This window comes from Hypanus sabinus, chromosome 31, assembly GCF_030144855.1.
Source record: "Hypanus sabinus isolate sHypSab1 chromosome 31, sHypSab1.hap1, whole genome shotgun sequence".
In the NCBI taxonomy this organism is placed as follows: domain Eukaryota; kingdom Metazoa; phylum Chordata; class Chondrichthyes; order Myliobatiformes; family Dasyatidae; genus Hypanus; species Hypanus sabinus.
This window is the reverse complement of record NC_082736.1, coordinates 16,765,433-16,826,380: the sequence shown is the minus strand read 5'-3', so window position 1 is coordinate 16,826,380 and position 60,948 is coordinate 16,765,433. Positions and strand designations below refer to the sequence as shown.

Sequence of the window (60,948 nt, the reverse complement as noted above, 5' to 3'; positions counted from 1 at the left end):
GGGCCATCACCAACATGTCTGTCTGTAGCCTCCTCTCCTGCTACAATGAGGCCAAATACAGGTTAGCCGAACAACACCTCATATTCTGACTTTGTCGCCTCCAATCTCAAAGGCATGAACATTGATTTCTCAAAATTCTGGATATCACTACACTCTGTTTCCCTCACCCCCACTTCTTTCCCCCACCATTCTGATGCCATTTAACCCCTTCACTTCTCCTCACCCACCCTCATGACTTGCCCATCAATTCTCTCTGGTTCTCCACCTCCTTCGTGTTATCCCGTGGTCCAATGTTCTCTCCTATTGGATTCTCCCCTACCATCTTATTCTGGCTTTTGTCCCTTTCTTTCTCATCCTGATGAAGGTCCTCCGCCCGAAATATCGACTGTTTTCAGAGTTCTGTGTATTGATTAAACTAATCAAACTGGTACAGTGGAAGAGGAATTTGTGGAGTGGTCAGAAACAGTTTCTTACACCAGGACCTTACCCAGGAACAGGACATTTCAGTTGTAATCTGTGTAATGAGGTGGGATTACAGAGAGATCTTGTGGTGAAGGATCCCTGAAGAAGTGATCACAATGAGGGAGAACTCCAGACCACAAATTGAGGGTGAACACCAGGGTCCAGGTATGAGGTCAGGGTTTTCCTTCCACTAGATGAGCTGCCAAGCGTGGCTGACGAGCCCATCTGCCCATAGCAGTTGGTTATATGATGCTCGTAAACCGATTTGCACCTTCCCCTGTCACGAGAAACAGTTCCGTCGGGCTTAGTAGCTAAACCGTCTGTAAATGTCAGGAGCTGGATTTGGCTGACGGAGACAATTTGTGGCGCACACCATTGGCAGCATTTAATGGGAAGTGGGAGCTTGTCCCATTACTCCCCATCACCAGTTAAGACAGCTGTCAGGCACCAATATGTTGTTATGTGAATGGGAAACTCAGTTGGAATGGGTTGCCACCAGCAGATCGTGGTTGTTGCAGCTCTCAAAGGTATCTATGCAGCAGTACCCCAATCTGCTTCTGATTAAATCTCTCATGACAATCACAGCTCCATTCTCATCTCTCTTTGATATTTCCCCTTTTGTGCTTTATCCCATCGGGAGAACACCTGAGGATCTTGAGACCACTCCTCCCCGTGTCTTCTTTCCCTCCCCCTTTCACCATCACTGTCCCTACATGTAAAGTGCCTATGAAAAGTATTCATGCCCCTTGGAAGTTTTCACATTTTATTGTTTTACAATATTGAATCACAGTGGTTTAAATTTGGCTTTTTTTTACTGATCAACAGAAGAAGTCTCTCGTGTCAAAAGTGAAAACAGATCTCTACAAAGTGCTCTAAATTAATTACAGATTTAAAACACAAAATAATTATCTGTATATGTATTCACCCCCTTTAATATAACACACCAAATCATCACTGGTGCAGCCAGTTGGTTTTAGGAGTTACATTATCAGTTAAATGGAGATCACCATGTGCAGTCAAGGTATTTCAATTGATTGTAATAAAATTACACTAGTCAGTACCCTGGCAAAAACTACACCATGAAGACAAAACTCTCCAAGCAGCTCTGCAAAAAGCTTATTGAAAAGTACAAGTCAGGAGATTGATACAAGAATATTTCCAAGTCACTGAATACCCTTGGAGTCAAGTTCAGTCATAGATACAAAAAAAACCTACAGCACAATAGAAGCCCATCAGCCCACAATGTTGTGCCGAACATGTCCCTACCTCAGAAATTACCAGGCTTACCTAGAGCCCTCTATTTTACTAAGCTCCATGTACCTATCTAAAAGCATCTTAAAAGACCCTATCATATCTGCCTCCACCACCTTTGCTGGAAGCCCATTCCACGCACTCACCACTCTCTGAGTAAAAAACGTACCCCAGACATTTCTTCTGTACCTACTCCCCAGCACCTTAAACCTGTGTCCTCTTGTGGCAACCATTTCAGCCCTTGTAAAAGTCTCTGACAATCCACACGATCAATGCCTCTCATCATCTTGTACACCTCTATCAGGTCACCTCTCATCCTCCTTCGTTCCAAGGAGAAAAGGCCAAGTTCACTCTACCTATTCTCATAAGGCATGCTCCCCATTCCAGGCAACATCCTTGTAAATCTCCTCTGCAACCTTTCTACGTCTTGCATATACTTCCTGTAGTGAGGCAACTAGAACAGAGCACAGTACTCCAAGTGGGGTCTGACCAGGGTCGGGTGTAGCTGCAACATTACCTCTTGGCTCCTAAATTCATTCCCACGATTGATGAAGGCCAATACACCATATGCTTTCTTAACCGCGGAGCCAACCTGCGCAGCTGCTTTGAGTATCCTATGGACTCGCACCCCAAGATCCCTCTTATCCTTCACACTGCCAAAAGTTGACCTACCCGGACATGGTCCATTCCCTGTATGTTTGTATGCCTGTCTTAATACAGGATGTATTACTCTTATAAGCCCACAATGGTGTGCCGAACATGTCCCTACCTCAGAAATTACCAGTCTTACCTAGAGCCTGGTGTTACTCTTATACTCTTATGTCTTACTCTTATACTCAACACCCTGACCAGTGGGGACCAGCATTCTGTACAACTTATCCCGTTGTGTAGCCATGTTCAGTGAACTATGTGCCTGGATCCCAAGATCCCCAAGATCACTCTTTTCACCAATGCTGTGAAGCGGTCAATCATTAACATTAACCTTTTTTCTTTCATTTGACCTCCCAAAGTACAATACCATATTCCCTCCCAGATTAAGTTCCTTCTGCAACTTCTCTGCATAGATGTTTGTGATCTATATCCCACTGTATGCATTGATCAATATTTATACTGTCCACAATTCCACCAACCTTGCTGTCACATGTAAACTTGTAAACCACCCATCAACATTTTCCTCCAAACATCGATATATATCACAAACAACATAATTCCCAACGCCAATCCTAGTGGATCACCACTGCACATTGACTTACAGCCCTATATAGCCTTCTATGAGGAATCCATTTCTGAATTGAAATTGCAATTTATATTGAATCCCACTAAGGTCAGTAGAGATCATGTCCACCGTCTTGCCCTCATCAAGCACCAGGATGTTGGGACTGATTATTTTTACATTGTATGTCAGTGATTTCTTTGCCCATTCTCTTCATCTGTCCTTCCCTATTTCCTCAAAAATACCTGCGCCTCCACCTGTCTCTTATAACTATATTACAATCACAGCACGGAAACAGGCCATCTGGGCCCTTCTAGTCCGTGCCGAATGCTTACTCTCACTTAGTGTCACCAACCTACACTCAGCCCATAATCCTCCATCCCTTTCCTGACCAAATACCTATCCAAATTGATGATGGAATTAATGGATTTGTTGCAAAATTTGCAGATGATATGAAGAGAGAGGTGGAGCTGCAGATATTTTTGAGGAAATAGGGAAGGACAGACGGATGAAGAGAATGGGCAAAGAAGTGGCAGATGGAATACAGAACTGGGAAGTGTATGGCCATGCATTTCGGTTGAAGAAATATTAAAAGTTGACTATTTTCAAAATGGAGGGTAGATACAAAAAAATACGCCAAATGGCTTAATTCTACTCCTGTATCTTATAACCTGTATCACCACCACCAAAACCTCGATCAATTTTGTCAAGTGTGATCTGCCCACACAAAACCATGCTGATTGTCCCTAAGCAAGCCATGCCTTTTCAAATGTCGATAAATCCTGTACCTCAATTTCAAACTGGGATCTGCTAGTCTTTAAACAACTCCCGCATGTCAGATGTGGACTTGTCTGACAGTGGCTGCTCCCAATCAATGCCCCTTGACTTCTGTCTTACTCCGTCCTAACTTGCCCTCTTGCAATTCAGTACCTTAATACAAGATCTGGTTTTATTCTTCCTCATAACTAAGAAAAAAAAATAAGATCCCGGAATATTCACTGACTCTTCACTGTCAGCTGGCCTGGCTCATTTCCCAAAACTAATTCCTCCTGTCTGTTCTCTCCTCTTGTTGGGCTCTGTACATAATGTTTCAAACACTCTTCAGACTCAATGAAGAAATATTGTGCATCTTAGTATTAAGCAAGTTTCAATCAATTCTAGGGAAGATAAAGTCCCCCCCTCTGGTTATTGGGGTCCAGTATGATAATCCTTTCAGTCTAACTGCATTTTGCATCTGTAAGTGAGCCTTCCAGTTTGTTGTGACATTCCCAGTGGGGTAACCTCTGCTCCTGTTAAACCCACCTGACCAGAACTCAAGTGTAAAACAATGAAACCCAGGAATGTTGAGCTGCCAGCCCTGTCCCTCCAACAACAGAATACTTCTAATGTTGAAATAAACTCATTTCAGCCCATCAGTCCCAGCATGTTTATTAGCTTGACATTGGCTGTCATTCTTTTCAGACTGTCTTGTCATACATACTTTCTCCCACTTGCTACTCCAGTGCAAACTTTGCCAAGTGACACCATCAAACCTCCTGGTGAGGATATTGGTTCCCCTCCTGTTCAGATGCAAATGGTCTTGTTTGTCCCGCTGTCCCACCTGCCTGGATGGGAGCCCATTGATTCATGAATCTGAAGCCCTCACTCCTGCATCAGATCATCATCAACATATTAAAGTGCAGGCATTATCGAATTCTCACCACACCAGCACATGGTTTGGGGCATAATTCCGAGATTGCAATCCTGGAAGTCCCACTTTTTTTTTCGAGTTAGCGAAAATCACTTTGTAGGACCTCATCCCTGCTCGTTTAACCCCTTCCGTGTAGCAGGAAGAAAGCTCCCCTCCTCAAAGTACCCGTTCCACCTTTCCTTCGAAAGGCCTTGCAGCTGAAGCCCCACCCACCTCGCACCAGCTCCTCAGCCACCGCTTTACCTGGGGTTTAGAAGGCGCCAGAGGTGCGGTCTATATATCCTTATATCTGCCTTATCCTGTTCCTTTATGTGACCGGACTTTCATTTCCCTGGCGACCCAGAGGAACAATTGTTCAAATGAATTAACCCTCTCATCACTGGAAGTGACTGCCCACCAACTGCTGTGTGTGAGGGCGCTCGCACTGGTCATAGGGCCGGGGAGGGACAGACCGAGGTTCTCGAGTATTTGCGAAATGGAAAATCACTTCCTATAATTTAAAGCAGGAGAATCAGCAAATTCCCAGAAATCCTCCAGACTGTACGTGTGTGTGAGGGAGTTCATTTTCGGCTTGAGCGTTGTGTTGCGGATAAACCGTTGGAAATTGGCGGGTGTTGTAATGTGAAGGCGGAGCTGGACGATAAGCAAACAGGAGGAAATCTGCAGATGCTGGAAATTCAAACCACACACAAAATGCTGGTGGAACACAGCAGGCCAGGCAGCATCTATAAGGAGAAGCACTGTCGACGTTCCGGGCCGAGACTCTTCGTCAGGACTGACTGAAAGGAAAGATAGTAAGAGATTATATATATCTCCCCTCCCCGCCTCTGTCTCTCTGCGCATTTCTCGGGCAGGTCGGGGTGCTGTGTATAAAAGGAGACAGAAGCAGTCGATTTGTCACTGAGCAGCAACCTGAGTGAAGCAGCATCATGTCTGGCAGAGGGAAAGGAGGCAAAGGACTGGGCAAAGGCGGAGCCAAGCGGTACCGTAAAGTGCTCCGTGATAACATCCAGGGCATCACCAAACCTGCCATCCGCCGTCTGGCTCACCTTGGCGGCGTCAAGCGGATCTCGGGTCTGATCTACGAGGAGACCCGTGGGGTGCTGAAGGTTTTCCTGGAGAATGTGATTTGGGACGCGGTCACGTACACTGAACTCGCCAAGCGCAAGACGGTCACTGCCATGGATGTGGTGTACGCTCTGAAACGCCAGGGCCGCACTCTCTATGGCTTCGGCAGCTGAAAAACTCCCACTTCCTTCTGAGAACAACACAAAGGCTCTTCTAAGAGCCACCCACCACCTCAAACGGAGCCGTGTCCACAACCTTATAATTATTTTTATCGATACAGACAGCTGAGTTACATTTGAAACAGATTAATCGGTTCCGCTTGAAATATTCCTGCGATTCCGCCTTTCTAATCAGTGATTACTGTAAATCCTGAATGTATTAAGATCGATCTTAATCCTTTTATCAGTCTCGGACAGAAATCAGTTCACTCGTTTAGAGAAAGGATTCCGTAATTATGCATTTAAATCTTAACTGAGGGAATTAGACATTAAAAATATTAAATGAAAATGACATTGTATAATTTGTGATATAATTCATGGTAAATAATTTTTTAAAAAGTTATCAAGCACCGTTGCTGGGTGCTCTGAAATTGGCGGGCAATTTGAAATCAATTCTGTGCCAATAACGCTGTATTCCGATTGGATGAAGTCCCACCGCCAGTAAATTCCTAGAATTCCTTCAGTATGTACGTGGTGCGTGAGTGAGTTTTTCCTGTCTCTGGTGCTCTGTGTTTCGGATAAACGGTTGGAAATTGGCGGGTGTGGAAGGTGAGAGGCTAGTCTTGGCTCTGTCCGTCACTCTGACTCTGTCTCCTCCTCTCCTGTCTCTCTGCGCGTTTCTTGGGCAGGAGTAGTGGCAGAGGATTGGAGGATGGGTTATGTTATACAGTAACTTAGGATCGACGGAAAACCGAACACAGGAAACTGCAGATGCTGGTGAAGGGTCCAGGCCTGAAACGTCGGCTGTTTCCTCGCTACCTGGCCTGCTGAGTTCTACCATTGTGTGTATTGCTGCAAGGAAAAGCCTGTGAGCTTCAGACTGGTGAGGCCCGTGTCTGGAAGGAGAGATCACGAGAACCAGGGCACTGGCTACAATATTGGCCTGGTGGTAGGAGACGAGGTCATTGTTTACTTACACAACGCTGGAAGAATTCAGCAGGTCAGGCAGCATCCATGAGAAGAGAGTAGACAACGTTTCGGGCCGAGAACCTTCATAAGGAATGGGGGGGAATAGGGGGCCGAAGCCCAGTAATACAGATAGGGGAGGGGGTAGGGCCTATAGGCACCAGGTGTAGAAACAATCAGAGGAAAGATAAAAGGGGGGAGGGGAGGGGATAAGCATGAAAGAACTATAGAGATAAAGAAGCAGAAAGTTGGATGGGGAGAGAGGCAGAGAAGGACCTGGGATAGGGGGAGGGGGAGGGAATTACCAGAAATTGGAGAATTTAATGTTCATATCACCAGGCTGGAGGCTACCCAGACGGTAGATGAGGTGTTGCTTCTCCAATCTCAGTTTGGCCTCATTATGGCAGTAGAGGAGGCCATGTGTGGACATACCTAGATGGGAATTAGAGGCAGAGTGGGTGGCTACCGGGAGGTCCTGTCTATTGTGACAGACAGCGTAGGTGCTCGACGAAGCGGTCCCCCAATTTGTGTCGGGTCACGCCGGGAGCATCGGATGCAATAGACGACTCCAGCAGACTCGCAGGTATTTTTGTGTTTTAAATCATTGTTTCGACAGAGATCTGTGATCAATAGGGTGGCACGGGGATACGAGTCAAGTCTGCTGCTGCAGTTTATTTATTGAAGATTCGGCTGACAATATCAATGCCCGGCTCAGCAAATTTACCGATGTCTCAAAAGTTGGTGATATTGTGGAAGGTGAAATAAAATGTAACTAGCGATACAACACGACAGTGATCAATGAAGTCAGTGATTTGAGGAATGACAGATAAATGTGAGATGTTCCATTGTCATTGACGAACCAGGGCAGAACTGCCGTGGGGAATGGACTGTCCCTGGGAGTGCTGTAAAACAGAGAGATATCGGGGTGTAGATATCGAATTCCTTCAAAGTGTAAACACAGGTCGGCAGGACGGTGAAGAAGTTGTTTGCCACACATACATTCGTCGGTTAGAGTATTGGGCACTGGACTGTGATGTCACATTACATCTCTACCAGCCTTGGGGCAACTACTCTTGGAGCATGGCGTACAGTTATAGTTGCCCTGTGATCAGAGGGTTATATTAAACTGGAGAGGGTGCAAAAGGGATTTTACAGGAGGCTGGAACTTCCTCACCAGAGTGTATGTGACATTAGAGAGGCTGATAAAATAATGGCAGACATTGATATGGTCAGTAGTGAATCTGATATCTCCAGGGTCATGGCGTTGGAAGTTAGAGATTACAGGTATAAAGTGAGAGAGGGAAGATTTAAATGTGACTATTGAGGAGCAGGTTTTGTACACAGAATGTGCTGTTTACATGGAACAAACTACCTGTGATGGTATAGATGGGCACCACTGCAATATCTGTTGCACTGTGGAGAGGGAAGTTTCACAGGGTCATGGGAAAATGCAGGTAACTGACAGTGATTTTGTTTGGTTACTTGGTTAGCATGGATGTGTTGGGCTGAATGGCTTGATTCTGTGCTGCATAACTGAGTGACTATGTCTGCTACTGTGGCAGAGCGGGAGGGACAGTGTCAATAGTGAGAAGGTTTGGAGGATAGCCAGGAGAGTGAACGGTTGAGGATGGGGCGGATGGAACAGAAAGTGGGGAAATGTGAGATCACCCATTCCCAGGAACAAACTAAGAGGCATTTCCACACGGGGATGTGCAGAGGGACCTGGGCATCGTTGTAAACAAATCACTTGAGTTAACATGCAGATACAACAATTGATGAGAGAGGCAAACAGTATTTTGTCCTGTGATCCAGAAGGAGTGGAGAAGAGGGGTACAGATGTCTCACTGAGATTCTATAGGGCCCTGATGAGAGCACACCTTGAATGTAGTGTCCGGGTTTGGTCACACTTCCTCAGGAAGAATATCCCTGCAATAGAAGGAGTTCAGTGACTGTTCCCCACACTGACTGGGCTGGTTCCAGGGATGGTTACGTGAGAGGAGAGTGAGTGAGAGTGAGAGGAGAGTGAGTGGGCTGGGTCTGTATTCCTGCAGTTAATGAGAAAACGAGGAAATCTGTTAGATGCTTTCAGGATGTGACAGACAGTAGGCAAGGAGGATCTTTCCCCTGAATGAGAGCTGCACAACTGAGGAAAATACCCTCAGAATGAGGTGTAAAAAACACGAGATAATCTGTTGATGCTGGAAATCCAAAGGAACACAAAATGCTGGAGGAACTCGTCAGTAGAGGCAGCCTGTATGAAAAAGAGTAAACAGTTAACACTTCAGGCTGAGACCCTTCCATCAGATCTCAGGGTGAATGTTCTCAGCCTGAAGCATTCAGGAAATGAGATGATATCTCTTTAATCAGAGAACCAAGAACTTCTGTATTCCCAGTATAAGTAATCTGGAGCCTCAGGTGCTGGGTTGTGTCTAAGCTGAGATCACCAGTCTCTGGGAGAGTTTTTGTCACTAAGTCCATAAGACCATAAGATATAGGGGCAGAATTCAGCCATTTGGCCCATCGAGCTTGCTCTGCCATTTCATCATCACTGATCAATTTTTCCTCTTACCTCTTATCTTCCCTTGTATCCCTTCATGCCCTTATCAATAAAGAATCTATGAATATCTGCCTATACCCAGTGAATTGGGTATCCTCAGTGTATACCCAGCGTACACCCAGTGAACCTGCCTGTGGCAAAAAAATTCCACCCATTCACCACTCTCTGGCTAAAGAAATTCCTCCTCATCTCCATTCTAAAAGGATGCCCCTCTATTTTGAAGCTGTGCGGTTTGGTTTTACACACTCCCACCACAGGAAAAATCCTCTCCACATCCACTCAATCAAGCCCTTTCACTATCTGATAGGTTTCAATTCAGTAACCCTTCTTTCTTTGAAGTTCCAGTGAAGAGAGTCCCAGAGCCATGAAACGCTCTTCATATGACAAGCCATTTAACCCTGGTAAAATTCTCCATTTGTGACATCATGTCAGCAGAAAAAGTTCTGGATTTCAGAGATTTTTGTATTTTGGAATTATGGACAAATCTGCACAACCTTAATCACTAGTTTGTACTGCAGTAAACACTGTTAATTTAACCCATGCAATCCCAGGCACACAGATGCAAAATAAAGACAGATGTAAATTTAAAGTAGGGAAGATGAACCTTACTTGGAGGTAAAGCCCGATTACAAGGCCTCAGAACATTCTACTCTCCAAATGGTCAAAATACAACCAAGTAACAAGGTCTAAAATACCCACAACTTGCAGAATTACATGCCTCTCATTATCTTGGCCCATGGGATAAACGCAAGACGGGCCTGATCAACCATGGCTCGGTCACCTGGGCGCGGGATTCTCATGATTAAAGACCCAAATCTCCCAAAGTTGCAGTACTGAAGATGTGTCCCTTTGCACACCCGGTTCTTTAAGCCAAGTGGGGTCAGACCACGTTAATAAAAGGGATCAGCCAGATTAAAGTGGCTCCACTACACTACCCTATCCACCATAGCCCAACATATCTCACCATACTAAACTCCACAGCCTTATCTCTCCCAGTCCCACATATACATCCACCAGCCCTACCCTCAAACCAAATCCTAAGAAGGAGCACCCACCCCTTCTAACCCTGGCCACACAGCCATAAACACAATGACTAGTTTAAGGAGGAGGAAGATCCAATAAAGACAAGGATTGGGCCTGGTGAATGAAGGCATGGGCCAGATCAAAGTGGCAGCGTTGCGTGACTCTGAATCGAGAGTGACCAGCTGAAGAAGCACGAGGGTGGAACACAGCAGGCCAGGCAGCATCTATAAGGGGAAGCACTGTCGATGTTTCGGACTGGGGTCCTGATGAAGGGTCTCGGCCCGAAACGTCGACAGTGCTTCTGTCCGTGCTCTGGACAGCTTCTGCTTATTACTGTTCCACCAGCATTTTGTGTGTGGTGATTGACAAGAAACACTGGAATTAAATATGAATTATATCAAAATATTCAAATAGATCCAGCATCTGCAGATTTCCTCGTGTTTCTTGTCAATGTTGTTTCTGATGGATTGTGTCTGTGATGCTGCTACAAATACGTTGTTCCTTTCACCTGTGCACAAATAAACTCGATTTGTGTCCAAATCTCTCCTTCGTTCTCCTGCTGTCCTGTGTCATGAATTAAACGTCTTAGTGGTTAATTTTACAATATTTCATCTTATTTTATTTTCATTCTGCTTTTGAAATTAGCGTTTCCCTTTTCAATTTCAGTCCGCACCCCCGCCTGACTCTGCCCTTCTGTACTTCCTCCCGCATTAAACGACAGCGGCAACCGCTACACATTGGCGCCGATTCCCATCCCCCAGTGTTCCGATTGGTGATTCGTTTCTCCAGACAGCCAATGGAAATGCTCAGCATTCCCATCCTCATTAACATACCACTTCGGGCGCTCCCTATTTAATCCGCGCTCCGGACAGTTTTTCTTATTATTGTGTTTGAAACCGACGGGGAAATGCCTGATGCACCGAAACCCGCTCCGAAGAAGGGCTCCAAGAAAGCTCTGTCCAAACCGGCGAGCAAGTCTGGCAAGAAGCGCAAGAGGTCGAGGAAGGAGAGTTACGCCATCTACATCTACAAAGTGATGAAGCAGGTTCACCCCGACACCGGCATCTCCTCCAAGGCCATGAGCGTCATGAATTCATTCGTGAACGATATTTTCGAGCGCATCGCGGGTGAGGCTTCCCGCCTGGCCCATTACAACAAGCGGTCCACCATCAGCTCCCGGGAGATCCAGACCGCCGTTCGCCTGCTGCTGCCCGGGGAGCTGGCCAAGCACGCCGTGTCCGAAGGAACAAAGGCGGTGACCAAGTACACCAGCTCCAAGTGAAGAGAAGTTTACTGACAAAACAAACGGGAAAATCAAAGGCTCTTTTAAGAGCCACTCACGGTTTCATTAAAAGAGTTACAGACTATTGAGACAAGGATTTGACGATCTTAAAATTTTTTGATGCGCTCATTCAGAATCTTATCTCCGTTACTCAGAACTTGCTGTCCACTATTCAGTAGAATCCCGATTTCTTTTGCATTCCTGCGTACTGCACAGGTACGGAATCGTTACGTACCCCTTCCCCGTCATTTCCTCTGAAGGTTTCTCTGAAGAAGGCACTAATTGTTGTTTCAATTTTAATTACCGTGGAGAATGCAGTTCATTAAGTTTTGTCCCATTTTGGTTACTCTCTTAACTCCATTCCAACGCGAGAGCTGAACACTCACGGTTCGTACAGAGCATTTGTTAAAGCTCCACTTTCTGAAGAGCTACGCGTTGGTAAACCGACTTGAGTTTACACAATGTCCATCCGCGAACTAAAGCTGAAAATCTGTTTTATTCCAATCATTTATCCATTGAAAGAAATCGGAGAACTAAATCTGCAGACGCCGTCGCAATATTAACTACACTTGGTTCAAATGTGTCGTTCTTCAGTAACGGGGGTAAAGGGTCGAGAAACAAACCTGTTTATAGTTTAATTTCAGCAACAAAGGCATTTTTGGCGGTCTTTTGCAAATTTCAGTTTATTTCGGCGGTTAGGATATTTTCCGCGCTTATACCGTTGCTGTGTCTTGATTGGTGAATAAAGCAGCTCTCTGATTGGAGTATTTTGTTTCACCAATCATAAACGCCCTGCTATATTCCTCCATAAGAGGGGTGATTGCGCGTATTTCCAGAAGCCAAAATTTTTACTGGTTAAGACTTCAAGTTTATTTCTGATTTATCAAATCTATCTGTCGTTGTATGTATTCATGAAACCTGGTTGTTACCACATTTGTTCTTCCTTCCAGGATTATATTGTAATTAGGCGTGATAGATTAGTTGATAGAGGAGGTGCTGTTGTAAATTTTATACAGAAAGGGAGAAGGCATACAGTTGTGGATGTAAATGAAATGTATGAGACACTTGGAGAAGTATTTGATTCAACAGGTAGCGTCATTAAAGAGGTGTAATATAACCATTGTGGAAAGCTTTCGACTGATTTGTTGGAGAGTTTACGTTGCTCTGGCTCACTAAGGGTTGTATGCTGTGGGGATTTTAATGCATAGAGTTCACTGTGGGGTTGTTCTCAGAATGATGGTCCTGGTTTGATTGTAGAAGAGTATGAGATATTTCACATCTTGTGTGTCTTACTGGTGGGAGAGTTATGAGATTTAATATTCATAATAGTTCTGAAATTTCTGTAAATTTAACTTCAGTTTCAAACCTTCAGGCTGCAGTGAGTGAGTGGGATGTCATGGGAGATGAAAATGTATGGTATTAGAGTGGTTGAATTATATTTTGGAAAAGGGAGGTGACGTGCTGTTGTTAATATACTGGATTAATTTGAGGGGGCAAGTGCTGGTTCAATGCCACATGTCCCAAAAGCAGTCAATGTTTTTATGCAGAAAACTCAGCATCTACTTCAACACAGCAAGCTTCCACAAACAATTTTTCTCAATGGAAATGTCAATCCATGGCCTCCTACTCAGGTAAGAGGAACAACGCCTTGTATTCTGTCTGGGCAGCCTCCAATCTGATGGCATGAACATCGATTTCTTGATCTTCCGGTCATGCCTTCTCTCTCTCATCATTGACCATCCCCTTTTCCCTCTCGTTACCTGCCCGTCACCTCCCTAGGGTGTTCCTCCCCACTTTTTCTTTCTTCCCTGGCCTTCTGTTCTCTCCTATCAGACTCCCCCTACTCCAGCCCTGAATCTCTTTCACCAATCAACTTCCCAGCTCTTTACTTCATCTCTTCCCCTCCCAGCTCCATCTATCACTTTGTGTTTCTCTCTTCCCTCCCCCACCTTTAAAATTTACTCCTCATTGTTTTTTGTCCAGTCCTGCAGAAGAATTTTGGCCCAAAATGCCAACTGTACTTTTATCCACAGATGCTGCCTGGCCTGCAGAGTTTCTCCAGCATTTTGTGTGTGTTCCTTGGATTTCAACATCAGCAGATTTTCTCCTATTTATTACTCAATGTCAACAGGCATTTTGTATGACAATTGTCAAAGTCCCACTCACTTAGAAATGCAGATATGAAACTCGAGGTTCAGCAGATGCTGAGAATAAACTGCAAAGTAACACACTGCTGTGAGGGAGGAGGTTGTTCAGCCTCTGGCGATGATCTTTGCATTATCAGTAGGGATGGGAGAGGGTCCAGACGACTGGAGGGTTGCGAATGTTGTTTCCTTATTCAAGAAAGGGAGTAGAGATAGACCCGGAAATTATACATCAGTGAGTCTTAACTCAGTGTTTGTTAAATTGATGGAGAAGATAATAAGAGGCAGGACTTATGAACATTTGGAGAGGTATAATATGATGAGGAGTAGTCAGCATGGCTTTGTCAAGGGCAGGATGTGCCTTACGAGCCTGATTGAATTTCTCGAGGATGTGACTAAACATATCGCTGAAAGAAGAACAGTAGATATAGTGTAAATGGATTTCAGCAAGACATTTGGTAAGGTATCCCATGCAAGGCTTATTGAGAAAGTAAGGAGGCATGGGATCCAAGGGGAAATCGCTTTGTAGATTGAGAACTGGCTTGCCCACAGAAGGCAAAGTGTGGTTGTATATGGGTTGTATTCTGCATGGAAGTTGGTCACCAGTGCATTGCCTCAGGGATCTGTTCTGTGACCCTTACTTTGAGATTTTTATAAATGATATGGATGGGGAAGTGGAGGGATGGGTTAGTAAGTTTGCTGATGACTCTAAGGTTGGAGGTGTTGTGGATAGTATGGAAGGCTATCTGAGGTTACAGCGGGACTTTGATGGGATGCACGACGAGGCTGAGAAGTGGCAGATGGAGCTCAATCCAAATAAGTGTGAAGTGGTTCATTTTGCTTGCTCAAATATAATGGCAGAATATAGTATTAATAGTATGGCTCTTGGCAGTGTGGAGGATTAGAGGGATCTTGAGGTCCAAGTCCATAGGATGCTGAAAGCAGTTGTGCAGGTTGACTCAGTGGTTAATAAGGCTAAAAGGTTAATAAGGTGTATTGGCCTTCATCAAAAGTGGAATTGAATTTAGAAACCGAGAGCTAATATTGCAGATAGAGAGGACCCTGGTCAGACCCCTCTTGGAGTGCAGTGCTGAGCGTTCCTCACGACAGGAAGGATGTGGAACCCATAGAAAGGGTGCAGAGGAGATTGAGAAGGATGATGCCTGGATTGGGGAGCATGTCTTATGAGGACAGGTTGAGTGAACTCAGCCTTTTCTCCTTGGAGCGACGGAGGATGAGAGGTGACATGACAGAGGTGTATAAGATGTTGAGAGTCATTGATCATGTGGATAGTCAGAGTCTTTTTCCCAGGGCTGAAATGGTTGCCACAAGAGGACACAGGTTTAAGGTGCAGGGGAGTAGGTACAGAGGAGATGTCAAGGTTACGTTTTTTACTCAGAGAGTGGTGAGTGTGTGGAATGTGCTGCCGGCAACGGTGGTGAAGGAAGATATGATAGGGTCTTTTAAGAGACTTTTGGATAGGTACAAGGAACTTAGGAAAATAAAGGGACATGGGTAAACCTAGTAATTTCTGGGGTAGGGACATGTTCAGCACAACTTTATTGGCCGAAGTGCCTGTATTGTGCTGTAGGTTTTCTATGTTCTAGAAAGATTTTAATCACACAAGGCTTCATCCTTGGTCCAGAGCTCTGAGGAATAAAGACTATTTGGGACAAAACCCGAGTGATTTCATCTTCTGCAGTTTCCAAACAGTTACGGATTTAACTCAAAGTAAACCTCTTCAGTCACAGACTGAGCAGTTGCAACCTGAATATTATAGGGTGAGTAAGAGGTGAATTGCAGGGATGGAGTTAAAATCTCTGGTGTGGAATAGGAACATGAGCAGGTACCAGATAGACTGAGTGGCCTCTCTGCTGTACATTAGCTGTGTGATAGGCAGGCAGCACCTGGGACACAGGAATTGAAATAGATCTGATTAATTTATCAGAGATCCACAATATTAACACCAGTGTATTTTAAGACTAACATTAGCAGAACAAACCCTCCAATGCTCAGTGACCAGTGATCAGTCACAATATCTGCAGAATCTGACATTAACAGCCTCCCATGAACTTCCAACTAGATTCAGTCACCATGATGGTTAAAATGTTCACCTAGAGCTTATTTCAACTTCCTCCCTGATGTGAAGTTGCCAGTGTAAGAGCTCATGTGACTGAATGAATCCCGTCCCACACATGGAGCAGGTGAATGCCCTCTCCCCGTGTGAACTGGCTGGTGTATCTGCAGGTTCAGTGGCCTGGTGAATCCCTTGCAAAATGAGAGGCAGTGAATGTCAGCTCAGTGGTATCAACTCTCAGGCCATTTATCTGGCCAGATCAAGGACATGTCCACATATTGGGGTTCTCCTTGCTCAGACTGGTGTGCTGTCTTCTCAACCATCTCCTCCTTCACATTCAATGATTAGTAGCATTCGAATGTTGGGGAACTGACAAACACATGAGTACAGACACACTGTTGTATTTGAGATTCTCAGACATAAATTCTTTGCCTTTTCTACCCTGTAAAATGTTTGCAAAGAAGACCAACAGGTGAAAGACAACATTTCAGCTGAGATTATTTAGTTTTTTCGTTGATGTCTGATGTCACACTGTTACAGTGAGGCTGAACACAATTTGGTGGATCAACACTTCTAACTGGGAATAGTTCAGACATAAGGACACAACATCAAATTCTCTGTTTTCCTCTCTGCCCTTCATCAAGCTGTGATTTGGCTCAGTTTGCCTCTCCCCATTAGTACAGCTTCACATCCAGTGTATCTCCCACAGACCTACTAAGAACACACATTTGTTGGCATTTGATGGTGGTAAACTCAGAGTCAGCAATACCATTGAACCTGAAGAGAATGTGATTGGGCTTTCTCATTGCAGACTGACACTGCGGTATTCTTGTGGTGTGAATGCTACTGGTACCCTGTATGTTATTGTGATTTTTTACAAATGAAATGGCATGAGGCATTTTATGTTTGACAACTATAACAACTCGTGTATTGCCCTCCAAACACAGAAACAAAGCACGGTTTAAAAAAAAAATCACGTAATTACATCATAACATCTGTCCAGCCTTTTAAAGAGAAGCACAACTCAATGTTGGTGGTTGTTAATTTGGCATGTTTCCACCCATTACATTAATCTACACAGACACCCCTCCCCCCCAGTCCTCTCATTGCACCCCCTCTGTGATCCTTATAGCAGTTTATTTCCTTTTAATGTCACTTGCAGGATGATAGGGACAAACACATCAAGATACCTCAGTATGTGGAAGCATTGGAAAGGGTACAGAGGAGATTTACCAGGATGCTGCCTGGTTTATAGAGTATGGATTATGATCAGAGATTAACGGAGCTAAGGCTTTACTCTTTGGAGAGAAGGAGGATGAGAGAAGACATGATAGAGGTGTACAAGATATTAAGAGGAATAGACAGAGTGGACACCCAGCGCCTCTTCCCCAAGGTACCACTGCTCGGTACAAGAGGACATGGATTTAAGGTAAGGGGAGGGAAGTTCAAGGGGGATATTAGAAGAAGGTTTTTAACTCAGAGAGTTAGTGGTGGAAGCAGATACACCAATGAAGTTTAAGAGACTACTAGACAGGTATATGGAGGAATTTAAGGTGGGGGGGGTTTATATGGGAGGCAGGGTTTGAAGGTCGGAACAACATTGTGGGCCGAAGGGCCTGTAATGTGCTGTGCTATTCTATATTCTATGTTCTATATATATATCAGTGCCTCTAAGTGTGCTGCCATTTACTTTGGAGTTTCCTCCAACATTGGACCAATAAACCTCCTCACACTTGTCCAGATTAAACTCTGTCCCCATTTCACCATCAAGGTTTCCAACTGGTCTGCATCCAGTTCTGTCCGGTTGACAACCTTCCTCACCATCCACAACTGCACCAACATTCATGTCATCAGTAATCTCATCAGACAGAGGCCTTATCACTGATCACTGTGGACACACTGGTTACACATCCACAGTCAAAATCATTCTCAATTCCATCAGTCCAAATGTTGCTACAACACACACCATTCATCACTCCCACACAGAGACTCGAGGAAAGTTACATATTTATCACAAGACCAGATATGGATTCGATGTTCTGGTCTTGTTGCTCTGGATGCTCTGCTGCAAAGTCCATTCAGAGCAGTTCTATGTAACCAGATGCATCATCCCCGAGATACCAATATACAACATTGTGTCACAAACAAGAGAAAATCTGTAGTTTCTGGAAATCCAAGCAACACACACAAAATGCTGAAGGAACACATCAGGCCAGGCAACAGCTGTAGGACAAAAAAATACAGTCAATGTTTCGGTCCAAAAACATTTGGCAAGACTAGAGACAAACAGACAAGGAGTAGAGTTAAAAGGTGGGGGTAAGGGAGCAAGAAAACAAGGTGATAGGTGAATCCTGAAAGGAAGGAATGAAGTAAAGAGCTGGGAAGTTGATTGGTGAAAGAGATAGAAGGCCATGGAAGAAAGAAAAGGTGGGAGGAGCACACGGGGGAGGTGATGGGTGGTGAAGGTGAGAGAAGAAAAATGGGAGGGGAATTGGTGAGGGGGGCATTACCAGACGTTTAAGAATTTGATGTTCATGCTATCAGTTTGAAGCTACCCAGACAGAAAATGTTGTTCTTCCAAGCTAAGTGTGGCCTCATCAATTTTATTTAAAAAGCAAACTTGATTTAATCAAAGAGTTCAACTGCAACTGTAAGAATGAATCTGGAAGAATTTTATCCATTTACACTGCATGAGAGATTGGAAGATACAGTGCGAGGTCCAACTCCATCACAGTACCGGAGACTGACAGATACAGAATGAACCCCCACTCTCACACTACCAGAGACTGACAGAAACAGAATGAACCCCACACTCTCACACTGTACCAGATTCAGACGGATAGAGACAACCTGTTGTTTAACAAACCTGGACAACCCTCATCACCACATCAGTAGCACCACTTTGACCATTTTACACTGCAATGGGCTCTTGTTGAAATTTTGTTGCCTCTTTGTAATTCTGTAAAATTAGTTTTTATTTTGTGAATGTTGTGTCTCTGATACTGTGTGTTTCTGAATCTGCTGGAAGCCAGTTGCATATGACAATAAACGGCTTTCACACTCACTCCGAAATGGGTCTCTCATGCTGACAATTGGACCTTCGATCTCCTGCTGCTATGTTTCATTACGTAAATGTTTCATATTATCAAGTGTGTGTTTTTCTCATTCCATCTGCTTTTCTAGCAGACACCATAGGTCGAATGGCCAAAAACTGCACCTGTACTTTATGGCCCATTTTGTATTTTAGAATTCCTTCCTGCCAAATTAGCCGGCAGCGGCAACTCACCAGATCACTGCCAGTTCCCAGTCCACGGTGTTACCCAAACGAACAATGGGCAGTGGAGAGTGTTCTGGTTGGTTGTGCTGTTCCTTCAGATAGGCAATCAAATGATTTGACTGCATGAATCGGTTCTTCAAATGCCCATTGGGAATCCAAAACATTCCCATCCCTCATTAGCATACTGTTTTGGGCGCTGCCTTTTAATTCGGGCTCCCGGCCAGTTCTGCTTATTTCCGGGTCTGAAACCGATAGACAAAATGCCTGAGCCAGAATGAACCCCACACTCTCACACTACCAGAGAGTGACAGATACAGAATGAACTCCACATTCTCCGAAGAAGGGCGCCAAGAAAGCTTTGCCCAAACCAACGGGTAAGGCAGAGAAGAAACGCAAGAGGTCGAGGAAGGAGAGTTACTCCATCTACGTCTACAAAGTGATGAAGCAGGTTCACCCCGATACTGGCATCTCCTCCAAGGCCATGAGCATCATGAACTCGTTTGTCAACGATATCTTGGAGCGAATCGGAGGGGTGGGGGGATCACACCAATCACAAACTTTTGAGTTTGTATTCTCAAAGAAGATATAAAAAGGGCGAGTTGGGGGCAGGGTAAACATTCCTTCCTTCTCGTTTGCAGTTAGCAGATGCTGCGACTGTGAAAATGTCTGGACGTGGAAAAATCGGCGTTGGCAAAGCTCAGTCCAAGGCCAAATCTCGCTCGTCTCGGGCTGGACTGCAGTTCCCCGTCGGCCAGGTTCACAGACTCCTAAGAAAGGGCAATTATGCTGAGCGGGTGGGAGCTGGAGCCCCGGTCTATCTGGCTACTGTGCTCGAGTATCTGACAGCCGAAATCCTCGAATTGGCGGGCAACGCGGCCCGGGACAATAAGAAGACCCGCATCATCCCCCGACACCTGCAACGGCCGTCCGTAATGACGAGGAGCTGAACAAGCTGCTGGGAGGGGTGACTATCGCTCAGGGTGGTGTGTTACCCAACATTCAGGCCGTCCTGTTGCCCAAGAAAACCGGCGCTGCTAGTAAGTGAAGAGACGTAAACTGAACCTGTTTACCCAAAGGCTCTTTTCAGAGCCACTCACGGTGCCAGGAAGGGCTGAGCAGCGGGTTATTTCCGTCCGTTTGATATCCTGCATCTGTCACAGCCTCGACATGTTTCTTCCGCGAAGTAATCCGATATAAGTCTGCACAGAAACCGACTCTTTTTCCCCTCTCAGCCGGCTGAATGGAGCTCTATCCCCTCGTAGAGAGTCAGCAGGTTTACTGGGCGCAGGGTCGTGAAATGAATTTAAGGAGTCATCCCAGGGAGGAAGACTTTAATCTCCGATCACTGAACGAGTCCGCTCGTCATCACCTAGAACTGCGTTGTCTGGGTTCCACATTGCAGGTTGACCCCGGACCGTTCCGGTGTGCAGAAGGCGGGAACATCGCCTATTCGTTGCTTCATGAGCGAATCCCATTGCCTCATAGAACAATAATATTTGCGCCTTACATTTGAGAATCAGAATCAGGTTTAGTATCACCCGCATGTGACCTGAAATTTGTTAACTCGACAGCAGCAGTTCAATGCAATACCTAATCTAGCAGAGAGAGAAAAAAAATAATAGTAAATAAAACATATTAAATATACAAGTAAGTCAGTTACGTATACTGAATAGATTATTTAAAAAATATGCAAAAACATAAAAACGTTAAATTAAAAAAGTGAGGTATTGTCCAAAGCTTCAAAGTCCATTTACGAATCAGATGGAAGAGGGGAAGAAGCTGTTCCTGAATCGCTGAGTGTCTGCCTTCAGGCTTCTGTATCTCCTACCTGATGGTAACAGTGAGAAAAGGGCATGCCCTGGGTGCCGGTGGTCTTTAATAATGGACGCTGCCTTTATGAGACACCACTCCTTAAAAATGTCCTGGGCACTATCATCAGCTTCTTTCAGTCCTGTGCAGTAGCCCCTCCATACCAGACAGAGATTCAGCCTGCCAGAATGCTCTCCACAGTACAACTATGGAGGTCTTTGAGTGTCAACCAGGGTACATTTACCCTGTGGAGCCGACCGTATTTACTGAAACAACTGGTCCACACAGGCCTCTGAATATAAATGAACATTTTGCGAAAGAGAGGGTCAGTTTGGTCAGATCTCCCGAGAGGCTCCCTCTGTGGGCAGTGGGTCAGTCCGAGAACAGACTTTGGTTTGTACCAGGGAGAAAAGGGAGGGGTGGGTGAATCGAGTTCTTCAGCCCCGTAGTACCAGTCACTTCTCTACAAATTCCTGTCTGTCTAAGACTTCCGTAAATACCCCTGTGCTCTCTGCCTCTACCACCACCCTTGACAGTGCATTCAAAATCTCCACCACTCTGTTTTCTTCATTTCCTTCCCTGACCTTAAATACATGCTTTCTGTGTGAAAGAGCTTATCCCTGACACCTACTCTGTACCTAATTCCAAGCACCTTAAAACTGTGCTCTCTTGTGATAGCCATTTCAGCCCTGGGAAAAAACTTCTGACAATCCATATGATCAATGCCTCTCATTATCTTATACACCTCTATCAGGTCAGTTCTCATCCTCCGTTGCTCCAAGGAGAAGAGGCCAAGTTCACTCAACCTATCCTCATAAGGCATGCTCCCTAATCCAGCCAACATCCTTGTAAATCTCCTCTGCACCCTTTCTATTGTTTCCACATCCTTCCTGATGCAGCTCTGGTGCTTAAGGAATTGTCTGAGAATAAGTTGAGGAATTGTAGGCGAGTGAGCCTAACATCAGCTGTGGGGAGTTTACTGGAAAGTATTCTAATCAAGTATAGGTATAATTATTTGGATAAACAGGGACTGATTGGGAATAACTAATATAGGTTTGTGCATGGTACGTCATGTCTTACTAGTCTTGTAGATTTTTTTGAGGATGTTACTAGGAACGTTGATGAATGCAAGGCAGTGGATGTAGTCTACATGGACTTTAGCAAGGTCTCATGGGTGGTTGGTCAAGAAGGTACAGGCACTTTGCATTCAAGATGAAGTAGTAAATTGGATTCGGCGTTAGGTTCGAGAGTGGTTGTAGATGATTGCCTCTCTGACTGGAGGGTTGTGACATAGGGAAGATGCTCAAAGCTTGCAACACGATCCAGAGCAGCTGGAATTTAATGCTGACAAGTGTGAAGTGTTGCACTTTGGGAGGACAAACCAAGGTAGGTCTTACATGATGAGCAGTCAGGCACTGAAAAGCGCAGTGGAGCTGAGGGATCTGGGAACACAGATTCATAATTCCCAGTAAGTGACATCACACATAGATAGAATCATCTGAGCTGAGGCACATGGTACAAGTTGGATAAGACATTGCTAAGGCCTAACTTGCAATATTGTGTTTGGAATATTTGGAATATTGTGGGTCAGTAACCCACAAGAAAGATGAAAACAAGCTTGAAAGAGTACAGAGAAAATTTCCAAGGATGTTCCTGGGACTTAATGACCTGACTTCTCCGGAAAGATCAATAGGTTAGGATTTTATTCCTTGGAATGTAGAATGTTGTGGGGAGATTAGATAGAGGTATACAAAATTATGAAGATGGGGAAATGATGTTTACATGTCATAGTTACAGTGAAATGGTGTAGATGGGGAAATGATGTTTGTAGGTCATAGTTACAGTGAAATGGTGTAGATAGAGAAATGATGATTGTAGGTCATAGTTACACTGAAATGGTGTAAATGGGGAAATGATGATTGTAGGTCATATTTACAGTAAAATACCATAGATAGAGGAATGATGATTGTAGGTTATGTTTACAGTGAAATACCATAGATAGAGGAATGATGATTGAAGGTCAGAGTCACAGTGAAATGCTGGATTGTCCAGCTCTGGGTTATCAGTATTGTGTTTTATTAATTCTCCATTAGAGAGCTGGGTGTTGCACTGGTCTGTGTCCTCACTGGCCGGTGCTGTGCACTGGCAGCTCAGTTTGCTTGGAATAGTATCACTGCTTTTACTGAAGAGTGTCTTTATTACACAAACTAACTTTGTTGACCATGGACTTTAAACATTGGTTGGAGGTGAGGGGAGTGTTTGGAACCACAAGAGGTGATCATCTGACCCATTGAGTCTATTCCTGACACTGGAGGATCTGACAAATTCCTCTTTGAATGCCCTGTTTATTTATTCCCACAGCCCCAGCAGGCAGTGAACCTCAGATGAGAACTGCACTTCTGACTGACAACAGTGGGAATTAAACCCAGGTCGCTGGTACTGTAACCACTGCACTAACTACGATGCTACCCCCTCATCTTTAAACCCCTCCATTGATCCAGACTTCATGCCCACCGGAGTAAAGAATTTCCAACATTCTCTACATCAGATGCACGTCAACTCTGGCAGGTTTTCCAGCCATTACGTCCTGCAAAGCAAACCCAACAGCATGAATGGCAGTGATGCTTCACAACCAGACAAGCTTGACCACTTTTATGCTTGCTTTTAAAGGGAGAGTAAAACCACAGCTATGAGGATAGGTGCAGCGTCTGGTGACCCTGTGATCTCTGTCTTGGAGGCCGACATCAGGCTGTCTTTCAAGAGGCTGAACCCTCGCAGGGCAGCAGGGCCTGACGGAATACCTGTTAAGGCTCCGAAAACCTACTGGTGGAAGTGGTCAGAGACATTTTCAATCTCACAGCTACAGTCAGAAGTTCTGACCTGCTTCAAAAGGGCAACAATTGCTCCCGTACCCAAGAAGGTTAGTGTGAGTTGCCTCAACAACTAATGTACAGTAGCTCTCAAATCTACGGTTACAAAATGCTTTGAGAGGTTGGTCATGGATAGAATTAACACCTGTCCCAGGAAGGACCTGGACCCACTGCAATTTGCCTATCGATACAATATGTCTGCAGTCAATGCAATCTCAATGGCTCTCTGGACAGCATTGGATCACCTGGGCAATGCGAATGCCTATGTCAGGATGCTGTTGTTGACGAGAGCTCAGCATTTAACACCGTTATTCCTACAGTCCTGATAAAATAGCTACAGAGCCTGACCCTCTGCACCTCCCTCTGAAACTGGATCCTCGGCTTTCCAGCACCTGGTGGACATCGCTCAGGACTGCAAAGCCAATCTGCACTTCCAGAGCTCGACCGTCAGGGTCCTGCAGGAAGCTAGCGAGGCTTACCTGGTAGGGTTCTTCTAGGACACTAACCTGTGCGCCATCCACGCCGTTACCATCCAGCTGGCTCGATGCTTTTGCGGGGAGCCTGCTTAAACCTGGCCTTTGCACAAAACGCAACAAAAGGCTCTTTTAGGAGACACACTCACGGCAGAGTAAAGGGATATCATCTGCCACACCACTGTTTTGGTTCCCAACCTATTGACAGAATCATTTCAATCCTCCTATGATGCATTAACAAATCTGCCCACAACTGACCCGCTTAGTTCAGGTGCAGCCTGTCTCACTTCGACTGTTCACCTCTGCCCCAGCACAGATCCCAGTGGTCTGAAACCTAAACCCATCCTCCTGTACCAGCTCCTCATCCTCACATCCATCTGCCCTGTCCTCCTGTTCCTGCCCTCACCAGTACATGGCATCAGGAGTAATCCAGTGACTACAGATCTCTTGTCTCCATCATCCCCCGCTGTACATCAGAGACAACAGTCTTGGCTGTCGCTGTTCTCCTCTGAAAGGCTGTGTCTCCTGTTGATCAAATCTGCAAGTCCAACTGCTTCACCAGTACATTAAGTAGATTCAGTTTCCCTTTCCAGTTTCCCATGTCAGGTTCGTGTCCACTGGACCATCCAGGAGGTGCCCCCTTTTTGGGCCAGAGGTACAGGAGCCTGAACCCACACTGAATGTTTTAGGACAGCTTCGTCCTCACCAATGTCAGATGAACACAGCTAAACATCAGAATCACAAAATCGTCTTGGTGGAAGGAGACAGAGGGTGGTCGTGGCAGCTTGTCATTCAGGTTGGAGGCCTCTGACCAGTGACATTGACAGAGATCATTGCTGGAACTGTCATTTCTCATTGATGTGAACAATTTCTCTGACATTGTTGTGAATGTGACTCGTGAGTTTACAGATGAGGTGTGACATGCAGCCATACAATGCATTAGGTGGGGGATAACTACTCAGGACCTGAGCAATTACTTCATGGAGGCTGTGGTGAAAATCCTCAGACCGCTAATGAAAGTCATGAAAAATGGAAAGAGGCTAATGTTGTTCTGTCATTTGCAAGGACAAGCCGGGAACGACAAGCAGGTCTCCTGATATCAGTAGTGGGGAAGCTACTGGAGAGGATTCTGAGTCACGATGTACCAGCATTTGAATAGCCAGAGTCTGGTTAGGTGTCGAAAGGCTTTGTGCATAGGGAGTTGTGGTTTGAAAATCTCTGAGTTTTTGATAAAAATATGTGTTATTATATGGACCTTGGAAAAGTCTCACATGGCAGCCTGGTCTGGAAGGTTAGGCCCCATTGTATACAGGATGAGCTAGTCAGCTGGATTCAAAGTTGTCTGGGAGGTCGGAAGCAGAGAGTTGTGCTTGAAGGTTCTTTCACAGAATGGAGGCTGGTGATTAGTGGTGAGCCGCAGGGGCCGGAGTTGGGAGCCTCGGCATTCATTATTTATATAAATGATTTGTTCATGTTCTTGACAGTGAAGACGGTGGTCGCAGGTTAAAGAGGGATCTTGATCGGTTGGGTAGGAGGGCCGCAGCGTGGCAAATGCATTTCAATATAAATAGTGAGAGGCGGTGCATATTCGAAAATCAAACCAGTGTAGAATTTACACAATGAATGATCGGTCATTACGGAGTGCACTGGACAGGATAGATTTAGGGGTAAAGTGTACAAGCAGTTCATTGAAGTAGTCTCACTGGCAGACAGGCTGGTGCAGAACGGAGTTTAACATGCTGGCACGAACACACAAGGAAATGTGCAGGTGCTGGAAATTCAAGCAACACACACAAAATGCTGCCTGGCCTGCCGCGTTCCACCAGCATTCTGTGTGTCTGACATGCTGGTCTTCACTAGTCACGGAATTGAGTATATCCTTTTGTACATTATGTTACAGTGGTGTAAATGATTGGAGGCCACAGTGAAGGTGCAGATGTGAACATTGTGTAAGCATCAACCCAAGAGATTCTGGGAATCGCGAACAACGCGGAGAAAATGCTGGAGGAACCCAACAAGTCAGGCAGCATCTCCCACCAGAGTCCTGATGAAGGGTCTCAGCCCGAAATGTCGACTGTTTATTCCCACCACAGATGCTGCCTGACTTGCTGATTCAGAGAGTGCTTTAAAGGGGCGGGCGGCTTAGACCAGTGTCACTGTGTTTGTGGGTCCGAACATATCGCCGGATGTCCCAGCGCTCCCTGAAGGAAATGAAAACATTTTTCTGTTACGGACTCTCCTCACTCCCCAGCTCAGTCCTGAAGACGGAATTAACCGTGGAGTTTTAATTAGTTTAAATATTTCAGCCGAAAAGCAGAGAACAAGTCAAAGATCCGGAAAAAGAACATGGGCATTGCAGTAACGAAACTGGTTAAAATAATAAGTGTTGCCTTTAATGCCGATTAAACTTTCCTTCCAGCGAACATTCCGGCCTCAGTGACGGACGGGGACTAGTCCGAGTGTCCGCAGTGTCCGATTTTAATTAGAATCAGCGAGTTTTTGAGGAGGGAGAAACACAGAAAAATGAAGCTGCCTGGAGCTGAAAGCAGGATGTCTCCGCCCAGTCCGCTCGCTGCCTTTAAACTGCTCTGTGCCGCCGCCTTTCGCTTCATTTCTCATTCAGTTCTGATTGTGAGAAGGATTTATCAGAGTCGCCGACATGACCGAGACAGCACTCGCCGAAACGGCTCCTCCAGCCGCATCCGCCGCCGCAAAGAAGACTCCCAAGAAGAAGGCGGCTGCCCGGAGCAAACCAACCGGTCCCACGCTGGGCGAACAGATCGATAAGATCGTGGCGGGTTGTCGCGATAGGAAGGGTATGTCCTACGCGGCCATCATTAAGGCTCTGGCCGTCAGCGGTGTCGATCTGGTGAAACGTCGCCCCCAGATCAAGATGGGCATCAAGAGGAAACTGGAAAGCGGCTCCTTGGTTCAGGTTAAGGGCTCGGGTGTTTCGGGATCCTTTAAATCCGGTAAAGGGAAAACTGCCGTGAAGGTGGTGAAGAAGGCGAACAAGCCATCGGCAAAGAAATCTGACACCAAGAAATCTCCCAACAAGAAGCTTGGCGCCAAGAAACTAGCGGCTAAAAAAGTGGGAGGTAAGAAACCAGCGGCTAAAAAAAACGGGAGGTAAGAAACCCGCGGCTAAGAAACCATCGGCTAAGAAAGCGGCGCCGAAGCCCAAAAGCCCCAAGAAAGCCGCAGCCCCGAAGACAAAGGCGGCCAAGAAGCCGAAATCCGCGAAACCCAAGAAGACAGCAGTCAAAAAGTGAATTGAGAATCCACCACTTGTAAGTATCTGAACCCAACGGCTTTTCTCAGAGCCACCCACATCTCAGAAAAGAGCTGAACCTGGATATTGTGTTTCCCGTGATAGAGATTTCCGCGGGATTTTCTCCGACAATGCCGAGAATTTGGTACCTGGCTAACACTCGGTGCGGCCGTGACGAGTCCGTTTTAGAAGTGAAACCTGGACGTTCAAGCTGAGTTTCACTCGGGGTTTGTGATAGATATGGTCGCAGGCCTAGTTCCTCCCCCATCCCGGGGGAGTGACAGACATCGAATTGAATTGACATATTACTTGTATCGTTCGGAAATATGAGGAGCAAAAATCTTTACCGTATGTATCCGTCTAAATATCTAATTTATACAAATTTTAATAAATATTATACACAACAGGATGGGTAATATAACAGAAATACAGTTGCGTCAGCATGAATTAAGCAGCCTGATGGCCTGCGGAGTTTCCGCGCCTTACAGCCGAAAATTCAATTCAGCTGTGTAGATCGCGAACGGATGACTCCCGGGAGAGGGTTAAGGGAGGGATCCCTTTCTGGGGATGGACTGTACGGGGAGGAAATATGATAAACCACCCGGTAGCTTTGCCGACTGACCTTCATTACGCGTCTAAGAAATCGCGGAAATCGCTGTATTTCGCGAAACCGTTGGAAATTGGCGGTTGTACAAAATGGAGGCGGAGCTGGAAGATGAGAGGTCGCTCTTTTCTGGGGGAGGAGGGGAACATTCGCGGTCCACGCACAGCCAGGCTCGAACGAATGCCCATTGTGCAAAACAAAGAAAACGGTAGCGGCCGCACAAACTGTACCTGGCTGGTGTGTGGGAGAAATGAATGATCAGTAGAGATGCTGATGGGGAGAGATTGCGTTCACCTCCGGTTATTCGCTCCATTAACCTGACGTGAGTGTTGGAATTTGTTTGCAGAACTGAACAGAGCCATTAAACATTGACACCTCAGGAGGATGGCCGAGGGATATTGTACATCGCCACAATAATAAGCAGGAACTGATAGCCCTTTCCTCTGCCGCGATAGTGGCTCTTAAAAGACCCTTTTAAGAACTGCTGAAACCGATGCGAGAGGGGAGGGGGCGTGTTGAGAGAGAGATATCTGCAGCGGGAGGATATATGATAAGCTACGCGGTGGCATTGCCGACTGACCTTCATTCAGGTCCCAGCTACAAAATACTAGTTTATTTATACAAAACACCAACATCAAACATGTACAATATTTGGCAGCCCTTTCCTTTGTCGTGGTAGTGGCTCTTAAAAGAGCCTTTTCTTGTATTTGGTGTGTAGGCTGGGCTTAGGCGCGCTCCCCGCGGATGCGGCGGGCCAACTGGATGTCCTTGGGCATAATGGTGACTCGCTTGGCGTGGATGGCGCACAGGTTAGTGTCCTCAAAGAGCCCGACCAGGTAAGCCTCACTTGCCTCCTGCAGGGCCATGACGGCCGAGCTCTGGAAACGCAGATCGGTTTTGAAGTCCTGAGCGATCTCCCGGACCAGGCGCTGGAAGGGAAGTTTGCGGATGAGCAGCTCGGTGGATTTCTGGTAGCGCCGGATCTCCCTCAGAGCCACGGTGCCGGGCTGGTAGCGATGAGGCTTCTTCACTCCGCCGGTGGCAGGAGCGCTCTTCCGCGCCGCTTTGGTCGCCAACTGTTTGCGAGGAGCTTTTCCGCCAGTCCATTTGTGCGCTGCTTGGTGCGGGCCATTCTGCTTCGGGAGTGAGAACACAGACTGAAATACATGAACAAGATCGACGAAACGGGCTCGAGGACAGCCTTTTATACTCTTAGAGTAGGGCCGCCCCATTGCATCCGATTGGCTAAACATCAGGAGTCTATTAACGGAGTCCAGTTGTTGCTATTGGTTCAGTTCTTCACTCATCACCCGCAGCCTCGCAGCGATTATTAATTTGCGTCTGACTTTGGAACCTGTAAAATACCGTAGTTGTCTGACTATAGCCAATCCGAATACAGTGTGATTGGCGCCGAATTACTTTCAAATTACCAGCAACCGTGTTTGAAAATGTTTTTCCCCAATTAATTAAATCACGGATTATTCGCTTTCAGTTCCATTTAATAAATGCAAAAATTTGAATATATGCATAACTACTGGAATACTTCTCGGAGTGAACTGATTTCTGTTCGTGACGGCAAAGAAGATTAAGATCGATTTTAATTTTAATTCATTCAATGAGTTTTTGCGGGCATCACCGACAGGAAAGGCAGAATCGCATACATTTTAAGCACGTCCAATGAAACTGTATTCAAATGTTTAACACAATTTATTATTTATACACGAAAAATAATATGTAACCGAAGTTTGGACATAGCTCCCTCTGTGAGGCGGTGGGTGGCTCTTAGAAGAGCCTTTGTTTTGTGCTCGGGAGGAAGTGGGAGGTTTTCAGCCGCCGAAGCCATAGAGAGTGCGGCCCTGGCGTTTCAGAGCGTACACCACATCCATGGCAGTGACCGTCTTGCGCTTGGCGTGTTCAGTGTAGGTGACCGCATCCCGGATCACATTCTCCAGGAAAACCTTCAGCACCCCGCGGGTCTCCTCGTAGATCAGACCCGAGATCCGCTTGACGCCGCCACGGCGAGCCAGACGGCGGATGGCCGGTTTGGTGATGCCCTGGATGTTATCACGGAGCACTTTACGGTGCCGCTTGGCTCCGCCTTTGCCCAGTCCTTTGCCTCCTTTCCCTCTGCCAGACATGCTGCTGCTGCTGCTTCACTCAGGTCGCTGCTCAGTGACAAACCGACTGCTGATGTCTCCTTTTATACACAGCGCCCCGACCTGCCCGAGAAACGCGCAGAGAGACAGAGGCGGGGAGGGGAGGAGACAGAGTCAGAGTGACGGACAGAGCCGAGAGCGGCCTCTCATCGTCCAGCTCCACCTTCACTTTACCACACCCGCCAATTTCCAACGGTTTATCCGCAACAGAACAGAAACAAAGCGCTCGGAAAAACCTTCAGATACACAGCTTCAATATCGAAGGCCAGTCTGTAACGTTAACACATAACTCGTTGTAGAACTGGCACATAATCTCTTTAAATTTCTGTTCAATTCTCCGAAAATTAAATGATGAAATTCTGAACCAGGGGACAATTGCGAGGACGGGAACCATAGAACATTACCGCGCAGAAACAGGCCTTCTGGCCCTTCTTGGCTGTGCTGAACCATTCTTCTGCCTAGTCCCACTGACATGCACCTGGCCCATATCCCTCCATACACCTCTCATCCATGTACCTGTCCAAGTTTTTCAGCCGCATTCACTGTTAAAAGTGAGCCCGCATTTTCCACTTCATCTGGCAGCTCATTCCACACTCCCACCACTCTCTGTGTGAAGAAGCCCCCCCCCCATGATCACTTTAAACTTTTGCTCCTTCACCCTTAACCCATGTCCTCTGTATTTTTTCTCCCCTAGCCTCAGTTTAAAAAGTCTGCTTGCATTCACTCTATTTATACCCATCATATACCTCTATCAAGTCTCCCCTCATTCTCCGACGCTCCAGGGAATAAAGTCCGAACTCTGAGTTTCCAGGAAAATAGAGACAGCTGGAAACACGCAGCAGGTCAGGCACTGCCCGTGGTCAGAGAAACAGAGTTAACGTTTCAGGCCAAAACCGTTCTTCAGATACCCCCTGTTCGCATTCCAAATTCCATCTGGAGCACCAGGACCCAAGCTCCCTCTGAACTGCCAGGTCCTGTTCTCTCTGAACATTTAGAAAATGTTCTGTATTATATATTTTTGCTGCCAAAATGTACAAGTTCACAACCTCCCTCCCCCACAATCTCCCAGCTGCCAGACCTGTGTTCGATCACATCACCGGTATCTACCCCTTTGCAGAATCCTCACCGCCTTCACAACTCAGTCGAAACTTTTGGAAGTTTGCAATTACTCCTTGCTTTGTTACAGTTTAAAACGTTTTGCTGGGAAGGTTGATGAACTACCAGATCTGGGGATTTTTGTTTTCTGCTTTTGCTTCAGTGTACAGAATCTGCAGGTTTCTGTATCTGTTATTTCTTCCGTATTTACTTATTTTTCCTCCTATTTGGAGTTACTATTTGAGTAACTCATAGAAACCCTACAGCACAATACAGGCCCTTTGGACCACAAAGCTGTGCTGAACGTGTCCCTACCTTAGAACTACCTAGGCTGTTGTTACGCCTGCGCCCCCTCCTTTTTGAGAATCACAAGATCGCTATTAATTCAGGTCAGGAGACCCAGGAAATGAGAGAGAGACGTTTGGAATGTCTTGGCCCCTCGGTGATACAAAGCTACAGGAAACGGCCATTGTCTCTTGGAGACGGAATTGTGTATTGAGTACACAATATTTATTCAAAACCCTCTGGGAATGACCAAAAGTGGGCTGGTTGAGGGGAGGCATCCCTCCACCCTGATTGACATCTGAGACCCCCGCGAGTGGGGATAAAAGAGGGTCTGTGGGAACAGCCCCTCAGACGCACCAGAAGAAACGCTAGAAATCCTGTAACAGCGTAATAGCGAAAGCCGGTGGAAAGCCACGTGCGTCCTTTTCCATTTGCCTCGGAATTGGTGGGCCTTGCCACAGAGGAACGGCTTTAGCTAACAACAAAGGAGAAATCAGCCCCAACGACTCTCGAAGGATCGACATCATAAAAGGAATGGGCAAGTTTTAATCCGTCTCTCTCTCCAACCAAAAGCTGCAGCTTGAATGAACTTCAGTGACTTTTATATTTCCATCGCACAATACATTATCCCCCAGACAACAATAGAGCTATTTCTTATAGATTATTATTATACCCGCACTTTTAGATTTAGTATTGACAACGTATATTATCTGTATGTTTGCATTGATATTATTTTTGTGTATTTTTATCAATAAATACTGTTAAAAATAGTACCATCAGACTTCAACGGACCTCTCTATCTTTGCTGGTAAGTGACCCAGTTACGGGGTACGTAACAATTGGAGTTCTCGTTTTGAGATTTGACACCAAATTGGGAGGCCAGTTAATCGGTCTTATAAGTCCAAACTTGGATCTGGTTACGCGGGTAGCCAGACGGGAACCCAGCAAAGATGGACGTGGATGAATTTATAGAAAACCCGACTCTGGAGGCGCTAGAGGCGGCCACCAAATCGGACTTGATAAATCTGGTGAAAGGGCTAAACCTCGCAGAGGTGAGGTTGTTCATGAAAAAGCGGGAGGTGCGAAGGGCCATAACTCAGTATTATATTGGGAAGAATGTGTTTGCAGCTGAGGTATTGGAAAATATCCCTGAAAAGGTACCAGCTCGTGGGATGGCTCAGTTAGAGTTGAAGAAATTAAGGTTGGAACATGCAATTAAGTTAAAGCAGCTGGAAGCTGCTGAGAAGGAGAAAGAAAGAGCCGAGAAAGAGAAAGAAAGAGCCGAGAGAGAGAAAGAAAGGGCCGTCAAACAAAGGGAGCATGCGCTCCAGCTAAAGGAGTTAAACGGGAGCAGGATAGGGCCGAGAAACAAAGGGAGCATGAAATTCAGTTAAAACAGCCGGAAGCAGCTGAAAAGGAGAGAGAGAGAGAGAGCTGAGAAAGAAAAGGAAAGAGCCGAGAAGGAGAGGGAGGCAGAGAAACAGAGGAAACATGACTTGGAGATGGAGAAGTTAAGGCAGGAGTGAAGAGATCAAGGGTCATACTGAGATGAGCGGTTTAATGTCATTCGGGAGTTGAGGTTAGTACCTCCGTTCGAGGAGACGGATGTTGATAGCTATTTCTTGCTTTTTGAGAAGGTGGCAGTGAATCAAAAGTGGCCCAGAGATCAGTGGGTGGCGCTGTTACAAAGTGTGTTAAAAGGGAAGGCACAACGAGCATATACGGCGTAGTCCATGGAGGAGGAAGAGACGGAGAATTATGACAAGGTAAAAGCGGCCATTCTCCGGAGTTATGAATTGGTACCTGAAGCGTATAGACAAAAGTTCAGAAATTTAAAGAAAGGGTGGAATCAGACGTATACCGAGTTTGCCTATGAGAAGGGTGTGCTCTTGGATCATTGGTGCACGGCAGAAATAGTGGGAGAGGATTTTTGGCGTCTCAGGGAGTTAATTCTGATTGAGGAATGGAGGATATGTATTTGAATGAGAAGCCAAATAAGTCCATCTCCGAATTTGCTAGGTTCGCAGATGAATATGCCCTAAACCACAAGACAAAGTTTTCCTCGAATAACAATTCCCAGAGATACCGTGGGAATGATAGAGAAAGCCCGCCGGCTGAGGCAGAGGTCCCGCCGGGAGCTAGTGGTAAGATTGAGGGGGAGAGTCAAGACGGCCAGAGATTTCTGGGCTTGGCTTGTTTTAATTGTGGAAAGGGGGGACATATTGCATCTAGGTGATTTGCTCTGAGGAAGGAGACAGGAAAAGAGAAAGCAGCGGTCCCTATCGGATGTGCCGTGGTAATCAGTAAATCGACGAGAGATCCCCGGGTAGACAGAGTACGAGAAGGGTCTGAGACTTGTATGTCAAACGGAACCATGTCTGTGAGAGAGGGAGACCCACTGGTTCCCGTGCGGATCTGGAGAGACACGGACGCTGAACTGTCATTGATTAGCAGTAAGGTACTAGATTTTGGTCACAAGACGGGAATGGTAGCTGTGAAAGGAATAGGAAAAGGGATGGAAATGGTGCCCTTGCATAGGATCATTATGAACTGTGAGCTAGTTGAAATGGGGGTGCGATCAGAATTCCCGAGAACTAACGCGGACGTCCTTCTGTGTAGTGAATTAGCCGGTGGTAAGGTAATGATCACTCACAGCATGTTGAGAAAGGCAGCTGAGAATGAGCGCATTCTAAATCCGGCCAGTATCGATTTGGCTGAGACGTTTTTACCGACCCTGTACCACGAGGGTTTAGAGGGTGGTAAAACTAAGAGTAGTAAAGTGAAAGAGAGTAAGGGAGAGGAGGTAGACCTGCCCTTAGCGAGGAGAAAAGTTCGAGAGGCACAAAGTAAAGATGAGAAACAGATAAAGCTGTTAAAAGGTCCAGGGTTGGTCATGGATGATCTGTCTGGTTTGGCAGAACTGTTTGAAGAAGTGGACAATTCTAAAGGTGTTCCCGATAATGAAATGAGGGCAGTTCTAGATGAAAAAGGTGCTCTTACCTTGAAGAAGTCTGCTGGGTTGGCAGATGAGGTTGTTTCAGCCCGCGGGTTTGAGTTTACTCCGGAAGGGAGTTGCCCAGAGAGAAGCTGGGAGAATCAGGGGAATTTAGAATTTGGACCGGGTACGGGTATTGAAAGCCTGGAAGAGGCGAATGTCCCATTTGAGTGTATCCAAGATGTGGATGCACGTGGTACTGAACCTAGTAATGGAGCTCAGAAGAAGTCTGAGGTATTTGATTCAGTTGAAAAGGAATGCAGTCCTTGTGGGTCAGATAGACTTGGTTCAGTGAAGAAAGGGTTAATAGTGGGAAGTGAGAGTTCCCAGGTGTTTATGTTCGAAGGTGTGTTAAAAGTTAGTGAGGAGATCAAAGGTGGGGAGATGAATATTATTATTGAAGGAAAAGGGAAATATGTAGCTCCCAAATTGAATGAAGAAAATTGATGGCTGGACTGATATCAAAAGCAGTAACCAGGCTACAGAGACAATGGCGTGGTACAACAAGGCCTGTGAATCAATTACAGGTTGAGTTGGAAGGTAACGGGGCCCCACACGCTATTGTTATTAAAGAGTGTGGTGTGAAAAGGCAGAATTTGAAATGCTGTTTGAACAGACTTTAAACTGAATACTAATAGCCTCAAGGGTCCCGAAGAGAAAACTAGCAACTTGCATAAAATGAAAGAATTGGGTGGAAATTCGGGAAATGGTCTAAGTTTGGAACACATTGTTGATAAAATAACTCCTATGGAAGGAGTGGGCGAAAGCCTATTTCGCCAGGGTGCACAAGCTCCCCACATGGGAATTAACCGGAAAAGAGGCGAGGGTTAATGGGGACGCCATTTTTAAATAGCAGAAGCTGGTTTTACGGGATTTCGACAAAGCATGTGAATAATAAAGACAACCCTATGAAAGCCTGCCTGTTAAGTTTGAAAGCTACATAAAGACTAGTATTTGCATGAACTTTTGTAGTATACCCGTAAGCTAAGATCACAACTTTTTGTTTGCTAAGGAAAAATAAGAACTAAAAGAAAAATAGGTGGTTATTAAATTGAAGTCAGATGCTACAAGACTTTAGTAAGGTACAAGATGTTAAGATATTAAAGGAAGTCACAATGTAATCGGTAACTGTTTAGATGCTGAATTGAATGTATAACTGTATTACTCTGTAGAAAAAAAAACTTTAGTATTGTGTCAGATTCTAAAATCCTGTAAGACTGTATTACTTCGTTTTTTTCCGATGGTAAAAAAACTCGTTGAAGAAAGGGGATGTTACGCCTGCACCCCTCCTTTTTGAGAATCGCAAGATCGATATTAATGCAGATCAAGAGACCCAGGAAATGAGAGAGAGACGTTTGGAATGTCTTGGCCCCTTGGCGATACAAAGCTACGGGAAACGGCCATTGTCTCTTGGAGACGGAATTGTGTATTGAGTACGGTGCTATTTATTCGAAGCCCTCAGAGAATGACCAAAAGTGGGCTGGTTCAGGGGAGGCATCCCTCCACCCTGATTGACATCTGAGACCCCGTGAGTGGGGATAAAAGAGGGTCTGAGGGAACAGCCCCTCAGACGTACCAGAAGAAACGCTAGAAATCCTGTAACAGCGTAATAGCGAAAGCCGGTGGAAAGCCACGTGCGTCCTTTTCCATTTGCCTCGGAATTTGTGGGCCTTCCCACAGAAGAACGGCTTTAGCTAACAACAAAGGAGAAATCAGCCCCAACGACTCTCGAAGGATCGACATCATAAAAGGAATGGGCAAGTTTTAATCCGTCTCTCTTTCCAACTAAAAGCTGCAGCTTGAATGAACTTCAGTGACTTTTATATTTCCATCGCACAATACATTATCCCCTAGACAACGATAGAGCTATTTCTTATTATTATTATACCCGCGCTTTTAGATTTAGTATTGACGACGTTTATTATCTGTATGTTTGCATTGATATTATTTTTGTGTATTTTTATCAATAAATACTGTTAAAAATAGTACCATCAGACTTCAACGGACCTCTCTATCTTTGCTGGTAAGTGACCCAGTTACGGGGTACCTAACACTGTATACATAGCCCTCTATTTTTCTAAGCTCAATGTAGCCATCCAGGAGTCTCTTAAAATACCCTATCGTTCCCGCCTCCACCATCACCGCTGGCAGCCCAATCCACACAGTCACCACTCTCTGCGTAAAAAAAAACTTACCCGACATCTCCTCTATACCTACTTCCAAGCAGCTTAAAACTATGCCCTCTCGTGCTAGCCATTTTGGCCCTGGGGAAAAGCCTCTGACTATCCACACGATCAGTGCCTCTCATTATCGTGTATAACTATGTGGTCAAAGTGGTCATCCCTGCAGACACAGACCAGTTCATTGGTCCTAAACACCCTCACCCAGGTCAGCAGACAAGGTTTAGTGATGTGGTTCATATGGGCCTCAGTCAGTCCATTTTGTAAGCTGTATACAGAATTGGCTTTGCACTCAGAGACAGAGTGTTGGCAGAGGGTTGTTTTGCGATCTGATGTTAGTGACCGGTGAGGCGGGGAGGGGAGGAGACAGTGTCAGACTGATGGACAGAGCCAAGAGCGGCCTCTCATCGTTTAGCTCGGCCTTCACGTTACCACACCCGGCAATTTCCAATGGTTTCTCCGCAACACAGCGCTCCGGACAAACTCTCTCTGACATACCACGTGAATGATTCTGGGGATTCTCCTGCTTCTAAATTATAGGAAGTGTTTTTGGAAAGATGGAAACATAGAAAACCTACCTCACAATACAGGCCCTTCCATCCACAAAGTTGTGCCGAACATGTCCCTACCTTAGGAATTACTAGGCTTACCCATAGCCCTCTATATTACTAAGCTCCATATACCTGTCTAAAGGTCTCTTAAAAGAACCCATCCCCCTCCACCATCATTGCCGGCAGCCCATTCCACGCACTCACCACTGAGTAAAAAACTTACCCCTGATGTCTCCTCAGCACCTTAAACCTGTGTCCTCTTGTGGAAACCATTTCAGCCCTGGGAAAAAGCCTCTGAGTATCCACATGATCAATACCTCTCATCATCTTATACACCTCTATCACGTCACCTCTCATCCTCCATCGCTCCAAGGAGAAAAGGCAGAGTTCACTCAACTTATTCTTATAAGGCATGCTCCCCAATCCAGGCAACAGCCTTGTAAATCTCCTCTGCACCCTTTCTATGGCTTCCACATCCTTCCTGTAGTGAGGCGACCGGAACTGAACACAGTACTCCAAGTGGCGTCTTACCAGGGTCCTATTCAGCTGCAACATTATCTCTCGGCCCCTAAATTCAATTCCATGTTTGATGAAGGCCAATACACCGTACGCCTTCTTAACCACAGAGTCAACCTGCGCAGCTGCTTTGTACGTCCTATTTATCCGACACACAACACTCCAGAGAGAGAAAACAAAACTCCCTCACGCACCACTGAAGTATTTCTAGGAATTTGCTGCTTTAAATTATAGGAAGTGCTTTTCCATTCCACAAATCCCCGAGGAGCTCGATGTGTCCCTCCCTGGCCCCATGACTAGTGCGAGCTCCCTCACACACAGCAGCTGGTGGGTGAGTGTCCAGTGATGAGAGGGTTAATTCATTAGAACAATTGTTCTTCTGGGTCGCAGGTAAAATAATAAAAACTGTCACATAAAAGGGTAGCTGAGGAGCTGGTGTGAGGTGGTTGGGGATTCTGGTACAAGGGTCATGGCAAAGTTTGGACGAGAGTCGCAGGGGAATGGGAACCACAGCAGGTGGGAGGGTTGAGAAAGAATATATGACAAGACCGCTTGAGAAGTAACAGACCAAAGGGCAGGCTAATAAACATGGTGGGACTGATACGCTGAAATGAGATTATTTCAACATTATGTTGTTGGACGGACAGGGCTGGCAGCTCAACATACCTGGGTTTCATTGTTTTACACGTGAGTGCGGGTGGGAGGGGGGTTAAAAGATGCAGAGGTTACCCCACTGGGAGTGTCACAGCAAACTGGAGGGTTCATTTAAAGAGGTAATTTGCAGTTACACTGATGGGATTATGATATTGGCCCCCCAATAACCACCAGGGGCAGAGGCATGGATATGTTTGTGCTCATGGAAAGGTGCAGAACAACAGGGTTGTCACAGTGGGGGCCATTTTCTTCCCTAGAATTGTTTGGATCTTACTCAATACTTAAATGCGGAAGATTTGTTCAGTGAATCCGAGGAGTGTTTGAAACATTATGTACAGAGCCAAAACAGAAGTCAGTGAACATTTTGGGAACAGTGATCACATGTTAATTTTTTAGCTAGTTATGAGTGAAAATGAGATCAGATCTTGTATGGAGGTATTATCTTAGAAGAGGGTAAGTTAGATTGCACCAAGACAGAAGCCAAGGGGCATTGATCGGGAGCAGCCATTGTCTGACAAGCCCACGTCTGACATGTGAGAGATGTATGAAGACCAGCAGATCTGAGTTCAGGATCAGCATGTTCCGGTGAGGTTAAGGACAAGGATGGTAAGCTAACTTTTGGATGAGCTGAGAGATCACAAATTTAGTCAGGAAGTTTTACAAAGTTAACATCAGACCAAGCCCTTGTAGAATTTAAAGACAGCAGGGAAATGCTGAAGCAGGTGATAGGAAAGGCCGTAAAGGGGCCACAAAATGCCCTTAGTGAGCAATGCCAAAGATAATTTCAGGAACTTTTTGATTTATATTAAGAAAATGAGAATAACAAGATATTGAAAAGGTCCACTCAAGGTGCAAGGAGGAATGTTGTGGTTGGAGTCAGAGCAAGTGGCTGAGCTACGAAATGAGTTAAAACAGAGTGGGGCATGGGAACGTGAGAAACATGCTGAGGTTAAGGAGGAGGTCTTCTGAAAAGCATTATGGTGGATAACACTCCAGACCTGATGACTTATATCCTACAATAGTGAAAAAAACAAGTGAGGATATTGTTGAGGATTTGACAAGGAACTTTGTGGCATCACTAGTTACATGTGAGGTCCCACAGGACGAGGTGTAGCAAATTCTGTGCCTTCGTCAAGAAGGGAAATAGTGAGAATCCATGAAAGTATAGAAAAGGGAGCCTCACGTCAGTGGTAGGGAAGCTACTGGGGAGGATACTGAGTAACAGGTTTTATGCATATTTCACGACCATGGCCTACAGTTAACCTGGCTCTGTGCAGGCATTTCTGAGGTGGTAATATCACTGCTTGATGAGGGCAAGACTTATGGACCTTGGTAAGGTAATTGAAAAGGACCATCATGCTCAGCAGATTCTGAAGATAAAGATTTATGGGATCCAAGGTGAACTGAAATTTTGATTTAGAAGGCAGAGTAGAGTTCGAAGACTGTTATTCTGGTTGGTGATCCGTGTCTAGTAGTGTTTCACAAGGATTAATGCTGGAAATTATGTTGTTTGTGATGTATATCAATGTCTGGGTGAAAATGCAGATGGGTGCTTTACAAGCTTACAGGTGACTCAAAGACTGGTGAAGCTGCACACAGTTTGAAAATTGATCAAAAAACACAGTGGGATATAGATTATTTACAGAGACCCTCTTGCAGATTCTCTGTCAGAATAAAAGTTAAATTGGACAGGTTCTGCCTCTGCCGCATCTGCTCTCAGGATGAGACTTTTCATTCCAGAACAAACGAGATGTCCTTCTTTTTCAAAGAAAGGGGCTTCCCTTCCTCCTTCATCAACGCTGCCCTCAATAGCATCTCTTCCATTTCTCACATGTTTGCTCTTACCCCATCCTCACGCCACCATACCAGGGATAGGGCTCTTCTTCTCCTCACCTACCTCCCCTCCAGCCTCCGCATCCAGCACATAATTCTCCAGAACTTGGGCTATCTACTACAGGATCCCACCACCAAGCCCATCATTCCTTTCCCCCAACTTTCCTCAGGGATTGCTCAGTCCCCCATGTGACTCCCTTGACCATTTGTCCCTACCCACTGATCTCCCTCTTGGCACTTGTACTTGTAAGAGAAACAAGTGCTACACCTGCGCCTACACCTCCTCCCTCACTGCCATTCAGGGCCCTAAATGGCCTCTTACAGGTGAGGCAGCACTTCACCTGAGTCTGTCTGGTGAGGTCTCCAATACATAGGTGAGAACCAACGTAGATTGAGAGACTGTTTTGCTACATCTGCCAGATGTGGGATTTCCCAGTGGCCACCCATTTTAATTCCAATTCCCATTCCCATTCCGATATGTCAATCCATGGCCTCCTGTACTGCCAAGATGAGACCATACTCAGGTTGGAGGAACAACACCTTATTTTCTGCCTGGGTAGCCTCCAATCTTATGGCATGAACATCAATTTCTCAAAATTCTGATAGTACCCCCATCCTCCTTCATCAATCACCTCCCATTTTCATTGTTTCCCTCCGGTGCTCCTTCCATCTTTTTCTTTCTTCTATGGCCTTCTGCCCTCTCCTATCAGACACCCACTTCTCCAGCCCTGTATCTCTTTCACTAATCAACTTCCCAGCTCTGTACCATCCATCCTACTCACAGTTTCACCTATCCCCTTGTGCTTCTCTCACCACTCCCCCCCCCACCTTTTAAATCTACTCATCTTTTTTCCAGTTCTGCCAAAGGGTCGCGTACCGACAAAAACAACTGTACTTTTTCCATAGATGTTGCCTGAACTGCTGAATTCCTCCAGCATTTTGTGTGGGTTGCTTGGATTTCCAGCATCTGTAGATTTTCTCTTGTTAAGTTTGAAGAACCTTGGTTTTCAAGGGATATTGGGGTCCTGTTTAGGAAGATAAAGAGGTCTGCAGCAGGTTTACATAGGTAGGAACAAATGAGGTGCTAACAGAGTATAAGAAATGAAAGAGAACTCTTAAGAAGGAAATCAGGACTAAAAGAAGGCGTGAGGTTGCCGTAGAAGACAAGGTGAAGGAGAATCATAAGGGATTCTACAGATATCTTGAGAGCAAAATATTGAGAATAAGAGGTCAGTTATTTAAAACAGAGTTGAGGAAGAGCTTCTTCTCCCAGAGAGTTGTGCAGGTGTGGAATGCACTACCTCGGAAGACAGTGGAGGCCAATTCTCTGGATGCTTTCAAGAAAGAGCTAGATAGATATCTGATGGATAAGGGAATCAAGGGATATGGGGACAAGGCAGGGACTGGGTATTGATAGTGAATGATCAGCCATGATCTCAGAATGGCGGTGCAGACTCGAGGGGCCAACTGGTCTACTTCTGCACCTATTGTCTATTGTCTAAAAGGATGGCAAGGGACATAATTGGTCTTCTGAATATCAGAATGGCAAGCTATGCATTGAGCAAAAAGACATGGGGGAGATCTTAAAAGGATATTTTTGCACCTGTATTTACATGGGAAACAGACTCAGAGTCTGTAGAAGTGAGGCAAAGCAACAATGAGGTCATGGACCCCAGCCAGCTTCCATAGGAAGAGGTGTTGCTGTCTTGGGGCAAACTAAGGTGGACAGATCCCCGGGGCCTGATAAGGTGTTCCCGCAGACTATGCAGTTAGCAAGTGCTGAAATTGCAGGGGCCCTGGCAGAGATTTTTAAATCATCCTTAGCGACAGGTGAGGTCCTGGATGAGTGGAGGATAGCAAACTGTGGAAAGCCCCTAGTGATTTCCCGACGTATGACAGGGCTGAGGATGAGGGAGCAAGTTTACAAGTAGTTGATGGGTATAACAGTAAAGTAAGGAAGGACAAGCTATTGATTTGGTACAAATGCAGACAGAGTAAACAGTTGAATTGTAGAACAGAGGCAAATTTCAAGTGAAGAATACAGGACTGAAGGTACTGTATTTAAAAATGCAGAGTATTTGGGAAAAGGTAGGACATACTTGTGGCAAAATTTGAGGTTGGTCAGTATGATGTTGTGGGCATCACTGAGTCATGGTTGAAAGAAGGCCATAGTTGGGAGCTGAACATCAATGAATATACTTCGTATGGAGAGAGCAGGTTGGATGGCCTAGGCGGTGGTGTGGCTCTGTTGATAACAGATGGAATTACATCTGTAGAAAGAGGTGACAAGGTCAGAGGATGTTGAATATTTGTGGAAGGAGTTAAGAAACTGTAAGGTGAAAAGATCATTGTGGGAATCATATATAGGCCATTAAATAGTAGCCAAGGTGTGGATTTGAGAATGTAAAGGAAACTGGAACAAAGGCATGTCTCAATTTAAATAGGGGACCAGATTGCAATTGGATTGGGAAAAATCAGGCTGGTGTCATTCCTCAAGAGAAGGAATTTATTAAATGACTACATGATGGATTTTCAGAGCATCCTGTACTTGAGTCTACTAGGGGAAAATCTATCATAGATTGTGTGCTCTAAAATAACCCAGATGTTATTAGGGAGCTTAATGTACAGGAGCCCTTAGGAGTCTGTATTCATAATATAATTGAATTCATACTGTAATTTGAGAGGGAGAAGCACAAGTCAGATGCATCAGTTTCGCAATGGAATAAAGGGTGTGAAAGAGGAGCTTGCGCAGGTGGATTAGAGGAGAATACCGGCGGATGTTCAATGATTGGAAAGCTTTCAAAATCCAACAAAAGGCAACAAAAAAAGCTGAAGAAGGGAAAAGAAAATGAGAGTAAACAAGCCAAAACTATAAAGCAGGATATTAAAAGATTTTATTCAGTAATGTAAAGAGTAAAAGGGAGGTGAGAGTTGATATTGGACCACAGGAAACATGCTGATATGGGAGTGATGGAGGACAAATAAATGGCAGATGAACTTAATGAGTATTTTATACCAGCCTTCACTGTGGGAAGACACTAGCACTATGCCAGAGGTCCATGAGTGTCAGGGAGCAGGACTGAGTGCCATTGCTATTGCAAAGGAAATAGTGCCATGCAAACTCAAAGGTCTTAAGGTGGATAAGTCACCTGGACCAGATGGACTGAGAGTCCCAAGAAAAGATGCTGAAGAGATAAAGGATGCATTAGTCATGATCTTTCAAGAATCACCTGATTCTGGCATAGTTCCAGAGAACTGAAAAATTCCAAATGTCATTCCACTCTTCACGAAGGGAGGAAGGGAAAAGAGAGGAAATTATAGATCAGTTAGCCTTACCTCAGTGGTTGGGAAAGTGTAAGCATGAGTTATTGCGATCCTTACACTAATGATAAAGCAAGTAAAAGTCAGCATGGTTTCTGTCCAGGGAAAAACATGCCTGGGAATTCTTTTAGAATTCAAGTAAACAACAACGCTGGATGGACAAAAGAGAGGCAGTGGATGTTATTTGCTTGGATTTTCAGAAGGCATTTGATAAGGTGCCACACATGACACTGCATAACAAAACAAAATCCTATGTCATTACAGGGAAGATACTAGCAGAGATAGAGGGATAGCTGACAGGCAGGAGGCAGTGTGTAGGAATAAAGGAGGCCATTGCTGGTTGGTGGTCAGTGCAGTGGTGTTCTTCTGTGGTCAGTATTGGGACCACTACTTTCCACACTGTTTGTCAATGATTTACAGTGGAATTGATGGTTTTGTGGCTAAGCTTGTGAATGATACAAAGATAGATGGTTGTGCTGCAGAAGCAATGTAATTGCAGCAGGAATTAGATAAATCAGAAGAATGGCCAAGAAAATGGCAGATGGAATACAGTGCTGGGTAATGTCTGATAATGCACTTTGGTTAAAGGAACGACAGTGCAGACTCATCTAAATGGGGTAGAAAGTTCAAACTTCAGAGATACAAAGGGACATAGGATCCTCGTGAAACCTCCAGAATGATAACTTACAGGTTGTGTCTGCGGTAAAGAAGGCAAATGCAATGTTGGCATTTATTTCAAAGGGAATAGAACATAAAAGCAAGGAGATAATGCTGAGGCTTTAAAAGACACTAGTGAGGCCACATTTGGAGTACTGTCAACAACTTTGGACCCCGTATCTCTGAAAGGATGCATTGGCACTGGAGAGATTCCAGAGGATGGCTCCGGGAATGAAGGCTAACACAGGAAGAGCATTTGGCAGCTTTAGGCCTGTACTCACTGGAACTCAGAAGAATGTGGGGTGGTGGGGGGAATGACATTGCAACCTACTGAATATTGAAAGGACTGGATAAGGTGGATGTGGGGAGGCTCCTTCCTATCATGGGGATAGCCAGGTCCAAAGGGCGCAGCCTCAAAATTGAGGGGTAACCTTTCAAATAGGAGGTAAAGAGGATTTCTCTTTAGCCAAAGAGTAGTGATTATGTGGAATGCTCTGCCACAGACTCTGGTGGAGGCCAAGTCTGTGGGTATATTTAAAGCGGAGGTTGAAAGTTTCCTGATTGGTCAGTGCATCAAAGGTAATGGCGAGAAGGGGTTGAATGGTATCTGGGATCAGCCATAATGAAATGGCAGAGTCGCTGGGCTGAATGGCCTAATTCTGCCCCAAAGTCTTATGGTCTTACACCAATCTTCTTCTAGCATCTCACATCACCACCCCTCCCCCCAACAAAACACCTTGCCCTTCACCTGGTCTCACCTGCCTTGTAATCCACACCCCTCCCACTGGCTTCTGCCCTTTATTTTTAGTCCTGGTGAAGGTTCTCACCCCAAAATGTCAGGTTTCTGCTGAGTTCCTCCAGCATCTTGTCCATGTTTGCCTCAGACCATTTATTGATTAAACTAATCAACTGGGTACAGTAGAGGAAAACACAAAATCGAAGAATAGATGAAGAGGCAATGGCTGCTGGTAGACTAGAGGACTGTGATTTTTTTCAGGAACCAGTGATGAGAGCCAAAAACTAAAACTAACAAGGAAAAATCAGATAAGTTGACTCAATAATTTGCATTGGTGTTCACAGTGGGGACACAGCAAGCATCCCACAGATATCTAATTGTGACTTTTCAACACTGTGTAATAATATGTAACAATCGGCATCAGGAAGGAAAATCTAATGGGACTAAAAGCAAACATTACTAGGTCCCAATGACCTGCACTCAAGGGTTTCACAGAGAGTGGCTGTAAAGCAGGAGGTGATAGAACTTAGTAAAACTCAGTGTGCCAGGAAGGTCTCAGTGGAGTGGAAATCCATTGTTGAAATAGGGCGGATGACAAAACCAAGTGACTGTGGTCCTGTTAACTTCACATCTATGGTTGGTGAGGTGCAGGAGTCTGTGATGAATGCAGAAATAACAAGTTACTTAGTAAAGATTCATGTGATCAAATGAAATTGACATATTTTAGTGATCTGCCGACCTAAAGAAAGGTGTGAGGTGGGAGTTCTCCTGAAGAGGATAGGGAGAAGCTGGCTGTGTAGAATACTTGATGAATGGAGTTTAATGTGGGAACATGTGATGGTGTGAGCAGATATGTGTAATTAAACTATAATTTATGTTCCTTCAGGTTGTTACAGACAGAGGTGGTAATTGGACCAATTCCCACTACATATTAAAAACTCCCAATGATGTTCACCCCAAATAGCCTCTGCCAACCAATTCCAGCTCCAGGGCTTGACATGTGCCTCAGCTAATAAACTCAGCAGAACCATTTCTACCAGTTTTCTTAAAACCAGTCTCTGTGGGCAGATGGGGTTTCTTTCGTGTGGTTGGCAGCTTATCTAGAAGCAAAACTCTCAAATCTCGGCTGAATTATGGCTGTACTCACTCATGGGGAAGACTTTCGGAGTAAAACCCCAAGGAAAAAAATCTGGAGCTGGAGTTCCTCAGGCAGTCCTACATTCAGTTCAACATTGACTGGCAACTCCAGTGATGCTGCTGGTGCCAAACTGTATCTGTCTCTGCCATTCCTTTGGGTTCACCAATGCATAGAAAGGGAGAGCTCGCTATATTGGCAACAATTTGCTCTCCATATTATACTGCCCAGGCTTGTGTATCTAAACAGCTAGGACACAAAATCCATGGTCTACCCTGACCAAAGGAAGCCGCTCACAGTATTATTGTGCAGAGAAGTTGTAAGTGGGAAATTGAGATAGTGCAGGTGTCCTACACAACAAAACAGATGTGGATTTAGTGAGAGGTTCATTAGATCAGACATGAACAACTTCCAGAAAGTGAATACTGCATTGACTTTTATTGCTGCAGAAATAGACAAGTGTTGTTACAGTGTCAGACCATAAGATAGAGGAGCAGAATTAGGCCATTTGGCCCATCGAGTCTGATCTGCAATATCATCATAGCTGATCCATTTTGCCTCTTAGCCCCAATCTCCTGCCTTCTCCTCGTATCCCTTCATGTGCTGACTAAACAAGAATCTATCAACCTCTGCCTTAAAAATACCCAATGACTTGACCTCCATAGCCTCCTGTGGCAAGGAATTCCATAGATTCCCATCCCCCCATCTTTTAATATACTTTTTTCCCCTCCAGTCCTATTGAAAAGTCTTGGCTCAAAATGTTGACTGTTTTGTTTTCCATAGATGCTGCCTGACCTGCTGAATTGCTCCAGAATTTTGTGTTTTGTTCCACAGATTCACCATTCTTTGGTTGAAGAAGCTGCTGCTCATCCCCTTTCCAAAAAGACTGCCCTCAGTTCTTAAGACTCCCCCACTTTAGGAAACTTCCTCTCCACATCCAGACCTTTCAAAATTCAATAGGTTTCAATGAAGTCATCCCTCATTCTTCGAATTCCAGTGCATAAAGGCCCTGAGCTTTCAAATGGTCTTCATATGTCAAGCCTTTCAATCCTGGAATCACTTTTGTGAACCCCCTTTGAACCCTCTCCAACATCAGCACATCCTTTCAAAGACAAAGGGTCCAAAATACTCTTCACTTACTCCAAATGTGCCTCACTCGTGCCTAATAAAACCTCAACATTTCCCCTTGATTTTGTCAACTCAAAATGAATGCTAACATCGCATTTGCTTTCCTCACCCACTCGACCTGCAAATTAACTTTTGGGGAATCCTGAATGAGGTCTCCTAAGTCCACTTGCACCTCAGATTTTTGAATTTTCACTCCATTTGGAAAATAGTCCACACCTTTATTTCTTCTACTATAGTGCACAACCATAAACTTAAGCGACACTGTATTCCATCTGCCACTTCTTTGCCTAATCTGTCTGAGTCCCTTTCTAGCCTTTCTACTGAATCAAAACTGCTGCCTCTCTGCAAACTTTCCATCATCATGTTGATGACATGACATGTTGATAGATCCTGAACTGGTCAGGGCCTGAAGGGTTACAGGGAGAAGGCAGGAGAGGACAATTGAATCAGCCTTGATGAAGTGATGGGGCAGACTCAATGGGCCAAATAGCCTAATTCTGCTCCTATATCTGATAAAAATAAGCCGTCCCAACACAGACCCCTGGGCAGAGCATGACTAATTACTGGCAACAAACTGGAAAAGGCTCCTTTTGTTCCCACTCTTTGCCTCCTGCCAATTGGCTTCTGCTTTATCCATGCTAAGATATTTCCCATGGTATCTCTGGCTGGTAACTTGTTTATAGACAATAGACAATAGGTGCAGAAGTAGACCATTCGGCTCTTTGAGCCTGCACCACCATTCTGAGATCATGGCTGATCATCTACTATCAATACCTGGTTCCTGCCTTGTCCCCATATCCCTTGATTCCCCTATCCATAAGATACCTATCCAGCTCCTTCTTGAAAGCATCCAGAGAATTGGCCCCCACTGCCTTCTGAGGCAGTGCATTCCACACCCCCACAACTCTCTGGGAAAAGAAGTTTTTCCTTAACTCTGTCCTAAATGACCTACCCCTTATTCTTAAACCATGCCCTCTGGTACTGGACTCTCCCAGCATCTGTAACATATTTCCTGCCTCTATCTTGTCCAATCCCTTAATAATCTTATATGTTGCAATCAGATCTCCTCTCAATCTCCTTAATTCCAGCGTGTACAAGCCCAGTCTCTCTAACCTCTCTGTGTAAGACAGGCCAGACATCCCAGGAATTAACCTAGTGAATCTACGCTGCACTTCCTCTACAGCCAGGATGTCCTTTCTTAACCCTGGAGACCAAAACTGTACACAATACTCCAGGTGTTGTCTTATCAGGGCCCTGTACAAATGCAAAAGGATTTTCTTGCTCTTGTACTCAATTCCCTTTGTAATAAAGGCCAACATTCCATTAGCCTTCACTGCCTGCTGCACTTGCTCAGCAGCCTCATGTGTCAAAGGCCTTGTCAAAGGCCTTCTGAAAATCCAAAGTACACAACATCCACCAATATTCCTTTGTCTTGCTTGTTAGTTCTTCAAAGAATTTCAACAGATTTGTCAGGCAAGATTTTCCCTTGAGGAAACCATGCTGACTATGGCCCAAGTATTCAAAACCATATCCTTAATAATTGCCTCTAACATCTTCCCAACCACCCTGGTCAGATTAACTGCCCTATAATTTTCTTTCTTCTGACGCTCTTCCTTCTTGGAGCGATATTTGCAATTTTCCGTTCCTCTGGAACCATGCCGTCAATGTCAATTGATTCTTTAAACATCATTAATAATGCGTCCACAATCTTGTCAAGCACCTCTCTTAGAATCCCAGGGCCCAGACCATCTAGTCCAGGTGATGTATCTACTCTCAGACCTTTGAATTTCCAAACAACATTCTCCCTAGTACTGACAACTTCACACAGTTCCTACCCTAGCACACTACAAGTGTCTTCAACAACAAAGACTGATGCAAAATACTTAATCAATTTTTCCACCATTACTGCCACTCCAGCATAGTTTTTAATGGTCCAAAATGTACTCTCGCCTCTCTTTACCTTTGTATTCCATATGTTCTTTCTTAATGACTTCAGCTGCCTGATGTTGGCTTTGAAAAGCTTCTGAATCCTGAAATGTCCCACTGATTTTTACTCTACCATATGCCCTCTCTCTGACTTTTATGTTGGCTTTGACTTCTCTTGTTAGCCACGTTTGTGTCATCTTGACATTGGAATACTTCTTCTTCTTTGTGATGTATATATCCCACACCTTCCGAATTGCTTTCACAAATTCCAGCCATTGCTGCTCTGCCGCCATACTTGCCTGTGTTCTTTTCAGATCAATTTTGGTCAGCTCCTCTCTCATACCCCTGTGATTCTCTTTACTCTATTGTGCACAGTGATGCATTTGGGGAGGTTAAAGCAGGTCTGGACATACACAGTGAATGGCAGAGGTCCTGAGGAGTCTGAATGAACAGGGGAACTTTGGAATACAGGTATATAGTTCCCTGAAAGTGGCAACACAGGTAGACAGTGTTGAAGAAGGTGAACAACATGCTTACATTTATTCTCTAAGGCACTGAGAGGAGTTGGGACATCACATTACAGTCTTAAAATTCATTATTAGGTCACAGCAACAGGACCCTGTGCCGATTTGGTCACCGTACTGTAGGAAGTATGTCATTAAGCTGGAAAGCTGCAGGAAAATAATCACAGGAATATCGCCTGAGCTGGGGGCTTGAGTTACAAGCAAAGACTGAATGGGCTGGGACTGCAGTGAAGGAGGTTGACGAAGACCTTGTTGAAGTTTATGGAACTATTAGATGTGCGACAGCTTGAAGGCACATGGACTCATGGAAATTTGGTAGAATATATTCAAAATGTGACTGCCCATGAGAAGGAAATGGAGCTGGAGACGGATGGACCCAAGATCAACCAGGATTCAGTGAGTTGGTCACACCTGAGGTCAGGCTGCAGATTGCTGTGTGACCACCACGATGGAAAGGGGAAGAGACAGGCAGAGTAATGTCTCCCTGTGGCCGTGACCTTCAGCAACAAATACACTCCTTTGGATACCCCTGGAAGGATGACAAACCAGAGAGAGCAGTCCATCAGGTCAGTGATACTGAGACGCCAGACCGATGCTCCGCGAAAGGAAAGGTCAAGCAGAGCAGTGATGACAGCAGACTCACAGTACAGGAGATGAGCAGGAGCTTCTGTGGCAGCAAGGGAGATAGCAGGGTAGTGTGTCGCCTCCTGGGTATCACAGTCAGGGACATCTCAGATGTGCAGGATTTCCTAAAGATAAATATGGTGGTTGCGTTGGCGGTAAGGAAGCCAAATGCAGTGTTAGCATTCATTTTGAGAGGACGACTAGACAGAAGCAAGGATGATTATTCAGAATGATTATATTACACAGAAGCTGAGGATTGATAAGGCATTGGTCCTATCACATTTGGAGTATTGTGAGCAGTTTTAGGTTCCTTATCAAAAAAAAGGATGTGCCAGCACAGGAGAGGATCCAGAGGAGATTCACAAGAATGATCCCAGCAATGAAAGGGTTAATGCATTTGCACTGTTTAACAGCTCTGAGCCTGGATTCAACGGAGTTTAGAAGAATGAGGGGTCATCTCATTGAAACCACTTGAATACTGAAAGGCCTAGATAGAGTGGATATGGGGAGGATTTTTTTTTATATGGGAGAGCCTAGAGGCAAAGGGCTCAGCCTCAGAATACTATTACACCGCTTTAGAACAGAGATAAGAAATTACTTTAGTAAAGGGTAGTACATCTGTGGAATTCATTGCCAGACAGATATGGACAAGCCATTGGATATATTGAAGGCAGAAGTTCTTGTTTGTGGAGTTATGGACAAAAGGGAAAAGAATGGGGTTGAGTGGGATATGAGATCTGTCATGATCACTTATTCCCAGCAGACTGTATGGGCCAAATGGCCTATTCCAGCTGCTCCGATGGTCCGGGCGCAGCTGCAGAACATTTCAAAGGGAAGGTTGATCAGCCGGACATCATGGGAAACGGTGCATGTTGGTACTAACAACATAGGGAGAAGGGGGGAATGTGGTCCTGTGCAGATAATTTACAGAAATAAGACAGAAAATAAAAAGCAGAATCTGCAGATTGCAGATTGCATCTCCCAGTGACACATGTCAGTGCAGGGAGATATAGAATGATACCACTGATGAATGTGTCACTGAAGAGCTGGTGCAGGGGACAGAGATCCTGTTTCATGGAACAAAGGGACATCTGCTGGGGATGGGTGGAGAGAAAACCTCACTCCCAAGGTCTTCTATGGAAGAAACAGCTTTCTCCTTCCTAAAACTGGAGGGATTATTTTTAAAGTAACAGAGAGGAGGTGTTAAGAGGAGCTGAAGGGTGAGGAGATGGAGGCAGATAAAATTATCCGAGTCATACAGATGTTAGAGAGACACGGACTGTTTCCCTTGGCATGGGTGTCTAAAACGAAAGGGAGTAGTTTTAAGATGAGAGGATGGAGGTTTAAAGGGGATTGGCAGGTAAACATTTCACACACAGAATAGCTGGTATCCCAAATGAGCTACCAGAGGAGGTGATGGAGGCAGAAACACACAAAGTCTCTGTTGATGAACTCTTCCCAGCAACCTGTCATTACTGTGTTCATCCTGCCCTGGTTGACCTTCCCGGTGCTGGGTCCATTGTCGTTTTCCATCTGTATTAATGAGGTAAACTAGATCAGTATGTTTGCAGATGACACCAAGATTAGGGATGCAGGTGACAGCAAGGAAGGCTAGCAAATCTTGATGTGGGATTCGGACCAGCTGGAAAAATGGGCTGAAAGTGGCAGGTGGAATTTAATGCAGAGGAGTATTACTTGTGTACAATAAGTTTAAGGAGAGGTGTGTGTGTGATTAAATTGGATCTGAGGAAAACCTTCCTCTCTCCCCAGAAGGGAACACACTGCCTGTGGAGGTGGTGCAGGCTGGTATTTAGGACCATCTGAATGAGTATTTGAATCACCAGGGCAGGGTAGGAGACGGACCAAGTGCTGAATTAGTGGAGACAGAACCTGGAACAGAGAACTTCAGGGGGACTAAGTCTCTATTCATTAAAACTCACCAGGAACCTGTCGTTCGCTGTGTACATCCTGCTCTGGTTTAACCTCGCAAAATAGAGTCAGTGACTTATGCAGAACTGAAACCGTCCCTTCGGTAAAACTCATCCACGCCGACCAAGTTGTCGCCCAACTCGTCCCATCCGCCTGCATTAGGCCTGTGTCCCTCTCAACCTTTCCAATAATATTGTACCTGAGGCAGAGAGCGGGTGCGGTGAGGCGTTGACAGACACTCACTGTTCCGTGGGCAAGAAGAGGAGAGGCCGATTCCCACAATGGAGACCAAATCCGCTTCATCGCAGACCCACCGTCCCTGATCGTTTCCCAGGAAACGACGTCGCTGAAGGAAGGCCCTCTCTGACGTCAGCGCGCAACAGGTCGGCCACACGTATGTCACGTGACCGTAATTCAGTGCGAGCGAGCTGTCAATCAGGAAACTTGCGAACATTGTAAATGGTATTAGTACAGTGGGGAATATCCAGGAATGGTGACACACACCCACCCCCCATCCCACGGGAATTGACTGTGTTCTAGACTGTAATAATCACATTTTAATTTGACGCCTACACGAGAAAATCTGCAGTATTTGATGCTCCACGGTCTTGTAAATACTTGATATTTGTATTTTCCATATTTTTGTGTGAGGAGAAACCAACAAACACTTGTCACACTCAAAGTAAGTGATTATCAATGTATGTATACGTCACCATATACTACCTTCATATTCATTTCCTTTCAGGGATAAACAGGAAAAAGAATACAATGGAATTTATGTAAACTATGAACAGTAAAGACTGACAGACAACAAATGTGCCAAATAAACAAATCTTGCAAATAATAAAAAATAATACTGAGAACATGAGTTGCAGAATACTTGAAAGTGTCTCTGTAGTTTATGGAATCAGTTCAGTGAAGTTATCCACGCTGTTTCAACAGCAGGACCAATAACTCTTAAGGGTAATAACTCTTCCTGAAGATGGTGGTGCGGGACTTAAGGCTCCTGTACGTCCTTCCCAATGGCAGCAGCGAGATGAGAGCATGGAGTAGAGGAAGGCTGCCCTTGATGATGGATGCTGCTTTCCAGTAGCAGCACACCTTGAAAATGAACTCAATGATGGGAGGGCTTTGCCTGTGATGAACTGGGCTGTATCCACTATTTTATGTAGGCATTTTCTGTTCCTGGGTTTTAGTGTTTCCTTATCAGGCCGTGCTGCAACCAGTCAGGATACTGTCCACCGTGCATCCAAATAAATTATGTCAAAGTTTTAGATGTCAGGTCGATTATAAACATTCTTCTAAGTAGAGTCACTGCCGCACCTTCTTTATAGTGGCACTTACTCTCCGTCCCAGGACAGATCCTCTGAAATGATAATCACAAGGAATTTATAGTTACTGACTCTCCACTCCAATACCCTGATGATTACTGGCTCATGGCCCTCCTGTTTCTTCCTCCCGTGTCACTGTTTCTTCATCTTGCAGAGAATAATCAACTCTTTAGTTTTGCTGATGTTGAGTGAGAGCTTGTAGTTTTGGCTCCATTCAAACAAATCCTCCATCTCCCTCCTGATGGCAAACTTGTCACCACCTTTAATTCATTCAGCAACAGTGGTGTCATCTGCAAACCTAAAACCTGACGGTGGAAGGGGAATAGAAATTACAAATGAGTGAGAAGGTTACATTAAAATCAGCAAAATATTAGACAGAAAATTAGTTACTTTTTTCTCAGAAATGTGAAAATTTGCAGCCCACTCGTCCATGATGACCAAGATCTTCAAAACTGGCCCCATTCGACCTCCTTTGTCCCACATCCCTCTCACCATCACTATTCACATACCTGTCCGCGTGTCGTTTTACATTCTGTCACTGTTCAAGCCTCAACCAATTCCACTGTCTGCTTGTTCCATATCCCCACCACCCTCAGAGTGAAAATGTGTGTCCTTCATGTTTTAATTCTTTCCCCACTCACCTTAAGTCTATGCCCTCCAGCTCTGATTCCTCTGTGCTAAAAATGTTTCCATTCATCCTAACAATAACCCTGCTGAACTTATGTACCTCAAATTTAAAAACCAAGAGGAGGCTTGGTAAGACATTTGTCAGTCCACAAGGAGTACTATGAGCAATGCTGGGCCCTTTATCCAAGTAAAGATGTGTTTGCATTGGAAAGACTCGAGAGCAGTTTCACGAGAACGATCGGGAATGAAAAGATTAACATGTGAGGAGTACTTTTTGGCTCTGGGCCTGTACTTGCTGGAGTTTAGAAGAATGAGGAGAGATTCACATTCTAACCAATTGAGTGAACGTGGAGAGGATGGTTCCTGTAGTGGGTTAGTCCAGCACCAGATGGCACACACTCGGAACAGATGGATGTCTCTTCCGAAAAGAAATGAGAGAACATTCCTTTAACCAGAGGGTCATGAATCTGTGGAATTCATTGTCAAGAGTGGAGGAGGCCAAACAGTGAGCACTGGATACAATCAATTGACATGTCAATCCATGGCCTCCTCCACTGTTGCGATGAGGCCACACTCAGTTTGAAGGAGCAACACCTCATATTCTGTAAGTGTAGCCTAAAACTTGATGACATGAACTTCAATATCTCGAACTTCTGCTAATGCCCCATGCCTCCTTCACCATTCCCTTTTCTATCTCACATTATCTTCCTACCTGCCCATCAGCTCCATCTGGTGTTCATCCCTGTTTTCTTTCTTCCATGGCTTTCTGTCCTCTCCTTCTAGATTCCCCCTCTCTAGCCCTGTATCTCTTTCACCAATCAACGTCCCAGCACTTTAGTTCACTCACAGTTTCACCCATCACCTTGTGGTTCTTCCCCCACCCCTTCACATTCTAACTCTAATTACTCATCTTTTTTTTCGCAAGTCAAGTCGTCAACATTTATTGTCATTTCGACCATAACTACTGGTAAAGTGCATAGTAAAAATGAGGCAACATTTTCCAGGACCATGGTTTACATGACACAGTACAAAAACTAGACTGAACTATGTAATACAAAAACACAGAGAAAGCTATACTGGAGAACAGACCTACACTGGACTGCATAAAGTGCACAAAAATAGTACCACCATTACAATAAATAATAAACAGGACAGTAGGGCAAGGAGTCAGTCCAGGCTTTGGGTATTGAGGAGTCTGATAGCTTGGGGGAAGAAACTTATATAGTCTGGTTGTAAGAGCCCGAATGCTTTGTAGCCTTTTCCCAGACTGATTCCTGGGATGGCAGAGCTGTCTTACGCAGAGAGATTGGAGAGATTGGGCTTGTACACGCTGGAATTGAGGAGATTGAGAGGGGATCTGATTGAAACGTTTAAGATAATTAAAGGATTTGATAGGATTGAGGCAGGAAATATGTTCCAGATGTTGGGAGAGTCCAGTACCAGAGGGCATGGATTGAGAATAAGAGGTCAGTTATTTAAAACAGAGTTGAGGAAGAGCTTCTTCTCCCAGAGAGTTGTGGAGGTGTGGAATGCACTGCCTCAGAAGATGGTGGAGGCCAATTCTCTGGATGCTTTCAAGAAGGAGCTAGATAGATATCTGATGGATAGGGGAATCAAGGAATATGGGGACAAGGCAGGGACTGGGTATTGATAGTGAATGATCAGCCATGATCTCAGAATGGTGGTGCAGACTCGAGGGGCCGAACGGTCTACTTCTGCACCTATTGTCTATTGTCAGACCGCAGGAGGGAGAAGAGATTGTATGATGGGTGCATGGGGTCCTTCATAATGCTGTTTCCTTTGCTGATGCAGTATGTAGTGGTGATGGCAGGAAGAGAGACCCCGATGATCTTCTCAGCTGATCTCACTATACACTGCAGGGTCTTGCAACCCGAGATTGTACAATTTCCGATCCAGGCAGTGATGCAGTTGCTCAGGACACTCTCAATACTTCCTGTACAATGTTTTGAGGATGTGGGGTGGGAAATGGACTTTCCTCAGCCTTTGCAAAAATTAGAGACATTGCTGGGTTTTCTTTGCTATGGAGCAGGTGTTGAGGGACCAGGTGAGCTTCTCCGTCAGGTGAACACCAAGAAATTTGGTGCTCTTTACGATCTCTACCGAGGAGCCGTCAAAGTTCAGCGGGGAGTGGTCGCTCCGTGCCCTCCTGAAGTCTACAACCATCTCTTTTGTGTTGTTCACATTAAGAGACAGGTTGTTGGCTCTGCCCCAGTCTGTTGGTCGCTGCACCTCCACTCTGTAAGCTGACTCGTCGTTCTTGCTGATGAGACCCACCACGGTTGACTCATCGGCGAACTTGATGATGTGGCTTGTGCTGTGTGTTGCAGCAGAGTTGTAGGTCAGCAGAGTGAACAGCAGTGGACTGAGCATGCAACTCTGAGAAGCCCCCGTGCTCAGTTGGAGTTGGTGTTGGAGATGCTGCTGCTCCCGATCCGGACTGACTGAGATCTCCCAGTCAGGAAGTCTAGGATCCAGTTGAAGAGGGAGGTGTTCAGGCCCAATAGGCTCAGCTTTCCAATCAGTTTCTGAGGGATGATTGTGTTAAATGCTGAACTAAAGTCTATGAGCAGCATCTGAACGTATGTGTCTGTTTTGTCCAGGTGTTTTAGGGCCAGGTTGAGGGTGGTGGCCATGGCGTCATCTGTTGAGCAGTTGGGACAGTACGCAAACTGCAGGGAGTCCAGTGAGGGGGGCAGCAGGGTCTTGATATGCCTCATGACGGGCCTCTTGAAACACTTCATGATGATGGATGTAAGTGCAATGGGATGGTAGTCATTTAGGCAGGACACTGAGGACTTCTTCGGCATGGGGACGATGGTGGGGGCCTTGAAGCACGTTGGAATGGTGGTGCTGCTCAGGGAGATGTAGAAGATGTCAGTGAGAATATCTGCCAGCTGGTCTGCACATCCTCTGAGCACCCTACCAGGGATGATGTCTGGTCCAGCCGCCTTCCGTGGGTTGACCCTGCACAGGGTACTTCTCACATCGGCCACGGAGACACAGCACCTGGTCATTCGCAGGAGGGGTGGACTTCCTCGCCGCCATGTCATTTTCCGCCTCAAAGCAGGTGTAGTTCTTATTCAGCGCATTTGGGAGGGAGGCATCATCTGCACAGTCAGGTGATGTTTTCTTGTAATAGGTGATGTCATGGATGCCATTCCACATGCGCCGCATGTCACTGCTCTCCTGGAAGTAACTGTGGATTAGCTGGGCATTTGCACACTTTGCCCCTCAGATGGTTCGGGACAGTTTGGCCCTTGCTGTTGTTCATGCTGCCTTGTCGCCTGCTCTGAAGGCAGAGTCGCGGGACCTCAGCAGTGCACGCGGTCATCCATGGATTCTGGTTGGCAAGTATAGCGAGTAACATCATCAATGCACTTACTGATGTAGCTGGTCACTGATGCTGTGTACTCCTCTAAGTTGGTAGAGTCGCCATCGATTGCAGCCTCGCTGAACATGTGCCAGTCAGTTTCCTCAAAAAAGTCTTGAAGAGACTGATGGCTCCTGCTGGCCAGGTTTTGACATGCTTCTGAACTCCAGTTCTGATGAAGGGTCTTGGCCTGCAATGTTGACTGTACTCTTTTCCATAGATGCTGCCTGGCCTGCATCCCTCCAACATTTTGTGTGTGTTGTCCAGTTACGCATGATGATCTCAACAAGCTTGCAGGTGAAGTTTTGATTTTCCTGGATGGACTGTTTGGGTTTCTGAATGGTGATGCAGGGGCAGGTGTAGCACATGTTCCATTACAGGGATGTAGCAGCAGTGAGATCAGTGGAGAGGGATGAAAGGAGGGAATCATGGAGAGAGTGATCGCGGCTGAAAGTGGAGAGTGGGGGGTGGAGGCATGTGTTTAGTGTTAGAATCCCTTTGAAGCTGGTGGACTTTACATGGAATGTTGTGCTGAATATGAACACTCGTGAGGTGGTACATAAGGACAAAGGGAACTGTAACATTGTTATTGCAGTGAGAAGATGAGGCAGGGACAAATGTCTGAGAAATGGGGTGGGGGGTATATGAGGGTGAGGGCAGCAGCAATGAGAGAGGAAGGGAAACCCCGTTCTTTGAAGAAGGAAGACACCGCTGATATTCTGGCAAGGAAAGCCTCACCCTGGGAACAGATGTAGCGGCGATGAATAAAAGGAACGACATTTGTACAGTAGACAGGGTTGGAAGAGGGATTGTCAAGATAGCCGTGAGAATCAGTAGGTTTATGGAAAGATCTCACTGGGCAGTCTGTCTCCAGAGATGGAGACAGAGGTATTGGGAAATCTGAGAGAGGTGTCAGAAATGTGCAATTGAATTAAAGGGCACGGTGCAAGTTGGAGACGAACTTGATGAAATTCTTGAGCTCAGCATGGATGTATGAAACAGCACCAATGCAGTCTTCAGGGCAGAGCAGAACTGAAGATGTTCACCAGGATATTTCCCAGATTAGAGTATAGGAGGTCTAAGAAAAGTTTGGACAAACTTGTGTTCTCTCTTGGACCTCAGAAGCTGAGAGGAATCCCAATGGAGGGGTTTAAAATCATGAGAGGGTAGTCAGAATCATTTCTCTAGGGTAGAGATGCCAAAAAGCAGAGGACATGCTTTTAAGGTTTGATAGTAATGGCTGCAGACAGTTTGATGGAGATTAAGAGGCTTTTAGACGAACCTGTGAATATGAAGTGACAGGAGAGATATGATGATAAACAGAAGGATGGCATTTAGTATGAATTGGCATCATGGTTAGTACAATATCATGGGCTGAATGGCCTTTCCAGCACTGTACTCATTTGTTTGTTGCATATTCCAAGAAAGGGAACATGAAATGTCTTGAGTGAGATTAACAAAATGCAATGATATTTTCATATACTTTTAAAACCGGATGCTTGCTATCGAGAACATAAATGAGGGAATTTCTGCCAGAAGCCAAAGTATGTGGGTGAGATGCCAAATAACTATGTTGCATCTTTGTATTGGCAGATGGAATTCCATGGAGACAAGTGTGAGGGTTGTAGTTTGGAAGGAAAATCCAGGATCTATACAGTAAATGGTAGAGCAGTGAGGAATGCGGTAGGACAGAGGGATCAATGTGTTAGGAGAGCTTCAGGCACATTGGCTTTATAAACGAGTGCTGAGTACGGGAGTTGGGATGTTACGATGAAGTTGTATGAGACATTGTTGAGGTTTGTTTTGGAGTACTGTGTGCAGCTCTGGTCAGCTACCAATAGGAAATATATATGAAGACTGAAAGAGTAGAATTGTGGCGACCCATTTCCTAGCGTATCCGAACCGACTCACAATTAGATAGCCTACGGGGGTTTGCGAGCACAGAGCTTTGGAGCCTCTGCGCCATGGGGGGCCGGTTGACAGAGGCTTAAAAGTGAGGCTGAAGTTTTCGAATAAAGTTTTTTCCTTCGACTGCAGTTACCGACTCCGTGTCGTAATTTTAGCGCTGCGTGTAGCACACCGCTACAATTGGTGACCCCGACGGTCCAAACGATTTTTGGACCAGAAATGACCGACGCCGCCTCTGTTCATGCGGTTTCGTTGAAACTGCCAGGTTTCTGGACACAGCGCCCGGACCTATGGTTCCAGCAAGCCGAAGCCCAATTCCACGTTCGCCGGATCACCTCAGAAGACTCCCGCTACTACTACGTGGTGAGCTCCCTCGACCAGGACACAGCGGCCCAGGTCGCGGAGTTCGTACAGTCGCCCCCGGCAGACGGCAAGTACACGGAATTCAAAGCCCTGCTCCTCAGGACTTTCGGACTCTCACGGCGCGAGCGGGCTGCCCGTTTACTGCACCTGGATGGCTTGGGCGACAGACCTCCATCGGCTTTAATGAATGAGATGTTGTCTCTCGCCGACGAACACACACCCTGCCTCATGTTTGAGCAGGCATTCCTGGAGCAGCTGCCCGAGGACATCCGCCTGCTGCTGTCCGACAGGGATTTCAGTGACCCCCGGAAGGTGGCAGCCCGGGCGGACTTGCTGTGGAACGTCAAAAAGGATCGCACGGATCTCCCAGCCCCGCTCCCGGCAGCAAACCAGTCTAGGCCCGCCCGCAGAGCCCGCCAACCCCCGGCCCAATGAACACTGGTGCTTCTACCACCAGCGGTGGGGCGCAGAAGCCCGCCGTTGTTGCCCGCCCTGCAAGTTCCCGGGAAACGCCAGGGCCAGCCGCCGCTGATGGCTACGGCGGCTGGCCATCGGGATAGCCTCCTGTATGTGTGGGATAGAAGGTCGGGACGCCGGTTTTTGGTCGATACTGGGGCTGAGATCAGCGTTTTACCTCCGACGAGTTACGACACCCGCAGCAGGGCACCGGGTCCCCCCCTGAGGGCCGTGAATGGCAGCACCGTAAGGACCTATGGCACCCGCCAGGTGCAGCTACAGTTCGGCTCCAGCCCGTTCACGTGGGACTTCACACTGGCCGCCGTAGCCCAACCGCTTCTGGGTGCGGATTTTTTGCGGGCTCACAGCCTGCTGGGCGACCTGCCCAGGAAGAGACTGGTACACGCCGAGACCTTTCAGACGTTCTCCCTG

At 45.6% G+C, this 60,948-nt stretch overlaps 5 protein-coding genes across 5 annotated transcripts; 3 read left to right on the top strand and 2 right to left on the bottom strand.

The window, feature by feature from the left end:
* Positions 1 to 5,545: 5,545 nt before the first annotated feature.
* On the top strand, positions 5,546 to 5,857 carry LOC132383688 (histone H4-like). The gene has a single exon (XM_059954880.1). The coding sequence runs from the start codon at positions 5,546 to 5,548 to the stop codon at positions 5,855 to 5,857; it is 312 nt and encodes a 103-aa protein (XP_059810863.1).
* A 1,301-nt stretch (positions 5,858 to 7,158) lies between these two features.
* On the top strand, positions 7,159 to 13,614 carry LOC132383919 (histone H2B-like). The gene has a single exon (XM_059955111.1). The coding sequence runs from the start codon at positions 11,296 to 11,298 to the stop codon at positions 11,668 to 11,670; it is 375 nt and encodes a 124-aa protein (XP_059811094.1). The 5' UTR covers positions 7,159 to 11,295; the 3' UTR covers positions 11,671 to 13,614.
* An 11,700-nt stretch (positions 13,615 to 25,314) lies between these two features.
* LOC132383915 (histone H1-like) lies at positions 25,315 to 27,473 on the top strand. The gene has a single exon (XM_059955105.1). The coding sequence runs from the start codon at positions 26,980 to 26,982 to the stop codon at positions 27,451 to 27,453; it is 474 nt and encodes a 157-aa protein (XP_059811088.1). The 5' UTR covers positions 25,315 to 26,979; the 3' UTR covers positions 27,454 to 27,473.
* Positions 27,474 to 28,920: 1,447 nt separating this feature from the next.
* LOC132383914 (histone H3-like) lies at positions 28,921 to 29,448 on the bottom strand. The gene has a single exon (XM_059955104.1). The coding sequence runs from the start codon at positions 29,446 to 29,448 to the stop codon at positions 28,921 to 28,923; it is 528 nt and encodes a 175-aa protein (XP_059811087.1).
* Positions 29,449 to 30,010: 562 nt separating this feature from the next.
* Positions 30,011 to 30,333, bottom strand: LOC132383923 (histone H4). Its single transcript, XM_059955116.1, has one exon. The coding sequence runs from the start codon at positions 30,331 to 30,333 to the stop codon at positions 30,022 to 30,024; it is 312 nt and encodes a 103-aa protein (XP_059811099.1). The 3' UTR covers positions 30,011 to 30,021.
* Between the last annotated feature and the right edge of the window lie 30,615 nt (positions 30,334 to 60,948).

What these genes read in the sequence shown, in the direction of transcription:
- LOC132383688 (XM_059954880.1), top strand. Translation starts at nt 5,546, where the DNA reads ATGTCTGGCAGAGGGAAAGGAGGCAAAGGACTGGGCAAAGGCGGAGCC.
- LOC132383919 (XM_059955111.1), top strand. Translation starts at nt 11,296, where the DNA reads ATGCCTGATGCACCGAAACCCGCTCCGAAGAAGGGCTCCAAGAAAGCT.
- LOC132383915 (XM_059955105.1), top strand. Translation starts at nt 26,980, where the DNA reads ATGACCGAGACAGCACTCGCCGAAACGGCTCCTCCAGCCGCATCCGCC.
- LOC132383914 (XM_059955104.1), bottom strand. Translation starts at nt 29,448, where the DNA reads ATGTTTAGCCAATCGGATGCAATGGGGCGGCCCTACTCTAAGAGTATA.
- LOC132383923 (XM_059955116.1), bottom strand. Translation starts at nt 30,333, where the DNA reads ATGTCTGGCAGAGGGAAAGGAGGCAAAGGACTGGGCAAAGGCGGAGCC.